The 72,089-nt window shown below is 40.3% G+C and overlaps 4 protein-coding genes across 7 annotated transcripts in view; 3 read left to right on the top strand and 1 right to left on the bottom strand.

Moving 5' to 3' along the window:
- Positions 1-1,399, top strand: part of LOC140830919 (CLIP-associated protein-like) — a 10,892-nt gene extending 9,493 nt beyond the window's left edge. For all 3 annotated transcript variants that reach the window (XM_073194509.1, XM_073194512.1, XM_073194503.1), the window contains exons 17-21: positions 1-50; positions 130-198; positions 319-387; positions 768-869; positions 981-1,399. The exon at positions 1-50 is cut by the window's left edge and continues 25 nt beyond it. In XM_073194509.1, coding sequence (XP_073050610.1) covers positions 1-50; positions 130-198; positions 319-387; positions 768-869; positions 981-1,139 — 449 coding nt within the window. In that variant the 3' untranslated portion in view covers positions 1,140-1,399. The remainder of the gene's footprint in view (positions 51-129; positions 199-318; positions 388-767; positions 870-980) is intronic.
- Positions 1,400-17,928: 16,529 nt separating this feature from the next.
- Positions 17,929-18,594, bottom strand: LOC140812451 (uncharacterized). The gene has a single exon (XM_073170720.1). The coding sequence runs from the start codon at positions 18,490-18,492 to the stop codon at positions 18,112-18,114; it is 381 nt and encodes a 126-aa protein (XP_073026821.1). The 5' UTR covers positions 18,493-18,594; the 3' UTR covers positions 17,929-18,111.
- Positions 18,595-26,254: 7,660 nt separating this feature from the next.
- Positions 26,255-40,403, top strand: LOC140807979 (uncharacterized). Its single transcript, XM_073164960.1, has 5 exons — positions 26,255-26,399; positions 27,572-29,115; positions 36,804-37,247; positions 37,722-39,695; positions 39,780-40,403. Exons 1-5 carry the CDS (start codon positions 26,255-26,257, stop codon positions 40,401-40,403), a joined length of 4,731 nt encoding a protein of 1,576 aa, XP_073021061.1.
- An 8,298-nt stretch (positions 40,404-48,701) lies between these two features.
- Positions 48,702-53,596, top strand: LOC140812440 (B3 domain-containing transcription factor ABI3-like). Of its 2 annotated transcripts, XR_012113669.1 has the most exons (7): positions 48,702-51,524; positions 51,628-51,720; positions 51,856-51,956; positions 52,085-52,131; positions 52,253-52,329; positions 52,399-53,357; positions 53,426-53,596. XR_012113669.1 is itself a non-coding variant. In XM_073170712.1 (6 exons), exons 1-6 carry the CDS (start codon positions 49,830-49,832, stop codon positions 52,534-52,536), a joined length of 2,151 nt encoding a protein of 716 aa, XP_073026813.1. In that variant the 5' UTR covers positions 48,702-49,829; the 3' UTR covers positions 52,537-53,393. The 2 variants fall into 2 exon arrangements, 1 of the variants encoding a protein (XP_073026813.1); XM_073170712.1 differs by lacking the exon at positions 53,426-53,596 and having other exon boundaries at positions 52,399-53,393.
- Positions 53,597-72,089: the final 18,493 nt, after the last annotated feature.

Genomic DNA, 72,089 nt, shown 5'->3' with positions numbered 1-72,089 from the left:
AGATTTTAATTGAAAAGCTGCTTCATGTGACAAAGGACAATGCTCCGAAGGTATGCATTTGTTTTTTCTAAATCCCAGCCTCTTATTTTTCGTCTCCTCTTGTCTTATGCTATCAGTTGTTCGTTTCAGGTATCCAGTGAATCGGAGCATTGCTTGACCATAGTTTTGTCACAATATGACCCATTTAGATGCTTAAGTGTGAGTACTTCTAGTTTTTTTGCTTACAGCTCAGATTTATTTAATATTTGGTTTTTACTCGTGTAAGCCAAAGATTCGAGTTTTGACCGTGTCTTGATATTTAATCCATTAATGTTCCAGGTTATTGTTCCTTTGCTGGTTACTGAAGATGAGAGAACTCTTATAACATGCATAAATTGTTTGACGAAGGTACTATTTGCATAAGAAATAAAAAAATGGCTACTTAACTACTTTCTAGTTTTCTCTTAAAAAGGTGCACAATTTTGGCTCTCATTTTTCACTATGTAACACAATTTTGGCAAAAGGTCACTTTATAATATCGTAGAACAATTAATTTCATATTTATTATGCATTAGTGCGGTGTTTTGTTTTTTCATTATTGTTCTATATTGTTTTGTACGGATGACCATTATGCCATACTTTAAAAATGTTCGGTTCGAACTTTATCTTTCAATCAAACTCCAATCTCATTTTCTTTCGTCAAAGATTTTTTTATCCCTTTAGCTTTCCAATCATTTAACCATTTCCCTAAAATACGGGATCATCACGCTTCTCCATTCCGTCAACAGCTTGTAGGTAAACTCTCCCAGGAGGAACTTATGGGTCAGTTGCAATCGTTTTTGCCGGCTCTTTTTGATGCTTTTGGGAGCCAAAGTGCAGATGTTCGAAAGGTCTTAGCAATATCCTTTTTTGGAAGATATACCTTTTTTTTCCTTCAAATTTTATTTTAGGGGATCTGTCTATTATGCTGACCATTGATGTGCATTTTCACGGAACTGCAGACTGTCGTTTTCTGTCTAGTTGACGTATATATAATGCTTGGAAAAGCGTTTTTGCCTTACTTGGAGGGGCTTAACAGCACACAACTACGACTGGTTACTATTTACGCAAACCGGATATCCCAGGCGAGGACTGGTGCTCCGATTGATGCTGCACAATAATGAGCTGCTTGTGATTTGGATGAGTTGTTTGGTGCAATGGCTTTTGATTTACCACTTCTCATATATATATATATATATTGTATATTTATATGAAATCTCATAGATAAGGTTCGAGCTTATTGTGCAATATTTTCACTGGAAAAAGTGTTGTATTTGTCATACGTACTATAATTTGATTTGAGGAACCGGACAAAGAGTGTTAGGCGTGTGGAAACTGGAAATGACCATTTGTGCTCATTAATGAAATCTAATTTTCCCCATTGATGTATGCCATTTGTTTTTTTCGACATTACATACCAAGTATTAGGGTTGAAGGACATTTTTTTAACCGATAGAGGACTTGTTCTCGAAAGTTTTATTTTGTCGTTCTTTGAGTCATTGCATAATTGTTGGATCCAAATTTGGAATAAATAGTATTCAGAAATAGTCCTATGTATCTATATATATATATATGTATATATATTATATTATTAAGTTGGAGAGAGACGAGGAACTGACTTTTGGTGTCATGATTTGTTTTAATAATTATATATATATATTAATAAAGTGTTAAAAGTACAATATAATCACATGTAGCTTAGTGTATAAAGTTTTGTTTTTTAAGCATTAGTTTCGTCTTTTTTTATTCAATTTTTATTTTATATATAAAAAATTACAGTATAATCTTTCATTATTTCTAATAAGAGGTAAACAATATATGTTACACGACGCATATCCAATAAAGATGAAAACCAACAATTTTGGATTTGATTTTCAATTCTTTAGCTTTGTTGGTGTTGCTATTTTCGCCAGATATCTCCACGCTCAAAAATATTAGCACTTACTAATGTTATTTCTCATACCATAACTAACAACGATTCTCTACCATTTTATTTTGGAACAAATTATTTAAATTAATAATTTCCGCTTATAAGATTAGCGGTGATTAAGAAAGTAGTGAAAGAACATTCATATCTTGATTTTCTTGTTGACTTAATTTTCAAGTTCACTTTTATATGGAGAACGAATTTTGTCGACAGCTGCATCTTTGCTTTTGAGAAGATATATATGTAACAAAATTCAATGCATGCAATCATTCGAAGAAGCTATGAAGTAATTGGTTTCACCATGTGTTGTATTATTTAAAAATGAACCAAGTGGTTCCTTCCTTATTTCTATTTTCTTCCTACCATGGGAATAACGACTTTGGTAATTTAAAGGTTCGGTTGAAAGTTGAGTCCCAATTAATTACTCGGTCCATTGACAAGACTAAGAAAAACAAAAACCGGGACAGCCACTCCAAACAAATGGCAGTCTGGAACTAGAATCCTTGTGTGACAATATTTTCCAAACGTCCGGCTTCTCATTCTGAAAGATCGATCTGTTCCTTGCATTCCAAATGTGGTATTTCCGAGTTTCATAGATACGGTAAGTTGACTGTATGACAGTTATCTTATGGTGTTGTAGGACTATAGTGACTTTAATTATCTCCTGAGGATGTCCAATGAATATAATACATTCATTAAAAAAAAAAAAACATCGGAACCTGCGCATGCACTCATCAACTTGTATCCTTTGATTCCTTCATATTTTGACTTCAATTTATGCATGAGGTACAACTACCAATTAATTAAATGAAATAGTTAAACCGAAAATAAAGATAGATCAATAGAATCCGGAAAACACAGTATAAGTATCTTAATCGTCTTAATTGTTGCATCAATATCTGGTTTCTCTTTTTCAAACATGATTTTGTTTCTTGCATTCCAAACATGGTAAATCGTCGCTGCAAGTGCTGAGCATCTCATATTTGCCAGCATGTTGTTGCCTCGGTAGGGGCATCACAAGGGACGTTTTCCAGAAGGTTTAAGGGTCCATAGATGAAGGTTTAAGGGCTGGACAGTAGGGTGAAGCATGCTGAACGAAATTTGAGATTTTAAAGTCCTAGTGTTTTTCAGTTTGGCTTCCTAGGGCATGCGGCTGCTAGCTGGATGTTAGGGCACGTCTAGGGATCCTAAGGAGACTGAACCAAGGTCCTAGATAGGCTGAACGATGGCTGGCTTGAGGCTAAGGGTCTGTGGCCATGAGAGGTGGAGTTGCGCATGCAAGCTAGGGATCGGGTTTTGGGTTTCGTAGTTCTAGGTCTTCTAGGCTCGGTCCAGTAGGGTCCTTAGGGTTAGTCATGGTCCTAGGAGGGTCAGTTTGGGTCTGTACATGGCTGTTAGGGGCTGGAGTCGAAGAGAGTAAGAGTTGGCAAGCTAGGGTTTCTTTCGAGTTTGAGCAGAAAATTCCAGCAGGGTTTTAGGCTCGTTCAGGGGTTATAATTGGCTTGATTTGGGTCGAATATGGTTTATTTTGGTGTTAGTAAGCTTTGGTTCAATTTTGATTAAGTTTCGAGTTAATGCGAGTCAAAACCGGGATGGACGTCTAAGCTTTAATAACGATTTGGGAAATTAGTCGAGGGGCACAAGTTTAGGTCTAAGGAATATTTAGTGAGTGTTTTAAGGTTATATGTTAAGTTTGGAATGATTTGGGACGTCGTTTCGATGTCTAAGAATAATGAGAAATTATACGTCTAGGGTAAAACAGTCATTTTACACTTGAAAAATGTTAGACGTCCTGACAATGCCCTGAATGATATAAATAATGTTAAAATGTTTATGAAATTATTTGATGAAACATTAATGCTAAAAGACATGTTGAATGCTTGGTTTAAAAGAAAAATGATTTATATGTACATGAATTTTATAAGTGATAAAAATATGAAAAGTTGAAGGAAGTGAAGTGATTGTGACTAATACGATGATACAATGATATGATTGAAGATATTGTAAAGGAAAATGTACTAGAGGGAGCCCGTTTACGGGAGAAGGCCCCAGAGGGAGCCCGATGCTCGTATTTTCATTGACATGATATGATGATATGTAAGGCTAAGACTCAGTTGACGGGTGAGAGTGTCGCTGATGTCCCCGCCGCCTACTACTATGGTTACAGGTAGATGGATCCATCGACCTTCAGCTGATATGAAAGTCACAATTAAGGATCCGAATTCAATAAAAAAAAACGTATACGTATATGATGAAAAGAAAATGTTTACGATGAAAGGAAAACAAACGTTTAAGTTTATGCATGTTCATGAAAAATTATTTTATGTAAAAATATTTTCACTGTTGCATGTGATTGTATATGTATTACTTGCTATCATGATCAATGTTGTTGAGTCAATAGACTCAGTAGGTGTGATCTGTAGAGCCCAAATTCAGAACACGTATAACTCATGTATTTATTTAAATGCTAAATCATTTATTTTAATTTAAAATGAGTTTTAGCCATGCATGATTTATTTAAATGAATTAGATTACATTATTTGTGTTTATGTGATGCACGTTACAATATTTTCTCGAGTTTCATGTTTCAGGCGATTACTCGATGCGGGATCGGAGAAAGGAGACCGGCGACGAGTTAGGCAATTTTAAAACGTGGGGTTTTATTTTAAATTGGAAAGGGGCATTTAAATGATTTATTAGTTCTAACCATTTTAATAGCCTAATTAAATTATTAGGTAATTATATGATTTCAAACTTTTAAAGTTTATCAAGTGTGCATTTTATTTTAAATTAGGGGACTTGGCTTGTAGTAAGAATTAACATTTTAATTAGTATTTTTAATTAATATTGTTAATGGTGTAATTAAGCCATTTAATTCCCTAATTAAACACAAAACTCACACACACACACACACACACACACTCTTTTACACACACCTATACACGACTTACACACACACACACACACACTTCATTATGTTTGTTCCACTTCATATTTTGAGAGAAAATTAGGGTTGTAAGTCTTAGAAGCAGCTGCCCCTTGCCCTTCTCTTTTCCAGCAAATTTTCGTTGGTTTTATTGCAAGAAAATCACGCCACGTTCGTCCCGGATTGTCTCTCGCTTCCTTCCCGCGTCGGAGTCGTCGTTAAAGATTCAAAGGGACGTATATTCTATTTTTCCTGCGTCGATCATGTCATAGTATGTGTTGTGTTGTTTTTATACGTAAAAATACATGTGTGATGTGTAAAGTTTGAGCTGAAATTGTTTATATCACATTTTTGAACGTTTCTGGATCTGAAAATCTTGTTTTTGCTGTTCTTTTAAAAACTGGGATTTTCCGATCGTGATTTTAAAAAAACTTTCAACATAAAAATCGTATAAATTTTTGATACCTTTGATTTGATATAAAATTCAAAATATTTGGATCAAAATTGAGGGAGTTATGGTGTTTTTCGTGGGACTGCTCATATTGCGTTTTCTGAAACATATGTTATTGATGCCTTCTTGAAGTTTTATGGTTGCAGGCTTCGTTGGGGATCGACGGGTGATCGCTGCTGCGTTTAGGTATATCAATAATGATGTTGGGTTAGTATTTGGTACGTCGGTTAGTGTCGATAGGCACTTGAATTCATTAGAAGCCGTAGGAAACGATTTGGGGTCAATTTCCATGTTTTTGAGTTGTATTGTGTCTTAGGGTGGATGTCATTGTTTTGGAGTGGTTGTACGGGTTTGGATTCAAGGTTATAGTATCCTAGGAGGGATCTCGAGGTGTCGATTCATGGTCGGGATGATCGAGTTAGGAGAAATAAGCCTTGAGTATATGAATTTTCGTCGGTTCACGCATACAGAGCCTGCACGGACCCGTACACGGACCCTGACACGAGGTGCGTGCCCTTGTTTCCTTTTTAGTGTCAGCAAACCGAGCCTACACGGACCCTTCAACGGACCGTGACACGAGGTTCGTGCCCTTCTTTCTTTTCGGTGTGTTTTTACAGTATCTACACGGACCCCTATACGGACCAGGCACGGGGTCCGTGCCTTCCCTTTTCTGCATGACACATTTTTCAGTACCTACACGGACCCGGAGCCGGACCTGGGCACGGGGTTCGTGTACTTCATTTTTGGTAAAATTTATGTTGAATGCTTTGAGGTTCGACACCTTAGTATAGTGCAATGTTTAGCAAGGTCGAGTCATGGGAATTTTAAAACGTTCTAAGGAAATGAATGAGCTTGTGTGTAAGCATGATTATTATGTCTAAGTTACACCAGTTAAGTATTTGAATTCATGTTAGTATGTTGCAGCAGTGGCCCAAGCGAGATCCAACGAATCCCTCAACGCCAAGTAAGTATGTTGACGTGCAAAAAGAAAATATTTTAAAGTTTTTGAGGTATGCTAAATGTCTTGTGACCAATTTATGAATGAGTTTGGAAGTCGGTAAACGTGGTCGAGGACCTCTCCAACCCGTTAAAGTATGAACGAGTTTAGATCAGGATTGGAAGCGTTAAAGCATGAACAGGGACCAATCCACCCGTTAAAGCATGAACGGAGATCTCATGTATGTGGCAATGGTTCATCTATGTCAGCCCAGTACTGTGGTTTAGTCTGATCAGACATTTTATGTATGAGTCACTTGCTTTGAAACATGCCTCTACACAAAATGATGAAGTTATGTATGTTCAAATATGTACAAGTATGCAAGCATGTTTAAAAAAAGTTTCACGTTACGGCACGTCTATGTATATATGTAAGTTCAAGCTTTTATACACCCCTTCAAGTTCAAGTATGTATGTTCTATTTTGAAGTTGTATGTGATTTTATTACGTATTACTTGCTACATCCAGTTTATACGTGTTGAGTCTTTAGACTCACTAGACTTGATCGATGCAGGGGATGATGCATTTGAGGAGACGAGAGGTGGAGACCAAGGAGCTGGCTTGGACTGAGCGGGAGGCTAAACCCGATGATCGCCATGATTTTAAGAATTTATGAAAGTTTCAAAATACTCTAATTTATGTTACTGATTATGAGATTTTAAACAAGTGCTTTTGGCAAACTTTATTCTGAGATCTTTGGTTGCAACTATGTTGAGATGAACAGTTTAACTTATCGAATTTTGAAGGTTCGTCATTTATTTAAGAAATTTTTTATTTTTTCCGCAATTTTTTAGTAGTTAAAGTACGGTACGTCGCATGATCGATGCAGGTGAGCATGGTATTGACGTTGTTGAGGGACTTGATGGTTGATCTTGCTGGATTGAATGTGCACAAAACCCGAGGACCAGCGCTAGTTTTCTACATTTATATTAATTTTATGATATAAGTTTACGTTAAAGATTTTTATGATGCTTTTGAGTGGTTTTTAGAGGATGCTAGAGTTAGTTAATTTTGAAATATTGCTAAGTTTTGATTTGGTAAACTATTGACGATTTATGTTTTGAATTCTTTCCTTTGAATTTTCGAATATAGTTGGTTGTTTTATTTTTAAAATTGTGCAAAGTTTTTTTAAATGTATATGTGTTTGGCTGAAATAGAAAAAAAATTCTAGTACTTTTTAAGAAAAAACGAGTAGTGGATGTTTCAGTTGGTATCATAGCAATGTTCCTGCAAATGGTTATGCGACCGCCAGTTCCGGAAACCTCAGTCGTCAAGCTTAAAGTCTGTAAGTTTAAATGTTTTAATGTTATCATCTGTATATTTACATGGTTTATACGTTTAAGCTACATATTTAAACAATTTTTGAAGTTAAATGTCATTTATTTTTAAGTTTGCATGATAAATGATTATTATGATTAAACCTGCATCGTTGCATGATTTTTTAAAGTAAAAGATTAGATAGAATTTTTACCAATATTACGACATGAAATAAGAAATTATATGATTTCCATGCATGCTGGCCTTGTGGTGGAACTAGACATGTTTAAGAATTTGATTAGTTGGCGTTAGTAAAGGTTGAAAATTATTGGACTATATTGATTTTTGTGTTTTAGTACTGATGTTCTACTTTTTGGGGTCATAAGTTAATCGCGAAGATTATGAACGTTTTTGGGACATATAGATTTTTTAAGAATATATTGATGATTCGTGGTTACTACTTGAGTTAATTTTTGGGAATTACACATAAAGAATAATGATTCGAAGACTGCGATGATCGATGATATTTAGAAGTATGAAAATGTATAATTTGGGATTTTAGGTTTTGATTGAAGGGTAATTAATATTGGTTTTGATAATTGACTTTTGGTTAACAAGTTTAAAATTATTGAAATTCATGTTACGAGAAACCTATAGAAGTGAATTAAGAATGTTAAGAACTTATGAGTTAATTATAGAATTTTTGAAATTTACGACCAATTGGATAATTCTCGAGAAAAGTAGATATTTTTTTTTCAATTGTTAAATTGAAAAATACAGTTTGGCTTTTTCCACAAATCATATGGTCTTCGGTCTCCGTTCTTCGATCGCGTCTCGAATGTCCTTTAAAAATACAGTTTTATGCATTCTAACGAAAGATCATTTTATAGGATAACGTTACTGTTCCACTTACAAGGCCCTTGCAAGGACCATTATTTGAAAAGCATCGCGAAGCAATGTGATTAAAGTTTATGAGTAATTGGCTCTAGGGCAAGTAGGAGATTGTTAGAGTAGATGCGCTACAAGCCAACTGTTGGCTAGGGATTTTATTGACTCAGTGATTAAAGTTTATGAGTAATTGGCTCTAGGGCAAGTAGGAGATTGTTAGAGTAGATGCGCTACAAGCCAACTGTTGGCTAGGGATTTTATTGACTCAGTTGTAATAAACAATATTTATTTTAATATAATTCATTATTTCATGGTTTGTTATTTCTTTATCTATATACCCATATCAAACATAGATAAAGACCTTGATTATACTTTAATACAAATGAATCGTAATTCGATGTTGAAACTCATTTGTAAACACTGTATGATCTAAATTCGTTCCTAGTCAATTCAGCCACCTAAAACATGGATAAAGGTTGCTTGAGCTCGAGACTAAGCATCTGTGATGTTGTGTACTGCGTTTCTTGGTAAGGGCATAGAGATGTCCAAACATGCAGATGGGTATTCATATGATGATTATACCGAACAATCCCTCCTCGGACTTTCCAAGTGGTTATCATTCATCGAGAGGATAAGTCCATGGTTATGATTGTACACCATAGTTCTTATGACCAGGGACAACACTGAGGCTCTATATTCTAGGGCTATGCTTTGACTTCGTTTACCGGCTCCAGGAGAGTCATCAGGTGGCGAGGTTGGGTACAGTTGCGACACATATAGGAGCCAGTGCATTGTAGTGGAGGATTCGCCGCTCGCCTGTGGGTGTGGATATCCTATGTGATCTAATGAAATTATAGTGCGTGGAATCTCTTGCCAGAGTATGAGATGTACATTAGAAAAGGAGTTCTCCAATTGTACATGCGATGCCACTATTTTTATGTATCACATAGTTATTGAATTATTATGCAACCCTCGATGAACCAATGGTTGCAGATTCGATCGGAATATATGAGATGAAGGGACCGTACTGTACGCTAATCATAATCGACTGGTTCTTGCAGACACTATCAGTGATACCTAGGGAATCATGGGACGATGCTGCTAGACTCTCTTACCATGATTCGATGGGTTTAATTAGAAATATGATTTCTGACATTTTCATGATCAATTGTTGATACATAGAATGTGGCAAATAAGGGTAAGCCCACATAAAATATTATGTCCTGCATCACAAGGAGTTGTGAACCTATGGCTAGCTGTATCTCTGAACCATTGATGATCACAATGATTATGGGCTTGTAGGAGTACAAGACAACATACTAAATAATTAAAGTTCTTAATGAACTTTGATTAATTAATTAAACTAGTTGAACTAGTTCTTCATTCGTGACTTTGAGAGGAATTGCAAGAAATTTTTTGGCTCTTCCAATATTAATACTCTCAAATTTTTGAACCATTTGTTGTGTTCTATCTCTACGCAAAATATTTTCTAATTTTCTAGTGCAAATTAGAAGAGGAACAAGTAATCCGGTCGTGGACCTGTTTCGAAGATTAAAGAAGTTGATCGAAGAACGTTGGTAGGGATTCACAACAAGAGCTACGTCTGCTGAAACCGGAGGAGTCAAGTGAAATTATTCACCAAAGGTATAATTCTTTAACATCCTATGAATATTTAATCTTAAATCATACGAGTGCCCAAAACAAATATATATATTTTGATTGTCAAAATAAAATAAAAGTTTAAAACTTCCGCCGCGTTTTGGGCACGAGAAAACCTGGATCCAACAAGAAAATAGAGTTTTTTAGATTGTTTAAGTCTTGTACAAGTGTACTTTGAGGTTTAGTGGAATTAATTGATATCTGGACGAGACCTATAGAAATAGGTATGTTAACCAAACTAAGTTAAAATTACTTGTGTTCTTCTTTTCGTTTCAGTTTTACATTTCTTAATTGGACTAATTATAAAATTGGAAAAAGAAGAAGAGAAAACCAGATAAACACATATATGTAGCTTCTTCTTTTTTTCAGACGCTTAATCATCCTTAAGTGGATTTGTCGGGATCAGATTTAAAAACAAGGAATTTGGAATATGTATTTGAAATTCTAGTTTTTAAAATAAGTGTTTGAAAGAGCTTTTACTTATTTTGAAGTGATTTTTAGAGATTATAAATAAGTGATTGAGAAGCAAAAGTAGAGAATATTTGTGTAGGATCGAGTGCTTACCGCTTTACCAAAGCTATAGCTAGTAGTAATGATGCAAGTCACATCTTTTAAACCGCACAACAGCTCAAGCACCACGGTTTGATCGCTCTACAAAGCAGGGACAATTATTGCACCGAAAAAAATCTCTCTCCCAATAATTGCACTCTTTACAATCAATGGGAATCGAACCCGTGACCTTGGCTCTGATACCAATTATAGGACCGAGTGCTTACCGCTTTACCAAAAGCTATAGCTAGTAGTAATAGTGCAACTCAAATCTTTTAAACTGCGCAACAGCTCAAGCACCACGGTTCGATCGATCTACCAAACAGGGATAATTATTGCACCAACAGTTTGGAAATAAAATTCCACAGCTAATACAAGCTAAAGTTTTTTTGTTTTGAGAAAAATTGCTTCCAAACTTGATATTTATTAAATTTACAACAATATCTCCTTAAGCTATATAACATTTATCTCTTTGAATTGTATAAATTTCGTTACGGATTTCATCAACAATTTATTTATATAATTATTATTATATTTTGAATATTTTTTACCAAAATAATTTGTCTTGTCATATTTGAGTGCTTGAAAATTTATATTAGATTAATTTAAAAAATAACAACATTTGTACAAATGCATAAAATACATAAAAAATTATAGAAATGAAAACTATAAAAAATTTAAAAAACAAAATCTTATGATTTGAATTTTATGAATTCAATCCATTACTCTTAAAAATTCATATATAAATAAGATTTATATTTTTAAAAAATTCCAAAATTATTTATATAAATTGAAAGCGATTGTGAAATATTGTAAGCTTTTAAGGGATGAAAATATCAAATCGTAATATTATATCATCAACAAAATAGCAAAAAAAAAATATATTTCAATCTTATTTCTAACTAAAACTTTGGGATGACAATTTCTTTCGAACCTGTTGGAGATTCTAATACCCGACCCGAATGAAGGAGGATATTGAGGGTTTTTTACCAAATTAAATAATCGGATATGAGGATGTTTGGGTTTGAGGATAGATGCAGGGTAGTAGCATACTCTCCGATTAAATTATAATTAATTAATTTATTTATTTAATTATATTTAAAAAATGTTAATTTTAATATGTTTTTGTTAAATTATGGTGGTTGGATGTGGTGAAAAAATTGTTAATATAGAGCTAATTATATATATTTTTGTAAGATAATGGTGTTGGAATAATCTATTTCTAATTTTTTTTTATTTCTGCTATGATATTTAGTTTGTTAATTTTAATCATTAATATTTTTTATTATTATTATCTTAAGAATTTGGTAAATATGCATAGTTTCGTCGAAATAATTCAAATTTGAAAAAAAAAATGAAATTGTACGTGATAATAAGATATTTGGATACATATTAATATTCGATCATTTTGCAGGTGTGGAGATGTTGATGAAAGTTGAGTATCCAACCAGGATGAGGACGATGATATAATTAATTGGGATGATATAATAATGCAGACGAAGATAATAATATATAATAAATGAGGACGGATAATATGAAATTACCCCCAAACACTTCCACTCTGCTTAAAATCCAAGAAGTTCTTTCTACTGTTAGTTAGTGTGTTAGATGTTAACATAGGCATAAAGTGTTAGTTCATTAAACACGCTTTCTTCTCATTATGTGTATATAAAAGAGACTCAATTGCTCTCCTGTATTGATAGATCGAATAATAGACAATTATTTTCCCTCCACTTTTCATTATTCAATATGGTATCAGAGCCAACGAATTTGAAGAAACGATCAACAAATCTCTGAGCTCAATTGAGATTGAGTTCGGATAATTGCTCTCCCCTGGCTTTACATTTGAATAGTCCAGAAGAATTCCAGTTTGAGATGGCTGCGAATCCTAATTTCAACGATCCGTTGTTCCTACATCCTTCCGACACTCCAGGTATGAATCTCGTTAATGATCAATTGATAGGCACTGAGAACTATGGTGTATGGAGTCGCGCAATGTTAATTGCACTGCACGCAAATAATAAAATCTGATTTATTGACGGGACATGTAGACGACCGGCTTCAGGATCTCCGACTGTGCAACAATGGGAGAGATGTAATGCTCTAGTTCTGTCGTGGATCTATAATACGGTATGTAAAGATATATTTCGAGGTATTGTATATGCTACTGATGCTTCTGTGGTATGGTCTGACTTGAAGGAACAATTTGATAAAATAAATGGATCAAGGATTTTTACTTTACATCGAGAAATTAGACGAATCACGCAAAGAGAGAGCACAATATCAGTCTATTTTTGTAAATTGAAACAATTATGGGATGAATACTCTTCTTTAGTAACACTGCCGTCTTGCGAGTGTGCAACAGCTAGGAAATATCTAGAACATGATCAACAACAGCGCCTACTTCAGTTTCTAATGGGATTAAATGAAAGTTATTCTCAAATTCGAAGTCAAATCCTCATGATGACTCCTCTGCCAACTGTGTCTCAAGCTTTTTCAATAATTTCTCAAGAGGAATCTCATCGTGCTATAAATTCTGTAGAAAGTCCAGCTGCGGTGTTCTTTTCTCATCAAAATCGAAGGGACTCACAGCAGAAAGAGGTTCTTAAATGTGACTTCTGTAACTGGAATGGTCATACACGAGCTACTTGTTATCGGCTTAATGGATATCCTCAGGGTCATAAGGTGTTCAAGCCCCAAGGTAGAGGTGTTCCCCAAGGTAGAGGGGTTCCTCAGACAATGATGAATAACAGAAGGCAACAATTTGAGGCGAGTGCGATTGAACATGACTCAGTTGGCATATCAAGGAAGTGTCTAAAGATAATCCTATTTTCAGTCAGGCTCAATATGCAGAGATTTTGAAGTTATTGGGCAAATGTAATGCTGAAACGCCTCAGGAACCGTTGGTGAATATGGCAGGTACAGAGAGGAGAAACTTGTTGTCATTATCTCATTTTCAAAAAGTTCCTTGGATAATAGATACTGGTGCTAATGAGCACATTGTAGGAGATTCACTGCCATTGCAAAACTCCGAATCCATAGCTGACTCTTCTGGGACAGTCGGTTTGCCAAATGGCAGTAAAATTCCCATTCGTAGAACAGGTTCTATAGCCCTTACAGACTCCATCTTGCTGAGCAAAGTGTTGCAAATTCCCGATTTTAAATTCAACCTCCTTTCTGTTTCTAAGCTCACCAAGGAACATCAATGTTACAATACATTTTATCCTCACTTTTGTGTGTTTCAGGACCTCAAGACTGGACAGATAATGGGGATTGGTAGAGAACGGAATGGACTTTACCACTTGGACAACACAAGAAATTCGCACTCTGTTTTCCTTCTTTGGCTCAGGTTTCTGTTTCTAGTCCTAAGTTCCAATGTAATACATTGATGCTTGATAAAACATTAGTTTGTTCCTCAGTAAGTGATTTGCTTTGACATCAACGCTTGGGTCATATATCTGTTGATAGGATGAAACTTTTACCTTTTATATCTTCATGTGATTCTATGCCACATTGTTCTATATGTCCACAATCAAAACAAACCCGACTTTGTTTCCCTCGTGCAAGCACTTCAAAAACCTTGCATTCTTTCGAATTACTTCACATGGACATTTGGGGACCTTTCAAAACAGAAACATATAATGGGGAAAGATATTTTCTAACCATAGTTGATGACTTTTCTAGAGGAACTTGGGCATTCTTGATGCATTCTAAACTTGATGTCCTAAGTATCCTTAAAAATTTCTTCATCATTGTACAAAACCAATTCGGCATGTCAGTCAAAGTTATTCGCACTGATAATGCATATGATTTTTTCAAGCAAGAGTGCACAACTCTGTTTCGGTCTCTTGGAATAGTACACCAAAGTTCTTGTCCATATACACCACAGCAAAATGGTGTTGTGGAACGAAAACATAGACACATCTTGAATATAGCTCGAGCCTTGAGATTCCAGTCGTATGTTCCATTAAAGTTTTGGGGTGATTGTGTTTTAACAGCGGTTTATCTGATTAATCGCACTCCTACTCCCTACTTAGGAAACAAAACACCTCATGAACTCCTGTTTCTTAAGGTTCCCTCCTTTAATCACCTCCGAGTGTTTGGTTGTTTATGTTATGCTACTAATTTGAATATCCAACACAAATTATCACCTCGAGCCTCATCGTGTGTTTTTTTGGGATATTCCAATACACAAAAAGGATATAAGTTACTTAACCTTCATAATAACAGGATATTTGTTTGTAGAGATGTGGTGTTTCATGAGAAATTCTTCCCTTTTTCTGAACCTGAACAATCATGCTCAACCTACTGCTATAATCCCATTGCTAACATGAATTTGTTCCTCCATGTCAACCTACTGTAACTGAGACAGTTCCCTCACCGCTTCGAAGATCCTCTAGACACTCAACACCACCTATTTGGACAAAGGACTACACTTGTCCGACCTTGCCACATTGTCATTCAGCTAAGTCCAATTATCCTATTTCAAATTTTCTTACCTATTCGAGATTTAATCCATCATATCAAAGCTTTTTGGCCTCAGTTTCTTCTGAAAAAGAACCGAAATACTATCATGAAGCAATGACTGATCCTAGATGGAAAGAGGCTATGGATTTGGAACTTGCAGCCCTTGAATCAAATGCTACATGGAATGTTGTTGATCTTCCTGCCAATAAGAAGTCGATAGGATGTAAATGGGTGTACAAAATTAAGCACAAACCTGATGGAACCGTGGATAGATTCAAGGCGAGACTCGTGGCCAAAGGATATACACAACAACATGGAATTGATTACCATGACACATTTTCACCCACAGCCAAGATGGTAACCATTCGATGTATGTTAAGTTTGGTAGCTATTAAAGGTTGGAATTTACATCAAATGGATGTTACGAATGCGTTTTTACAAGGAGATTTAGATGAAGAAGTTTACATGGACATGCCATTGGATCATGAGAGACAGGGGGAGTCAAAGGTTTGCTTGTTGAAGAAATCCTTATATGGGTTAAAACAGGCCTCGAGACAATGGAATCTCAAATTTTCCAACATTCTGAAAGAAGCAGGTTGTGTCCAGTCACAACATGACCACTCCTTGTTTATCAAACAGACTGCCGATTGCATAGTTTTGTTGCTTGTGTATGTTGATGACATCATAATAACTGGTGATGATGATGCTTCTATCAATGAGCTGAAAATCTTTCTTCATTCCAAAATACACCGCAAGGATTTAGGTCCATTACGGTATTTTTTAGGCATTGAAATTGCCAGATCCAATGAAGGAATCTACCTATGTCAACGCAAGTATACACTGGAACTGATTTCTGAGATGGGTTTAAGTGGTGCTAAACCATGTTCTACACCTATGGAACAAAATTTTAGGCTTACAAGCCATGAACTTGACTCGGTCGTTCAACGAAATACTTCCCTGGTTGCAGTTGATCCTTTACTTAAGGATTCCAGCAGCTATAAAAGACTTGTGGGAAAGTTAATATATCTCACAGTCACCAGACCAGATCTTTGCTATGTTGTGCAGAATCTTAGCCAATTCTTACACGCACCCAAGAAATCACACATGGACGCTGCTATTCGTGTTGTGCGCTACCTTAAATCCACTCCTGGTTTAGGTATCTTATTATCGGCTCATAGTGATCTTTCTCTGTCTGCATATTGTGATGCCGACTGGGCCGCCTGCCCCATGTCTCGAAGGTCACTTACTGGTTATTGTGTGAAGCTCGGAGATTCGTTGGTATCATGGAAGACTAAGAAACAAAGCATCGTTTCGCGATCATCCGCTGAAGCCGAGTACAGGGCCATGGCAACTACCTCCTGTGAGATTGTATGGATAACTGGATTACTTAGAGATATGGAAGTGCTCATTACAGAACCAGCTACCTTGCATTGTGATAACTTGGCAGCTATGCAAATTGTTGCCAACCCACTTTATCATGAGCGTACAAAGCATATCGAAATCGATTGCCATTTGATACGGGAAAAAATTCAATCCAAGTTGCTCACGACCTCTTATATCTCTACGAGCAATCAGCTTGCGGATATCTTCACCAAAGGCTTAGGAAAGGATCAACACACCTACTTGATGTCCAAGATTGGTGTAATAAATCTCCACCAATCTTGAGGGAGAGTGTTAGTTAGTGTGTTAGATGTTAACATAGGCATAAAGTGTTAGTTCATTAAACACGCTTTCTTCTCATTATGTGTATATAAAAGAGACTCAATTGCTCTCTTGTATTGATAGATCGAATAATAGACAATTATTTTCCCTCCACTTTTCATTATTCAATATCTACAAGCTATTCCAAACAATACTTAGACTCTTTATTTGGTTGGATTCAAAAAAGATTCTAAATCAATTAATTTGATCTACATTTTTTCGTCAACAAAACTTGGGGACAAAAACTTGTGTGAGACGGTCTCACGGGTCGTATTTGTGATACGGATCTCTTATTTGGGTCGCCCGTGAAAAAATATTACTTTTTATACTAAGAGTATTACTTTCTATTGTGAATATGAGTAGGGTTGACCTGTCTCACATATTATGATCCATGAGACAGTTCTCATATTAGATACACTCAAACTTGGAAGTAAAGATTAAAGAATAAAGTGCAAAAAGTCTTTCAGGAAGTTGAAACACGTACCATTTACTTTATTAAATTTAAAGGATTTTATTTTTTTTAATTTTCTTTTCACGAAATTTACATACAGACTTTAAATTTCACGGGAAGTCGGTCGAAATGTCTGAATAAATACATGGTAATTAAGACGGAAAATCCTATGCTACATTAATATTTTTAAAGACTGTAACAATATCAATATTAAACAAATTAAATAATTTTTTTTTGCAAAAACCTGAAATTTATCTATGGATAAAATGATTTTATTATCGCCGAATTAAGTTTCTAGTATTTTACTCATAAACTTAAGGTACGTACGTTATTCTCGATAAAATGAATTTATTATCGCCAAAGTTTCTAGTATTTTACTTATAAACTTTTAGTTATTTTAAGACAGTGACAAACATATCCCTTCTCATTTAATAAAGATTAATTAATTCCATAAACTAATTTTAGGAAATTTATCGTCCATCTATAATAATTTCCACTCATATTCCTACTTTTACAGATTCTCATAATTTATACTTTCAAATGATTAATTTTATCATAATATAAATACTTGGAAAAAATTTAATCTACTTTGGCGGATGGCAGCGAGATAGCATGGATTACTGGATTAGTAAAAAAGATTGATGACCAAAAGCAAATTAGACTTCACAGAACAAACTTAAAGTACATTAATTGACAGCAAAAAAACTCCAAAGAAAGCCATGCAAGATGTAACAACGTAACATAGATAACACACACCATATTATACTAATAAAACCCAACGTATTATGTAGCTCATTCGAAGCTAGCTAGCTACCATGACATCAAGGATTCGGCAACACACCGCCGGCACCACCCACACCGCTGCCAACTCCGCCGCCCAAACCTCCCAAACCCCCTACTCCGCCGCCCAAACCGCCAGCATTACCTAAACCCCATACTCCGCCAACGGGGTTACCGTTGGGTCCTGTTCCAAGGACGCCTCCGACGCCGTTAAGCCCACCATTTTGTCCACCAATGCCGGTGGCGCCACCGACACCACCGAATGGTATCCCATTACTTCCGACGCCACCGTAGCCACCCAAGCCGCCGAAAGAGATGAAGTTCTTTTGATCAGTCAGACCATTGTCACTGGTCAAAACCCTAGCTGCCCCTTGCTGAGCCACAACAAGAGCTACAAGAACCACGAAAATCCACTTCGACATCTTCTCTATTCTTCTCACCGAACTTGCTCTTCTTTCTTTTTTCCTCCTTCCCCCTCTCTTTTACTAAGCCAATGCTTGCTTGATACCTGAGAAAGAAGTGTGGATGATCCCTTTTAAAGACGCTGTCTGAGCTCTGGGTACAGAAAACAGTTGGGAAAAGTAAATGCATGATATCAACTTAATTATATATATATACATATCTACACACACATTTCCTGATGCGTTGTGTAGCATTAGCATGTGTGATGTGTAAGACCTAAACCTGGTGAGGTTGCTAAGCAAGTATATTTACTGCATGCCCATGAGTTGGCTGGAAATAGTAGGGCCCCTCCTTGTATGTGTAGAACACCGTTTTCTCACACTTAAGACGCAACAGAAATTTAAAATATTTTCTTTTGACCTTCGAAACTTGTCCTTGGGTGTCGTATGTTTAAAATAAACATTCATAAGGCATTTGATGTTATACATTCGCGTTTAAAATGATGGCTCCAAACTATTCCGGTTTTTCAAGCTTAGATAGCCCTTCTTGTAACTGTCTACGAACGGATGTCGTCTTTTGATCGTCTAATTGGATCCATGATCAGAAACTATTTTTATCGCTTGAATTGAACTAGAAATCGCAAGCGATTTGTGTATTGAGATTATGGCTTCCGAATTTCAAAAGTCTGGAGTCGGTGCAGTGACAGAATCGCGGTGGCAGAATGAAGCTAAGGGCCGAAATTTTCAACCCAGTTTATAGGTATGACCGAGAGCTTTTAATGCAAAAAGGGAAGAGTTTCGTGATGAATTTTGTGTGACAAAATTTCGGTATGAATTATGAATCCTTATGATATATTTATAGAGTGCGACTCATCCCATCAGAAGTCTCTCTCCCACAATGATTCATAATTCTTCTCCCACTAGGACTCTAAATATCATTATAATAAAATTTTCATAATATTAATATGTAATATATTTATCAACTTTTGATAATACATGGTATATTGATACCATATATATATATATACACATGCACTTTTAATACATGTATAGATATATTAATTAAATTAAATAATAATTATTTAATTTATTTAATTAACTCGTTAGTTAATTTAATTCTATATACCTTTATACCATATTAGGCAGCTGTCAGTTTAATGAACTCCTTCACCAAAACAGGTAGTTCCACTGTCTTTCATAATTAACAATTAAGCTAACTTTCATTTCTTACATTCAATGAAATCAGCTTATAAACTTCTTTATGAGCATCCTACTTGATCTTCATCAAATTATAAGTTGCCAAATTCAACTCCTTGAACCTTGACTTTCTCAAGATACTTGTGTGACCCTCAATGGTTCAAGTATACAACTAGTCATGGGTTCACATCTGCATGTGATTCATAATAAAATTTATTCTTATTTAGGCTTACCCTAGTTAGCCCTTTTTTCATCAATTCCTTGATCAAGAATGTCAGAACTCATTTCTGATTGCACCCATCAGATCATGGAAAGAGAGTCTAGTAGCATTGCCTCATGATTCCCTAGGCACCACTGATAGTGGCTGCAAGAACCTTAAGTAATGGTTAGTGTACAATATGGTCCCATCAACTCTTATATCCCGATCGAATATGCAACCATGGTATATCGAGGGTTGCATATGAATTCGATAATAATGTGATTTATCTTTGAGCACTAATAATAGTACAATATGTGAAACTAGGGAAAAACCTTTCCTTAAAGCATATTTCTTATTCTAGCCAGAGACTCCTTGTACTATTAATTCATCAGATCACATAGGATATCTTCACCCATAGGCAAATGTTGAATCCTCGACTACAATTCATTTGCTCCTACGTATTTCGAAACTACACCCAACCTCGCCACGCGATAACCCTCAATGGAGTCGGTAAACGAATCAAAGTACATGCTAGTACGTATAACCCTACATTGTCTCGGGTCAAAAGACTAATGGTGCACATCCATAACCACATGCTATTTTACTCGATAAGTGAGAACCACTTGGATAGTCCGAGGGTGAGTTATTCAATGCATCATCATATGATCACCTATCTGCATAAATAGACATCTTCATGCCATTGTCAATGAAACATGACGTTTACATCATAGATGCTAGTCTCAAACTCAAGCTACCTTTATCTTTATTTTAGGCTACTGATTCGACTAGGAACTCGTTTAGAATATACAATATACTTTCTAAAGAGTTTCATGATTTTATGTTGAAAAACAGACCTCATGGTACCTATTGTATATTCAAGAATTTTATCTATGCAGCTTGCAAGAACCTTAAGTAATGATTAGTGTACAGTATGGTCACATCAACTCATATATCTAGATCGAATATGCAACTATGGTATATCGAGAGTTGCATATGAATTCGATAATGATGTGATTTATATTTGAGTATTAATAGTAAAACAATATGTAAAATTATGGAATCACCTTTCTTTAAAGCACATTTCTTGCTCTGACTAGAGACTCCTACATTATTAACTCATCGGATCACATATGATATCTTCACCTATAGGCAAATGGTAAATCCTCGAATAGAATGCATTTTCTCTTACGTATTTTGAAACCACACCCAACCTCGTCACCCGATGACCCTCAATAAAGTTGGTAAACGGATCAAAGTGCATGCTAGTACGTATAGCCCTACACTGTCTAGGGTCAAAAGACTGGTGTACATCCATAACCGCAGACTATTTCACTCGATAAGTGAGAACCACTTGGATAGTCCGAGGAAGAGTTGTTCATTGCATCATCATATGATCACACATCTGCATATATAAATGGACATCTCCATGCTATTGTCATTGAAACATAGCGTTTACATCACATATGCTAGTCTCAAATTCAAGCGACCTTTATCCTTATTTTAGGCAGCTGATTCGACTAGGAACTCGTTTAGAATATACATTATACTTTATAATGAGTTTCATGATCTTACGTTGAAAGAGACCTCATGATACCTATTGTATAGTCAAAAACTTTATCTATATCTATGCAACTTGCGTTGGTAGATATATATCTATGCAGCTTACATCTACGTTGGTCAAGATATTGAATTCTAAATACTGAACATCAATTTTGAATATTTACGTTAAATTACAGCTCCAACCATAATATATATAGAGAATCAAGTTCTGGAATTATCATAATTTGAAACCTTTTCAATCGAGTTGAGCTACAAATAGCAAGACTGAGCGCAGAAATGGAAAACCAGTATTTGCAGTGGCTATGCATGCCAGCTAATCACCCTTCACCCAACTCATTAAATTTATTGCATTTCAGAGTGAATTATTTGCATAGATATAATATATATCTACCAGTAGTGTAGTGTAGTGTTGTCTACTTGGCAGTGAAATAAATCAAGAGTTATGTTATATATGTATAATCAGTCATAGAGTCACAGATATGGTCATCTGGACTTTAGCCCAATTATTTTTTAAATTTATTATGTATTAACTTTGGATTAATTTAATAAAAATTCGATGATTCAATTTAAAAAATTAGGATTTTAGAGTTAAATGATAACCTGGATAGATTAATAATTCTAGCTCCACTATAATGAGATGAGTAGGTTTCTTGTGAAACGGTCTCACGAATCTTTAGGTCAACTCCATCGATATTCACAATAAAAAAGTAATATTCTTAGCATAAAAATTAATATTTTTTCATGAATGACTCAAATAAGATATCCATCTAACAAAATACGACCCGTGAAACCGTCTCACACAAGTTCATACGTACGCAGCGTGGCTCTTTATATGCTCGACAACCACACCGCATTTTAATCAGCCCATCTCCATTATTTCTGATGAACAAGCGTAAATGCCGTGTCAGAATTTAGGTGGATTAGTTGGTGAATCGCATTAAATATTTTTTTCCCGCACAATAAAAGCTTTTCATTCGAAAAATTAAATTTTAGAAATATTTTTAGTTAAATTAATTTGATCTTATTATAATGATTTTTATAAAAATATATATTTAGCTAGATTTTCATCAGAATTCTTCGGTCACGTCCGACATTATTATTCTAATATTAAAAAAACAATATAATTTATTGCATTAAGACCATAATTTGATGAATTACAGAACTAATATGCAATTACATAGCCCGACTTTTTTTAAAAAAATTATTTTGTCTAAAATAGACGAGAGTAATTCATCAAATAATCAAGCTAGCTACCACGATGATGTGAAAATTAAATCATGAATTAATTACACCAAGATTACGTGTACTTTAATGAGAGAAGTGATTCGCGTGAGTGTATTTAAATCGATTTGACGATTTCAAATGAAATAGCAAAAATAGAAGGTATTTAATATGACATATAGACCCATTTATATGAAAGTTTCAACAACCACAAAAATTGCTGTGATACAGTTTTATTGGTCAATTTTGTTAGACAAATATTTTATTTGGATTATCTATGAAAAAGTTCGAGCAAGTAATTCATTTCGAGCTTGAGTTCGATCGTGTATATATCGAATCACTTGATCTCAACAAGTTCGAACGTATGAGTTCTGACATTTAACTCTTGTGCTCGAACTCAAGTTCAAATTACGATATGTATTGTAAAAAATATCTCTTATTTTTCATATTTCTAGATAAAAATTATATGTGTTGTTAGTAGACGAGTAGCTCGTGACTAGAGCTACTCGAGTGCAAATAATTGAAACTCGAATTCAACTCGAAAAATACTCGATTTTTGATTGAGTTGTTTACTAATTACTCATGAGTAACTTGATTCACAAGAACCGCATATGACTTTTCTCATGTATTTACGACCCACTATAGACGAGTTTGTGCTTGGGCCAAACTTGAGTTCATATGGTTTGGGCCAAAATTAAAGTTTGGCCCAAGCACAAACTTATCGCTCAAACTACTGCAAATAATCTGAAAAATTTAATCGCTTTGTTTCAAGCATTGTCCAACGTTTTATTCCACTCTCAAATTTTGTTATAATTTTACGTTTTTTAGATACCTTGTGATTTTTTAAATTTACTTATGAAGACCTGAAAATTGTTATCAGCATGCAAGGAAATTAAGGGACGTCAACAATAATTAGCAGCTATTATATGTCATTTACAAGCCATAAAATCAAAAATAAATGGACAAAAAAAGGCTTAATTCAGCTGAAATGTTAAGAGTTGTAACATCTAATAAAATAGAATTATGACATTTAAAGAGAGTAATAATGAGGACCTTTTAGTTCACCTCTTTGGAAACTATAAATAGTGGATTGAGTTTAAGAAAATCACACAATATGAAGCATAAAAAGCTCCAAATTTTCTAGTCATCTCAACAACAAGATAGGGAGAATTTTGCTTTCATTTTTTAGTTTGTTTTCCAAGTCCAAGTTCTTTCCAAAACTCGTTCAAAATCAAGTAAAGTTTCAGTCATTTTCGAGCTTATAATCTTCACATTTTTCATTCTTTTGAAATATATGTATGTGTACAAAAATACGATCGACATCATATAATCGTTCAATTTGATATATGACTATTTTGCTTCAATATGATCATCACTTTTGAAAGCACATTTGAAATTGTTTCAAGACACTGATATGATTTGCATTTAAAATGACTTTTTTTTTGCTAGGATTCGACTTTCTCCGTCTTTTGGCTTTTTCCAAAGCACTTGTTGGACGTTTGCCAGATTTCGAACTACCATTTTTTAACTTTATGTCCTTTCACCGTGATTTCACTGCATTCATTCTCCAAATTTTTTTTCTTTAATTACTTTGAGACGTATTGATAGCTTAGACATTCCTCTGTTTCCAGAACTCATATCAACTTCCTCAATCACCTTAAGAATAGGACACGGCCCGAGGTGGGTTGGACTGGGTTGGCCATTTAAAGGCCCGCTTTGCCCCGCCTAATGGTCGGTTGTGGCGGGTCAGCCCGTTTTGACATGTCTAACTAGAAGACTTTGATTTATACAATACCTTGTACAAACCCACCCAGCTTAGAATTTATCCACTGTCTAACTGAACTCCTAGTTTTATAACGTCTGTGTGTCAAAGACTACATACACAAGTTTTACGTCTTTGTACAAGACTGTATTTGAGTGGTGGTGAATGTGTGCGTGTGTGTGTGTGTGAACTGATATATGAAAACAACCCGAAAGAAGTTCTCACACACTAAGCGAAATAAGATTCTACACTAAGCTGATATAACTCTGGAGTGTTCCTTCGAATGGGTTGATTGTTTCTTTGTAAGCTAATATGCAATAAGCGTGCACTTTCTTTTCTCTCTTGTTTTTACCTCTCGTTCATGAGTATGCACCGATCTTCATTTTCTATTTATAGGCGCGAAACTTGATCATAAAGTGAGACTCAATTATTGTATATGTTGCATTTGAATCTGTTCCTCGAAATTTGTCTTGTACTTTCCTACAGCCATTCTGGAACATTTAGGCTTTAAACATTGATGCAACGTCTATAATTGTCCTTTGTGTGGATAATTGCTTTTGTACTTTTGTGCACAGCTGGATTTCATAGAATAAGCTTGTCGTGTTCTGCAACTGATTGATTCTAACCGATGATCTGAACTGGTCATCTGAAATGCTCTAAAGTTGGGTTGGTGAAATCAGTTGACTCCTCAGTTTAAATGATTTACTGTTTCACATGAACTGATCAGCTTGACTTTTCATCAGTTGAACTCTTCATCAGCTGACCAGACTTCTGTAGGTCTTCTGTTGAACCACCTTTCAGCTGGACAATCAGTTGAACTGTTTTACGATTCATCAGTTGAATTGGTTCAGTTCAATTAATCAGTTGGTACTTTCAGTTTGCATTCTTCGATAGCTTCAGTTTTGATTCGATAACTGATCAGTTCGAATCCTTATCAGTTTCAGTTTCTGCGCACTTGGGTAAAATCATTAGAAACAAAATAACAACTTTTGTTAACATCAAAATCAAGATTGCGAACATGAAATGTTCCAACAAAGATATAATAATGGTCTTTATCTACGTTGATTGCATGAGTATACAAATAAGTAAAAAGAAACTATGAAATATAAATTATATTAAAATAAAGACTGTTTATTACAACTGAGTCTATAAATTTCTTAGCAAACCGTTGTCTTACATGACATCTACTCTAACAGAATGAGATGATAAATGATGCACGATATAGTAATGATAAATTAATATAATATAATAATAACTCTAATCTTTTTACAGAACTTTAGTCAAATATTGAAAGAAATAAAAATATATTATAAACTAATGCTTTATCATTTACACCAAACATCATCACTTAAAAAAAAATCATTTACACCAAACATAATATCATATTATTAGATTGATATTTGGTGTATAAATTTTGATGAGGTACACTAAAATTTATATCGAAAAAAAAAACATAAAAACTTTTCTTTTTTCGAATATATATTATGATATTAAATGTCAGTTCTAAATAATATATAGAAGTTACAAAAATTTCAGTTTCGAGATTGGATGAAGTACTCATAATTGCTCGATTTTAAATTGAGAATTCAATTTCGCAAGATAAATAATGCTGGGAAATTGGGGCGGAAAGCATAGTCATGAAACGCGGAAAATACACACAAGCCCAACCACAAAGACTGTCACAATCAGCAATATTTTTTGGGTTCTTTCAAGTTTTCAACCATTGATTCTTGCATTTAAGCCTTGTTAAAATAGAGATTAAGTGACAGATTTTCCTACTATAAACACGTAGCCTTAATTTCATATTTTTTAAAGTAAAATTCAAAATTAATAAAATAGAAAAAATGGGGAGGGTAGAGGAGCTGTTTCTGCAGGGAAGGCGAAGGTTTGCGATGGCGGCTACATATGATGAGGCTGCGGAGAAGGGCGGCGATACGGCCGAGAAAGGTGGTCAACAAGCCAAAAATCAGACTCTCCACCATCGACAGTGTAAGTGGGTGATAAATTTCACTTTACAAAACGGGGGTTTTTTTTTTTATAGCGGTATTTATCGTGACTAATATAAAAACATTTCAAAGTTTAACTTGCAAGAAAACGTACGAGTGTTGGTATTTTGCTACGCAACGTATGACTCAAACCGTGCTACTTTTTGGAAGTAAACCAAAAAGCAACAATCCGTAAAGAATTTATTCATTAGAGGTACTCTCTTCTGGGTACCTGTTGTCGATGCATAACCTGATTTATCTCCCTTCACGCCGAAGCTTGGGGCGGCTCTGTGTGGGACCCTCATAGATGGGGTTCACTTTTTTTTTATTCATTTGAGGTGGTAAATGATGACCCAAGGGAACCCGGGCCCCGGATACAGACCCTGACCCGAGAGGTCCTCAAACTTGGGCAAGATTAGAGCAAGGAGAAAATATCAAAATGCAATTACTTTCATTAAACCGGGGTGAAAAACGGGATTCCGGATCTTCAGACGCCCGGCAAGTTGTGCACTCAGTTATCTGAGGAATTCCCAATGAACTACTTGGCGAGCCACCGCCCAGTGAATAATTAGCCAATACCCGGGGTAAAAACTTCCCGGTCCGAAAAGTACCTCCGAAGCACCCGGGTGGAAGATATCCGGGGAAGAGACACGTTCTGACTACCACGTCTTCCGGACATCACGGAGCCCATCCTCCCACACTCCATGACCAAGTCCACTCCCAGTACATGGCCCACCACTTTGCAACGTGGCCCATGATCTCAAGTCATGGACCACCATCCGAACTTTACGGGCAAGTTATCCACCAGCTTCATCTATAAGTACCCTCCGTTGGTGTTTCACAGGGGTATCGACTCTTCTCTGAATACTCACAAGCACTCACAAATAGTCTTACTTTCGAAGTTTTCCTTTGCGTACATCACTGACTTGAGCGTCGGAGTGGATACGCCGGAACAACTTCCGGCGCTCCCCTAACATTCTGTGGTTTCAGGGTTACTACTCAAATCATCCCGGGCGTTGTCATTCAGGTGACAGGGAGCTCAACCACCCTGGGCCATCAGTAGCTCGTATTAACGTTCGCATATATATCTAAACACTCGACTTGGCAAATCGCCCACCCGGCTACCACCCGATTTGCCCGGTTGACATCATTGGCGCCGTCTGTGGGAAACTGTAGCTGAAGACGTAGATATGGTTACCACTCGTAAAACTACGGGGAACCACTCTGGTCCTCAAAATCCGGAAGGAGGTCAAGAAAATTCGTTGCCCAGTCACCTCCCAGAGGAGTTGGCTCAGTTGATAGCTGCTGCGGTCCAAAAAGCCCTCGCCGAAAGGGGCCTACCTGAACCCAGTCATTCAAAGGAAAATGAGGCAATGGGAGAGTCTCCTCTTGAAAAAGAAAGAGACCGAGAAGAGAATTCCCAGGCGTTTTCCAAAGCTCCTACCTTTTCTATGGTCCAGGAGCTAGAAGATTTAAAGAAGAAAGTGAAAGAGTTGGAAGCTAAAGCAGGGTCATCTCAGGTTTCAGCCCCGGATGCTTCCCAGGGATGCCCTTTCTCCCTGGAGATTGTGAGTGAGCCCCTCCCAGCTCATTTCAAAGCTACCAAAATACGGGAGTATGATGGAAACTCAGACCCTGACGAGCATCTCACCCGGTTTGAGAATATGGCCATGTTACATTGCTACTCTGACAAAATCAAGTGCAAGGTGTTCCTCACCACCCTAGTGGACTCTGCCCAGAGGTGGTTTGAAAAGTTGAAACCCCGGAGCATACAATCTTTTGCAGGTTTCAGAGACACTTTCTTGCACCATTTTAGCAGCAGCAAGAGGTATAAGAAGACTGCCTTTAGCTTATTCGAGGTAAAGCAATCAGGTGATGAATCTCTTCGGGCGTACATTCGCCGGTTCAATAAAGCATCCCTGGAGGTGCCGGCTTGTGCTCCTGAAACCAAAACTACAGCGTTCACTCAGGGACTCAAGGAGGGAAATTTTTTCAGGTCTTTGGTGAAAAAGCAGCCCGGGAATTTTGAGGATCTGCTGTCCCGAGCAGAAAAGTACATAAACATGGAGGAAGCGCAACGGCAGAAGAGGGAGTCCACCCGTAGAGAAAGAAATGATCGAGTCGGGAAAGCTGAGGACAACGCCCGGGGAAATAATCTCGGGCGTTTCTCTAGATACGCCCCCATGAAGCCGCGCAGGGATGAAGGAGTCCATCTTTGCAGCGGTGATCAGGGACCCAAATTATATCGGTCACCTCCAACCCTGCCACACGCTCCCAAGATGTGCTCCTATCATGGAGAATGTGCTCACAGCACAAGTGAGTGCCGACGACTGAAACGGGCCCCTTCCCAGTCGGGCCCCGGGGAGCAGACACAGTTAACAAAGAAGCCCCGGGGGCTCCCGTGGGTAAATAAAGATGCAGGGTACAAACCGGGGGATAAAGGCCAGGTCAGACAAGAAAAAAAAGATAATATCGGTCAAACGTCTCGTGGTCGGGAAAACAGGGACGGAGGAGGGTCGCCCACCCTTGGGGTGATTAAAATGATCTCGGGGGGATCAACGGATGGAGATTCCAACCGGGCCAAGAAAGCACATTCCCGACAAGAGAGTTTTGGAGTGGAGGATGTAGGGAGGGATGAGGGGCCGGTGATCAGTTTTGGTCCCCGGGATCTGCAGGGAGTCAGCCTCCCACACAATGATGCCCTGGTCATCCAAGCGAAGGTGGCAAATTATGTGTACCCGTTCCAGAATCACCTACTAATCAAGAACTAAGCATGCAACTTAACTTAATTAATAACAATCAGAGATAATAGCGGAAAATGTCAACAAATGATAGTTATACAACCCCATCGAAAATCCATAACAACTCAGAATGAAAAGAAAGTATACGGTACAACCATATCGAATCAAAGAGTACTGAATAAATAACTCCACCGGCTACTCAACGTCCTCCTCCTCCTCCTGAGCCATCCAACCTGAGGCCTGCCCCGTGGAAATGGGGTGTCCAAGATAAACAAAACCGAGGACGTGAGCGATAAGAACGCCCAGTACAAAAGCATGAGTATACAAACCTATATGAAATGCACATGCTATGATATGATACCAGGGTAGTCAAGAAACAGGAATCACAAAAGATCTCAAAATGCTCAGTCTAGAGGCGCCAAGTGGATAGTGCCGCGCGGTCCTACCTCTGGGTCACTGCATCCACTGCAAGAACAGACGTGGACCTAAAATGTCCCGGATCACCGAAGCCCTCCCGACCCGTCGGCCACTGTGTACTCTCGGTGTCCATGCGTCCACAAGACAAGACAGGGCTGAGCGGTCCCACAAGATATATAGCTTATCTCGAAAGAGATACAGCTCAACAGTAAAGGCTATCTCGAAGGAGATACGGCTCAACATGAAATGCAACATGCAGTAATAAACGTGACATAATAGCATGCATCATATGACATATATCAATGCACCACATAATCATGCAACACATATAAGAATGTATACTCGACCAGGATATCTCGGATAGTACTTTCGTACCTCTATCACAGCAATCCTAATCCACTGGAATAACCAGACAACAGGTCTAGTCCAAGCCTATGCATCAAGTGAAAACCATCACTAAAACTTATCTACCAGACTTAACTAGATAATCCTGAGATAATACTGATACAATTCCAAACCTTCGTCCGTCGCTAGCCCACTGATACCGCTAGCTCCCAACTAGAGCACAGCTCCGCTACAAGACCAGCAGCTCCCCGCTAGTGCCCGAACCTCGGAAAAAGACTAGAATCTCACAGAAACGACTGAAATGCTATGGAACTCACTGAATTGGCGAGTCACAAATGAAGCCTCGCGCCTCTATTTATAGCCAATGTTCGGACGATCCGAACCATTTCGGAAGCTCCGATCCGGCACACTTCGGACGGTCCGAACTCTGATCGGACGATCCGATCCTTGCATGACTTCCACGAGTACAGCCACCTGTCTCGGACGATCCGAACCCCAATCGGATGATCCGAACCTTACCACGTGTCCAGAACCCTTCCACGTGTCCAGCCACCTGTCTCGGACGGTCCGACACTGGCTCGGACGATCCGAACTCATCGGACGATCCGAACTCATCGGACGATCCGAACTTGTTCGGTCCTTCCGATCCCACCGAAAATATAATTAATCCGATAATTAACTCAAATTAGGAATCGGGTTACTACATTCTCCCCCCCCTTAAAAGATTTCGTCCTCGAAATCAAGTTTATAGGATGAACAAAACTGAAATAACAACATTGTTATTACATCTCAATTGTTGCCAAACACAACTGATAATTGGATTACAACGGAAAACATGCTTACATCCATAGTACAACTACAGTACAACTCAAAAGAGCTCTGGATGCTCCGAACGCATACGACTCTCTAGCTCCCAAGTGGCTTCTTCAGTGCCTCTACGCTGCCACTGAACTAAGACAAGAGGAATGATCTTATTCCGCAACACCTTATCTTTGCGATCGAGAATCTGAACTGGTCGCTCCACGTAAGACAAATCCGATTCAAGTTGAACTTCAGATGGATGTAAAATATGTGATTCATCTACCACATATCGTCGCAAAAGGGATACGTGAAACACGTCATGAATCCCAGACAGATACGGAGGTAATGCTAACCTGTAAGCCAAATCTCCCACACATTCCAGAATCTCAAAAGGACCAATAAATCTCGGAGATAGCTTACCCTTGAGACCAAATCTCAAAATCCTGCGAAAAGGCGAAACTCGGAGAAACACTTTCTCACCTGGCTGAAAATAAAGAGGTCGCCGCTTGGTGTTCGCATAACTAGCCTGTCGATCCTGAGCGATCTTAATCCGTTTCTTGATTACTGCAACTTTATCAATAGCCTGCTGGACTAACTCCGGTCCCTCAACATGTCGTTCCCCAACTTCGTCCCAGAATAATGGAGTACGACAACGTCGCCCATACAACGCCTCAAATGGTGCCATACCAATACTACGATGATAGCTGTTGTTGTACGCGAACTCAATCAAAGGCAAATGATCCTGCCAAGCGGGTCCGAAATCCATAACACAAGCTCGCAACATATCCTCAAGTGTACGGATAGTCCTCTCTGTTTGACCGTCGGTCTCTGGATGATAAGCCGTACTCAAACTTAGTGAAGTGCCCAATGCTGACTGGAAACTACCCCAAAATCGTGAGGTAAAACGAGGATCCCTGTCACTAACAATACTGACTGGCACTCCATGCAAACGTACAATCTCTTGAATGTACAAGCGAGCCATCCGATCGAAAGTGAAGTCACGGTTATAAGGCAGAAAATGAGCAGACTTGGTGAGTCGATCCACCACTACCCAAATAGCATCACTATTCCTCGAAGACAATGGCAAGTGAGTAATGAAATCCATCGTGATATGCTCCCACTTCCATTCAGGAATAGGTAGATTCAACAATAATCCTCCAGGTCGACGGTGCTCTGCCTTAACCTGCTGACAAACAAGACACTTGGAAACAAACTGATAAACACTGCGCTTCATCCCTTTCCTCCAAAATCGTGTCCTCAAGTCTTTATACATCTTATTGCTTCCTGGATGGACACTCAACTTGCTTCGATGAGCCTGAGACAAGATCTTTTCCCTCAAATTATCATCTTCTGGTACTACAACCCGATTAGACAAACATAGAAGACCATTAGACTGATAATGGAAACCTCTATCTCCACCCGCTAACCGAGCTAATCTCTGAGTCTTCAGATCAGACATCTGAGCATCTCGAATCCGAGCGAACAAAACTGGCTCAGATAAAATGGTAGCAACACGAATGCTCTCCATACCTTTCCGATGTTTGAAGTTAAATCCCAACGAACAACAATCCTGAATAGTACTAATCATAGCACTGGTCTGAAGTGCAGAGGCTCTCACCTTACGACTAAGAGCATCGGCTGTGAGATTCGCAGAGCCTGGATGGTACTTGATCTCGCAATCATAATCTTTCAGTAGATCCATCCAACGACGTTGTCTCATGTTCAATTCAGCCTGAGTGAACAGATACTTCAGACTCTTGTGATCAGTAAAGATTTCAAACTTAACCCCATACAAGTAATGACGCCAGATCTTCAGTGCGAACACTATAGCTGCCAACTCTAGATCATGAATAGGGTACTTCTCCTCGTGAGATTTCAGCTGCCTGGAAGCGTAAGCGATCACATGACCATTCTGTGTCAACACACACCCTAAGCCTTGGAAAGAGGCATCGGTGTAAACACTGAAACCATCAGATCCTGACGGTAACGCCAAAACAGGTGCAGAAGTCAGAAGTCGACGAAGCTCTCTGAAACTATCTTCGCACTCAGATGACCACTCAAATGGAACATCCTTCCGAGTAAGTTGCGTCAAAGGTCTAGCTACCTGGGAGAAATTCACGATGAAGCGACGATAATACCCGGCCAGACCTAGAAAACTACGGATCTCGGCCACCGTCGTAGGACGTGACCAATTCAGCACTGCTTCAATCTTGTTGGGATCCACAGAAATTCCTTCCTTGGAAATCACATGACCAAGGAATACTACACGATCAATCCAGAACTCGCACTTACTCAGCTTAGCATACAATTGCTTCTCGCGAAGAATCTGCAACACAATCCTCAAGTGCTGGACATGCTCCTCCACACTGTGAGAATAAATCAAGATATCGTCGATGAAAACCACAACGAACTGATCTAGAAAATCACGAAAGACTCGGTTCATCAGATCCATGAACACCGCTGGCGCATTCGTCAATCCGAATGGCATAACTAGAAACTCGTAATGCCCGTAACGAGTGCGAAATGCAGTCTTGGAAATATCATCATCTCTGACTCTCATCTGATGATAACCCGATCGCAAGTCAATCTTGGAGTAAACAGAGGTACCCTGAAGCTGATCGAACAAGTCATCGATACGAGGTAATGGATACTTGTTTTTGATCGTCACACGATTCAGCTGGCGATAATCAATACACAATCGCATCGATCCATCCTTCTTCTTGACAAACAAAACTGGAGCTCCCCAAGGTGAAACACTCGGACGAATATAACCTTTATCAAGAAGATCCTGTAATTGCTGCTTCAATTCTCTCATCTCTGACGGAGCAAGACGATAGGGGGCACGAGAAATCGGTGCAGTCCCTGGCATTAACTCAATGCCAAATTCCACCTCTCTAACCGGAGGAAAACCAGGAATCTCATCTGGAAAAACATCAGGAAATTCACAAACCACTGGAATATCCTCTATACCAACACTACCTGTGGATGTATCAATCGCATAGATGAGGTAGCCTTCCCCGCCCGCCTCTAAAGCACGACAGGCTTTCAGAGCAGATACCACTGGCATCGGAGGTCGCGCTCCCTCACCATAGAAAAACCAACTAGAGCTCTCAGTCGTACGGAACTGAACAAGCTTCTGGTAACAATCCACAGTAGCTCGGTAGGTAGTCAAAATGTCTATACCCAAAATACAATCAAAGTCTTCCATCTCCAGAATCATAAGATTCGCAGTCAATTCATTACCCTCAAAATCTAAGGGACAACCCATCACTAGACGCTTGGCTAAAACCGAATGACCCATCGGGGTAGAAACAGAAAGAATAACGTCTAGAGAAATATACGGTAACTTATGACGCTTAACAAATCGTGCAGAAATGAATGAATGAGATGCTTCGGTATCTATAAGAACAAAAGCAGGAATACCGCATAAACAAAAAGTACCTGCTATGACTCTCTCGGTCTCATCTGCCGCTTGATCCTGGTTCAGCGCAAACACCTGACCTTGGGCACGAGGTCGAAGATTCGAACTACCCACTGCCTGACCCTGCCTCCTCTGCTGAACAGTCGTCTGAAATCCAGTACTGGATCCTGCTCCACCTCGCAACTGAGGACAATTCTTCTTAATATGCCCCATCTCTCCGCACTGATAACATGCTCCTGCGGCTGCTCGGCATTGCTCCGATGGATGGTTCTTCCCACAATGCGCACAAGATTCCTTCTTCTTACCAAAACGGAAAACACCGCTAGATCGAGATCCAGATCCAGAAGAAGACGAACCAGATTTCTTGAACGACTGAGATCGAGGCCTCAAAGTACTCGGAGGTCTAGAAGAAAGAATAGCCCTACCACGCTGGAGACTGATCTCTGCCTGGCGACACCGGTTCACTAACCCATCATAAGAAGTAGGATTATCACAGACAGTGACTCGGTCAAAGATCTCCTGGTTAAGACCCTGGAGGAAATGGTCATACTTGGCCTCAGAACTGCCACTGATATGAGGAGCGAAGGGTAACAACTCGAAGAATTTCTGCTGATACTCATCAACAGACATACTCCCCTGCTTAAGGTTCAGGAGCTCAATCGTCTTCGCCTGGCGAAGGGCTGGAGGAAAATACAGCTGCATGAAAGCTGCACGGAAATCGGCCCAAGTCACCCTACCCTGGGACTGGACTATCGGCGCAGAAGTCGATCGCCACCACTTGCGCGCACGGCCCTCGAGAAGAAAGCTAAGGGTCTCTATCTTCTGCTCCTCGGTGCACTGAAATGCACGGAAACAACTCTCCATGCGCTCTAACCAGTCCTCAGCATCATCGGGAGTCTCTCCACCGACTAGAGGCTTAGGCCCCATCTGAATAAAACGATGCAAATCAAAACGCCTAGGACCATCCCGACGATGACGATGCTCACGATGACGCCTATGATCATCCTGGTCGCCCCAACGACCTACACTCCCCTGACTACTCTCATCACCAAAGTGGTCAGCCATCGCTACAAGATAGAATGGGGAAAAATGGTAAAATGGTCAACGAAAATCCCAAAACAGAATCTATATCCCAAAATCGTAAGCATGCTCTGATACCATAAATGTAGTGACCCGTTCCAGAATCACCTACTAATCAAGAACTAAGCATGCAACTTAACTTAATTAATAACAATCAGAGATAATAGCGGAAAAGGTCAACAAATGATAGTTATACAACCCCATCGAAAATCCATAACAACTCAGAATGAAAAGAAAGTATACGGTACAACCATATCGAATCAAAGAGTACTGAATAAATAACTCCACCGGCTACTCAACGTCCTCCTCCTCCTCCTGAGCCATCCAACCTGAGGCCTGCCCCGTGGAAATGGGGTGTCCAAGATAAACAAAACCGAGGACGTGAGCGATAAGAACGCCCAGTACAAAAGCATGAGTATACAAACCTATATGAAATGCACATGCTATGATATGATACCAGGGTAGTCAAGAAACAGGAATCACAAAAGATCTCAAAATGCTCAGTCTAGAGGCGCCAAGTGGATAGTGCCGCGCGGTCCTACCTCTGGGTCACTGCATCCACTGCAAGAACAGACGTGGACCTAAAATGTCCCGGATCACCGAAGCCCTCCCGACCCGTCGGCCACTGTGTACTCTCGGTGTCCATGCGTCCACAAGACAAGACAGGGCTGAGCGGTCCCACAAGATATATAGCTTATCTCGAAAGAGATACAGCTCAACAGTAAAGGCTATCTCGAAGGAGATACGGCTCAACATGAAATGCAACATGCAGTAATAAACGTGACATAATAGCATGCATCATATGACATATATCAATGCACCACATAATCATGCAACACATATAAGAATGTATACTCGACCAGGATATCTCGGATAGTACTTTCGTACCTCTATCACAGCAATCCTAATCCACTGGAATAACCAGACAACAGGTCTAGTCCAAGCCTATGCATCAAGTGAAAACCATCACTAAAACTTATCTACCAGACTTAACTAGATAATCCTGAGATAATACTGATACAATTCCAAACCTTCGTCCGTCGCTAGCCCACTGATACCGCTAGCTCCCAACTAGAGCACAGCTCCGCTACAAGACCAGCAGCTCCCCGCTAGTGCCCGAACCTCGGAAAAAGACTAGAATCTCACAGAAACGACTGAAATGCTATGGAACTCTCTGAATTGGCGAGTCACAAATGAAGCCTCGCGCCTCTATTTATAGCCAATGTTCGGACGATCCGAACCATTTCGGAAGCTCCGATCCGGCACACTTCGGACGGTCCGAACTCTGATCGGACGATCCGATCCTTGCATGACTTCCACGAGTACAGCCACCTGTCTCGGACGATCCGAACCCCAATTGGATGATCCGAACCTTACCACGTGTCCAGAACCCTTCCACGTGTCCAGCCACCTGTCTCGGACGGTCCGACACTGGCTCGGACGATCCGAACTCATCGGACGATCCGAACTTGTTCGGTCCTTCCGATCCCACCGAAAATATAATTAATCCGATAATTAACTCAAATTAGGAATCGGGTTACTACATTATGACATCCGCCGGATTTTCATCGATTCAGGAAGCTCGGTGAACATTATTTTCCAGGAGGTCTTGGATCAGATGGACTTGGAGGGCTACCAGTTGCAGCCAGTGGAAACGGCATTATTCGGATTTGCTGGCCACACAGTTTACCCCCGGGGGGAAATCACCTTGCCCCTCACAATAGGAGCTGAGGAGCTCAGGAAGACGGTGATGACGGTTTTCACGGTGGTAAGTGCTCCTACCTCTTACAATATCATTTTAGGCAGGCCGGCTATGAACGCTCTCCGAGCTGTAGCCTCGGCTTACCATCAGAAGTTAAAGTTCCCGGTGGGGAACAGAGTTGGAGAAGTAAGGGGAGATCAGCCCTCTTCCCGCAAGTGCTATGCGGAAACCGTCAAAGTTGAAAATAAAAGAGCCCGACGAAGTGGAGAGAGTAGGAGACCAGGGAAGGAGGAGGTGCACTCTATCCAACAGGTATACATGGTGGAAGGGGAGGAGCAGGAGGAAGTAAGCATCTTACCCGGGCAGCCCTTGAAAACAACAAAGATAGCCCGGGATCTTGAGCCAGTGACCCGGGCTCAATTACTACAGTGCCTAGCAAAGAATGCGGATATCTTCGCATGGTCCTCATCAGAATTGATAGGGATCTCCCCCCACGTAGCAGAGCACAAGTTAAATATCATCCCGGGTTCTCGGGCAGTAAAGCAGAGGAAGAGACACTTCGGTCCCGAGAAGGATAAAGTAATTGCCGATCAAGTGGGGGAACTATTGAGGGCCGGGCAGATTAGAGAAATCTAGTTTCCCACCTGGCTATCCAATGTAGTCTTGGTACCCAAATCAGCTGGCAAATGGAGGATGTGTGTTGACTTCAGGGATCTAAACAAAGCCTGCCCAAAAGACTGCTATCCCCTACCCCGGATTGATCAACTGGTGGATTCGACATCGGGGTATGAATTGCTGTGCTTCATGGATGCCTACCAGGGGTACCATCAGATCCCCTTGGCCCGGGAAGATCAGGAGAAGGTTAGCTTCATTACCTCGGGAGGAACCTTTTGCTATGTGGTCATGCCCTTTGGGTTAAAAAATGCCGGGGCTACATATCAAAGATTGATGGACAAGATATTCACCAAGCAAGCCGGGCGGAATATCGAGGTTTACGTAGACGATATCTTGGTGAAATCTCGGGCACACAATGAGCTCATCCCAGACCTCGAAGAGACTTTTTCTACTCTCCGAGAGTATGGGGTGAGGTTAAACCCAGCCAAATGCACATTTGGAGTTAAGAGTGGCAAGTTCCTTGGGTTCATGGTCACCGAGAGAGGAATTGAGGTCAATCCGGAGAAAGTCAGGTCTATTACTGAAATGGCATCCCCAAAATCAGTCAAGGATGTACAGAGGCTCACAGGGAGAATCGCCGCCTTATCACGCTTTATTTCTCGATCTGCACACCGGAGTTACCCTTTCTTCCAAGCCCTAAGGAGAGCCAAAGAGTTTGGCTGGGATGAAAAATGTGAGAAGGCTTTCAAAGAATTGAAGAATCACCTAGCCGGGCTCCCTGTCCTTGAGAAGCCTGGACCCGGAGAGAAACTTTGGGTGTACCTTTCGGCTACCGAATATGCTGTCAGCTCTGTACTGATCCGAGAAGAAGGTACTGATCAAAGGCCGGTCTATTATGTGAGTCACGCACTCAAAGGGCCCGAGGTTAGATATACCGAAGTAGAGAAGGTGGCTCTGGCCCTGATAATTACAGCACGAAAACTTCGCCCGTACTTCTTGTCTCATCCTATCACGGTGCTGACCAATACCCCTCTCGGGAGAATCATGACTCAGCCAGAGATCTCGGGAAGGCTGGTAAAGTGGACTGTAGAATTGGGAGAGTATGACATCGAGTACCAACCCCGGAAGGCGATTAAAGCCCAGGCCTTGTCAGATTTTATCACTGAGATGATTGTCCCCGATATCGAGGGAATTTGGAGGATATTTGTAGACGGGGCTTCCGGCAAAGATGGCAGCGGGGTGGGAGTACTATTGATATCACCCACCGAGGAAAAAATACAGTTGGCAGTTAAGTTGGACTTCCGGGCCTCCAACAATGAAACAGAGTATGAGGCCGTTATCATCGGGATAAAAGCAGCCCGGAATGCTGGAGCTACTCGGGTCATTATTTATACAGATTCGCAGTTGGTAGCCCAACAAGTAAAGGGAGCGTATGAGGTCCGGGAGGAGAAGTTTGTAAAATACTTGACTATCATCAGGGAGTTATCAGCATATTTCATAGATTGGAGCGTAGAGCAGATTCCCCGAGAGAAAAATACTGAAGCCGATGCCCTGGCAAAAATGGCGGCTTCACTTACTGACTATCGGGAACCGGGTATATCTTACCACACTAGCCTGGTATCCTCAGTGGATACCGAGCCTCCTAAAACCCGGGAAGATGATTGGGCCACCCCCATCCTTGACTACATCTCCCGGTCCCATCTACCCGAGGATGCCAAGGAGGCCAGTCAAATCAAAAAGAGAGCAGCTCGTTTTGTTGTGATCAATGACATCCTATACCGGCGGTCTTTCCAAGGTCCCCTTCTCAAGTGTATCTCCGGGGACGAGTCCATTTATGTTCTAAGGGAGATTCATGAGGGCTGCTGCGGAGATCATCTTGGAGCAACCTCCCTGGCTAGGAAGGCTTTGCTCGCTGGATTCTGGTGGCCTACTATGCATCAAGATTCTGCCCGGGTGGTCCGCTCATGTGAGGGATGCCAAAGGCATAGCAACATTAATCACCACCCAACTGCCCTGATGAAGCCTATCCGGGCCTCTTGCCCTTTTGATCAGTGGGGCCTGGATATCGTGGGATCCTTCCCTGTGGCCCGAGCTCAAAAAAAATTTTTGCTCGTAGGGATTGATTACTTCTCTAAATGGGTGGAAGCAGAGCCCCTGGCTAAAATCACGGAGGGAGAGGTTCTTAAATTCCTATGAAAAAATATTGTCTGCAGGTTCGGGATTCCCCGAAAGCTTATATCTGACAACGGCAGGCAATTCCAGGGGAATAAAGTCAGGGCTTGGTGCGAGGAGATGAAGATTACTCAGGCTTTTACCTCAGTTGCTTACCCACAAGCCAATGGGCAGACTGAGGTAACCAACCGCACTATTGTCCAGGCACTCAGAGCTCGATTATACGGAGTTGGAAAAGACTGGGTAGAAGAGTTGCCCAGTGTTCTTTGGGCATACCGTACCACACCTCGAACGGCTACTGGGGAAACACCATTCAGCCTGGTGTATGGTTCTGAAGCAGTGCTCCCGGCCGAGATCGGGCAAACCTCAACCCGGGTGCACGCATATCCGGAGGATAATGATAAGGCCCGGGCCAATGAACTCGATCTCATTGAAGAAAGGAGAGAAAGAGCGGCAATCAAAATGGAGGCTTATCGGCGTCGGGTGATGAAAACTTATAACCAAAGGGTCCGACATCGGGAATTCCAGATAGGAGATATGGTCCTGAAAAAAGCAAATCCGGCTGGAGATGTTGGCAAGCTTGAGGCCCGATGGGAAGGTCCTTACAAGGTGGTGCGCAAAGTTAGCTCAAGCACTTATTATCTTGAAGATGGGCAAGGCCGTCCTCTCAAAAGGCCCTGGAATGCTTTCCATCTTAAGAAATATTTTCCTTAGAAGTTTTTGTAAATCCTTTGTAAATACTTGGCAATAAAAAGCAAGCTTCAGGAAAGTTTATTATTAAGGGCCCGGGTGGTACCATGCCCCGGCCTCCCTTCAATTTATTATAAAGGGCCCGGGTGGTACCATGCCCCGGCTTCCCCTCAAACAATTTATAAAGGGCCCGGGTGGTACCACGCCCCGGCTTTCCCTTCAGTTTATTATTAAGGGCCCGGGTGGTACCATGCCCCGGCTTCCCTTCAATTTATTATTAAGGGCCCGGGTGGTACCATGCCCCGGCCTCCCTTCAATTTATTATAAAGGGCCCGGGTGGTACCATGCCCGGCTTCCCCTCAAACAATTTATAAAGGGCCCGGGTGGTACCACGCCCCGGCTTTCCCTTCAGTTTATTATTAAGGGCCCGGGTGGTACCATGCCCCGGCTTCCCTTCAATTTATTATTAAGGGCCCGGGTGGCACCACGCCCCGGCTTTCCCTTCAGTTTATTATTAAAGGGCCCGGGTGGCACCACGCCCCGGCTTTCCCTTCAGTTTATTATTAAGGGCCCGGGTGGCACCACGCCCCGGCTTTCCCTTCAGTTTATTATTAAGGGCCCGGGTGGTACCATGCCCCGGCTTCCCTCCAATTTATTATTGAGGGCCAGGGTGGCACCACGCTCCGGCTTTCCCTTCAGTTTATTATTAAAGGCCCGGGTGATACCATGCCCTAGTTTCCCTGCAATTCTTATTATTAACAGAGATAAAACAAAGACACACGGATGAATGAGAAAATCCATTAAAAGAGAAATTATTACAACTACCGTAAGAAGAAAAATAAACAAAAATCTAAGGGGCAGTCTCAGGCTCTGAGTCCTCCTCCACCTCGGACTCTTCCTCATCCGGGATCTCTGCACCGTCCTCCGGCAGGGAGCTAGCAGCCCGGACTAAGTCTAGGAGGCTCTTCTTCTCCGGAGGCAGTAGACCTGCTTCTTTCACTTGCCCCTTACATTTATTAAAGCCCGCCTTGAAATAAAGAAAGGCTTTATTAGTCACCAGCTGCTGGAATTCCGCAGTAGCAAGAAAAGCAACCCGCCACTCCTCTTCTAAGGTGGCCCGAGCTGCAAGATTCGCCTCCAGTTCACTCACCCTCTCGGTGGCCAGCACGAAATTATCCAGAGCGTCCCGGGCATCCAAATCTAGCTTTTCAGCTCGGGCCTCCGTCTTCTCCAGTAAAGCCTTCAGCGAAAAGATCTCTGCTCGGGCTTCTCCGATCTGGCCCTGCAAGACATTGATTGTATCTTCCTGGCCCCGTAGTTCCCCCGCATGGAGGTTTTTAAGTTCAGCAATGCGGGCCAGGGAACCTTCATGAAGAGCGGTGGCAGAGGTGACCCGGGCCTCTGTGCTCTCTTGCAGGGCACTCATCTTCTCAAAAGCCACCCTGGCCAGCTGCCCGCTCTGTGAATAAGCAAAAATCACATAAGGAAAAGTATTACCAGTAAAGCAAAGAAGCAGAAGTAAGGGGAGAGAGCATACAGCCAGCGCGAGGTTAAAGCTCTCCAGCATGAGATCCCCGGCCTTCGAAGCCTGTAGGATAGTCTCCTCGGCAGGAGTCACCACCCGCTTCAGTATTTGGAAGCCCATCTTCGAGCTCCCGGCCGAAAATATAGTCCCGGGCATTGCAGGAGGAGGAGTGGTGGCAGGAAGGACCTGAGAGGACCCATCGGGGGACATCGGGGGGACGGGCCCAGACCCCTGAACCATCTGGGTAATCACCCGGGACTCAACACGAACCAGCTCCCGGGCAGCTTTCCTTTTCCTGACAGTCAGAAGGGGCTGGTCCGGAGACTTGTCCCCCTCCTCAATTATAATAACCCCGTGTTCCGAGGGCCCGGTAACCTCGGCAGGAGCTGGGGTCTCCTTTGTAGCAGGCACTTGGAGTACCGGCCTCTCCTCGACCGGGCCTTCAGTGGCCACCCGGGATGAAGACCCCTGATGCTCTCGGGCCCTTTTCTCAGCAGCAGCAGCTTTCCGGGCAGCCTTTTTAGCGGCCTTTTCCTCAGCTATTTTTTGGATGAAGGCCTCTTTCATCTCGGTTTCTGCAAAAGAAATTATACCAGGGAACAACCCATTAAAAACAGGTAAAGCGTAAGGTAAGTAAGGAAATATAAATGGCAAGCAGAGGAAACCTACCGGAGCGGGAGGGGTCAAACTCCTCGATGATGCGATCGGTAGGGTCCTCTATCCTGGGACTCAGCCCGAAGGCCATCAGGAGCTTTTCACTAAGGAGGGCGGAGGAGCTATACACTTTTCCTCCCACCACCTCCTCGCTCAGGGTGTAAGAGTCTAGGGTGCGGTAATTTTCTGGGAGACCGGGCTGAGCGGGGAGGGCAGAAATAAACCCAGCCGGGCACTCGGGAAGACAGGGAAGACGGATATAAAAGAACCGGCGTTTCCAATCCTTGACGGAGGAAGGGATATCTCCGAAAAGTTTGTGGTGAGACCGGGTCTTGAAGGAAAAGGCGTAATCGCCAATATAACAGATAAAGAAAAAATTGAAAAGGGAAGGCTCAAGGGCTATGTCAGGGTACATAGAAATAAGAGTAAAAAAGCAAGTCATCATCCTGATAGCATTAGGATGGAATTGGTTAAGGGGAATACCCAGCAGGGAGGATATCCCGACAAAGAAGGGGTGGAGGGGAAACCGGAGACCATTAGCCACCTGGTCTCGGAAGAAGGTTAGACACCCTTCTGGTGGTTGGTCAGCCCGGTTGCTAGGGCCCGGGATGATGATGTCAAAATTAGGAGGGATGGAGCCAAGAAGACGGATCTCCTCGGCTGATTTGGCTCGAAGGGAGCTGGCCATGGTGGAAAACCACGGCAAGGGGCCAGTAGCAGCAGCCTGGGCTGGAGAAGAAGCAACCCGGGCTGAGGGTTTTGAAGAAGTTGCCTTCTTCTCTTTCTTCTGGAAGCTTGAAGACCCAGCCCCATGGGAAAATTTTAGTTTTTTAGGAGGAGGAGAGGAAATTGGATTTTGGGGGCGGAAAGTAGAAATGGGAGAAGCAGAAACTGATGGGCTATCAAGCAGGGCCTCTTCCTCAAATTCCGAGGAGCCGTGGTAGATCCTACCCGATGTAGAAGAAGTATGAGAAGAAGACATGACAAAGAAAGGGACTTACAAGGATTGTTGTTGAAGAAAAATAGTGGTCGGGACGTCGAGGATGCAGCGGAGTTTGTGCAGAGTTTCGAGACGCGAGAGCTTGAGTTTGCTAAAGAGTAAGGAGTGATGGAGAAGGAGACATATATATAGGAACGGGGAAACGACCTGGGCCGTAGATCTAGCCGTAATCCAAAGGCCCGCATGGGTTCAGAAGAATACACCTGGATCGTGGATCTCCGCCATTGATCTGAATGGATACGGACGAACGGGATGCACCTTGTCAGCTGTGCAGGGCAGGTGAAAGGACGTGTAATCATGAGGGTGTCAGACTGATCGGCTCCTCGGAATATGGAACATCTCCGACCGTTGGGATGAGAGAGAGGGGCACGTGTCATCAGGGCGGTCTGAGTAACATTCCGAGAAGAGAGCCAACATGTTATTATCTCAAGCCCGGGAGGTTTAAGGCCTCGGCATCTTACCATATTAAAGCTCGGGAGGTTTAAGGCCCCGGCATGTTATTATATTAAGCCCGGGAGGTTTAAGGCCCCGACATGTTATTATGTTAAGCCCGGGAGGTTTAAGGCCCCGGCATGTTATTATCTCAAGCCCGGGAGGTTTAAGGCCCCGACATGTTATTATGTTAAGCCCGGGAGGTTTAAGGCCCCGGCATGTTATTATGTTAAGCCCGGGAGGTTTAAGGCCCCGGCATGTTATTATCTTAAGCCCGAGAGGTTTAAGGCCCCGGCGTGTTATTATCTTAAGCCCAGGAGGTTTAAGGCCCTGGCATATAACTTTAAGTTCAGGAGGTTTAGACCTCAGTATTTTATCTTAAAAGCCAGTGAAGTTTGAAGAAAATACAAACATACGCGAAATAGAATATTATTAATGGAACCGGCGCCGTATTACAGCTGACATCCTAGAGTCTACACGAGATTGCCACGCAGACATCCAGTGGTGCAATTCAGGGAGTGGGAGATTGGCAAGGGACTCGGTCGCAGCAAGCTTGTTCAGTTGATTCCTTTCCTTCCGCAGCATTGCCTGCAGCAGGACCTGATCAGTGGCTAGCTCTGCCACGCGCGCCACGTGAAATTCCCGCTTGTATCTCCTCGCCAGTGCTCTCTGCGGCCGGGTGAAGGCCAGGCCCTCCTGGTGGGAGCGTACAAGATCATGAATCTTACGCCGAGTGGACATGACTTTCAAATGGATGAACTCCTCGATAGTCCTCTTCAACGAGTTCAGGCGAGCGCGCGTTGAGGGGGGCAAAGGGCCGTAAGGGCGGCTGCAGACAGTGGATTCGCTTGAACTCGGCATCTTGAAATGTTGTTCACCTCACCTGCATCTGCTTATTTATAGGCAAAGGGTACTGAATACGGGGAAGCCGAAGAGTTCCCGTCTTTACCAAACGACTGCGCATTTATGTAGCGAAAAAGTTAAGCGCCGCCGTTGGTCTAAGAATACGTATATGGTCAGTAAACGCCTCGTAAGTTGTTACGATCAGGGGGAGGGATGTGAACAAATATCAATGTCGCAGTGTCATCATTGCCTCGGAAAATGAAACGTCTCTCCATGAGATTTTAAGGTTAAAAATCAGAAGGGTGTGGTGGTGACACCATACCAGGGGTCGGGAGTCTTAGGTTACCGGCATTTTGTGAAGCCCGGGAGACACGTGGCCCCGGCGTTTGTGTTAATGTCTCGGGAGGTATTAGGTGTGGTAATTCCAGTGAGTCATCTCATTAGATAATGGTATACAGTTTGTGATATATCAGTTGAGAGATTCATAAATGGTCATATTCGAACAGTGACAGAGAAAGAAACCGAGATAAAGCTGTATTTAACCATATACATTGGCACGCATTACATCGTCATATTTCTCTTCTATTACAATTATTCGTATCTTCAACCAAGCAGACAGCGGGGGAGGGGAGCCTTGCATGAAGATAGGAGAACCAAGAATGTTCTTCAGGAGCTTCAATTCCTTCCGAAGCATTAGTTGATATACACGGCCATCAGTGAAGATGTCCACCCACTCAGCTATGTGTAGTTGTTGGCGCACTTTCCTTAGTTTGGATACCAGGGCCGGGGTGACGGCTCCCCCAGAATCGTAGAAAAGTTTCAGTTCTTGAAGCTTTTCCCAATATCTGAGAACTTCGTTAAGCACTTCGTCCTCTATGAGGGATTTTTGGACTTCCAGGTTGGGCTCCCTAAGGGCTTCAAGCATCCCTGGAGTTCTGGAGTTGCTGGCACCGGCCATATCTATGGAAGTAATCGGCAAGGGATAGTGGAAGGGTGGGAGGACACCATATGTATATATATAGGAAGGAGGAGTGTATCACGATCATCAATTCCCGAATATATCAACGGTTGAGATGAGTATTGGAAGTTGCACCGAGCAGGCGAAAAGACAGGCGTAAATATCGAGATATCATAACAGTCTTCGAAACGCGAAACATTGCGGATAAGTTTGAATCTTAGGGCTTACGACAGCATTAGCGATGATATCCACATTTGTAGGATTCTAGAAGACTCCGCTATCACCAAGAGAACTGCTTTGTACCAATCGGGACAGCGAGACAGACTCTAGCCCGACTTTTTTAGGAGGGAGTGGTGATGCCCCAAGGGAACCCGGGCCCCGGATACAGACCCTGACCCGAGAGGTCCTCAAACTTGGGCAAGATTAGAGCAGGGAGAAAATATCAAAATGCAATTACTTTCATTAAACTGGGGTGAAAAACGGGATTCCGGATCTTCAGACGCCCGGCAAGTTGTGCACTCAGTTATCTGAGGAATTCCCAATGAACTACTTGGCGAGCCACCGCCCAGTGAATAATTAGCCAATACCCGGGGTAAAAACTTCCCGGTCCGAAAAGTACCTCCGAAGCACCCGGGTGGAAGATATCCGGGGAAGAGACACGTTCTGACTACCACGTCTTCCGGACATCACGGAGCCCATCCTCCCACACTCCATGACCAAGTCCACTCCCAGTACATGGCCCACCACTTTGCAACGTGGCCCATGATCTCAAGTCATGGACCACCATCCGAACTTTACGGGCAAGTTATCCACCAGCTTCATCTATAAGTACCCTCCGTTGGTGTTTCACAGGGGTATCGACTCTTCTCTGAATACTCACAAGCACTCACAAATAGTCTTACTTTCGAAGTTTTCCTTTGCGTACATCACTGACTTGAGCGTCGGAGTGGATACGCCGGAACAACTTCCGGCGCTCCCCTAACATTCTGTGGTTTCAGGGTTACTACTCAAATCATCCCGGGCGTTGTCATTCAGGTGACAGGGAGCTCAACCACCCTGGGCCATCAGTAGCTCGTATTAACGTTCGCATATATATCTAAACACTCGACTTGGCAAATCGCCCACCCGGCTACCACCCGATTTGCCCGGTTGACATCAGTAAATAAAATTAAATAAACATTTCAAATCAATTATATATATGTTCATTCATATTTTTATAATTGTTAGTAATATTTTAAAATATTAATCCATTACAACTTTGAAAAAAATTACGTCAAAACATTGAATATAAAAAATATAGAAAACGTCAAAGCAACCCCACCAAAAAAGCCATTTTTAAAAAGAAAACGTTTTGGAGTCTAATAAGTTAAGTTAATGTGGTGAGTTGAACTGGTGACAACATTAATGATCAGGTGACTGAGAAGACGAAGGACGTCGCCGGGAAAGTGTCGGAAACCGTCCAAGAAGCGGCGGGAAAAGTGAAACAAACCGAGCAGGACGCGTGGGGCACCGTCAAAACACCACCCAGAAGATCAAATACACGGTGGTGGCCAAGGCGGAGGCAACTGCCGAAGAATCAAGAACACAAATATTCCATGTTTCCTACCTATTTTGATAACTCGATAATTTGATCATACATTAGTATTAGAATTGAATTTTTGTAATTTTTAATGAATGTTCTACCTAGAATATCAAATAGTCAATTTGTTTTATGTTACATCTTTGAATCGAATAGCAACAAATTAATTTATTTAACAATTAAAATCACCAATTATATTGATTTATACAACACTTTCTCATATAACATTAATTTTCGACAAAAACTTGTGTGAAACGATCTCACGGATCGTATTTTGTGAGACGGAACTTTATTTGGGTAACCCATAAATAAGTATTACGTTTTATGCTAAGAGTATTACTTTTAATTATAAATATGGGAAGAGTTGACCCGTCTCATAGATTGAGATCCGTGAAACAATCTTACACAAGAGATACTCTTAATTTTCATATATGGTGGAATCCTGAAGAATGTGGACCCACATATAATTATAGAGTCAACCTTTAGATATACTTTTAACGCATAAAGCAAAGTATAATTATTTATTTAACATTAATATATTATATATATTTAATAAGGGGTGATATAAAATATATATCATATCGAAAATTATGATATTAAAAATTATTTATATTAATTTTATATCTAAAATTTCAGTATATCGAGACTCAGTATATCAAAATTTTTATTATGTATAATTAGCATACTAATTATATCGAAATATTATGGTATATTGATATTTTCTATGTGATTAATGATTCAAATAAGAAGAAAAAAAAAGTCAATTACGAAATCACGAAATCATCTTTCTGAATAATAATAGTAAGTAATTATCTATTTCATATGATGCTTGAAGGAAAAAAATAGTTCTTATGTATATATTATTTTCTGGTGTTAAATACATACTGTGTGAAAGGGTTTGAAAAATATCACAAAATTTATTCTAAGATGGTGTTATAGAATAATTTTGTGAGACATATTCGATCTTAACCAAATTTGAAAAAATATATTATTTTTTATGTTAATATTATTTTTTATGTTAAAATATTATTTTTAATTAAAAATGTAATCAAATCGATATATATCGTGAATATAAGTCGTTTTATATAAGACCTATCGTTAAATATTTGGTCAACTGCAGGTGAGAATTCAAATGCGTAATTTTCTTTTGAAATTCGAAGCTCGTTTGTTCTGAAGCCCCCAGCACCTCACCCTGTTCACGTGAACGCATGTCGATCCCCGCGACAAATTCCATGACCGCCAATAACATTTTTACGCAGAGACCATATACAAAGCTAGCTTAGAGTAAAATTTTATGCTGATTCCCCACCAAAAAACTTTATGGTGATCGAGTTTTGGATTTTACCGCAGAATGTAGCAGCCGCAGCCAACGAGCTTCGAACGCCGTTGGGTCCACGAATGGGGGACAAGACGAAGGAGCCACTGCCCTCACAATCGGTCCCATCTCTGTCTCTCTCTCTTTATACATGCTTTACATGTGTTCATATATTGAGACTCTTTATTTTGAAGCGATATATATGCTGGCTGGTGTACGCATATGTACAAATATAGGTACCGCGTACGAGACTTCTTCCTTCTGTAGCTGACGGTACATTGCTTGTTTTGTACTTATATACGTGTGTGTATATATATATATATATGTATGTTATGTCATGCATTTGGATACCTTCAGAATGGACAATTTAGCTGTGGTTTTTCAAAAGACTGAGGCACCGCTGGAGTGCACCATTCAGGTGTGTACGTATGGATACTGGCGTACAATCCGGGGTTTGAGCGGTAAAAAAGCAGCGGCACGAGCTTTTATTTCTTTGTTGTTTTCTGAATTTTCTTCCCTTCTAAAAATTTTCAAACTCCATTTTCATCTTTCTTAATTAAGAGCGCAACTCCACCAACAAACGATTTGAACCCATCTGCAAACGACAAAAGAAGAAGAAATTAATTGGAGGAGATTGAAACTCTCGAGAACTGACCAGAACATCATGTGGGTTCTTCGTTTCAGAGGGTTTAAATTTGGTGCTGCTGTTCTACATCAATCTTCACTTCATATTTGTCTCCTTTTTTGGCTTCTGTATATTTCCTCGTCTCCGTCGGAATATTTTCTTTTTTCCCGTAAATTCTCCCAACTTAAAAAATGATATTGCTATGGAATCCCTAGTTTATGTCAGTTTCTCTCTTCAGTAGTGAAAAAATCCTGTATTTTTGGTAAAGTGTAGATTGATAAAATGGGTCGTTTTCCTTTCGTTTTCTATTAGCTATTTTCAGGATCGTATCTGATGGTGTGTGCGGTTTGGAGGAGTCCCAGATGCTTTATGTTGCAGGATTTAATTTGAAGCGGGCCCTTTGTATCTTGTTTCCTCGATCAGTTACAGAAACACTCTTCCTCCTTTATCCGTAAAAAGTATATTTTCCTGTCCACCTTTTTTCTCAAATATCTCAAAATTTATCCGAAGCTAGCTAGTATGATTAAAAATGAGTGTGTTCCTACTGGTGAACGAGATGATTTGCATGCAGATGCTGGAAATGTTGAGGTGAAAATAGAAATGATGGAGGTGGGTGATCTGGATATTGCAAACCCTAGCTGTGGTTTTGAAGCCATGGAAGATGATCACCAGCAAGTAGTAGTGATGGAGACTGTTGGTGAAAGAGATTTATGGCTTGAAAGAGATCAAGAAAATTTTCTTGATGTGAATGAAGATTCCGTTTTCTATGGCGATTTCCCACCTCTACCTGATTTCCCTTGCATGTCGTCCTCATCGTCGTCGTCCTCTGTGTCGCCGGCGGCGAATCCCACCGCCGCCACTTCCTCCTCCTCCCGTGCATCCTCCTCTCCGACCGCTGAGGAAGATACGGGACAAAGGAATTTTCAGCAAATTAAAGGGGGTGATCAGGTGAAAGCCGAGCGTGCGGCTTTGCCTTCGACAGCCTCCATGGAGATCACGCCGCCGTCAGAATATGTTGGTGTAGGCAATGTTGACTGCATTGATGTGATGGAAACCTTTGGTTACATGGATTTATTAGACAGTAATGATATTTGGGACCCATCTTCAGTTTTCCAAAGTGAGAACCCTCAAGAATTCACGGAAGATCAACAGGCGGCAGCCATGGTGCCGCTGCCGCAGGACCAAAAAATGCTGAGTGAGGAAGAAAATGATGATGGATTAAATTTTATACATGGGAACAGCGAGCTTGCTATGCTGTTTTTCGAGTGGTTGAAGCAAAACAAGGATTACATTTCTGCTGAAGATATGAGGAACATAAAGCTGAAGCGTTCCACCATTGAAAGCGCTTCTAAGCGTTTGGGCAGCACAAAAGAAGGGAAAAAGCAGCTTCTGAAACTGATACTCGAGTGGGTCGAGCAGTTCCAGCTTCAGAAAAATCGGACAAGGGAAAGTGGCCATCAATCTACATTACCCTCCCAAGAAACTGCCCCGAACCTGGTATTTAATCCAAACTCGTACTCTTATTCAAATATGAACTACAATCCTCAGTACCCTCATCCTACAACCTGCTTTCCGATCAACCCCTGGATGCCGCCTCAAGTCGCCGGGGCTGCCACCATGGTGACGCAATCGCCTGCTATGGAAGGGTATAGTGGCGGTGACCCTTATACAAACTATAATCATGCCGCTCCTTTAAATTATCAAGTAGCAAATGGCATTCCATATCTAGCTGCAGCAGAATACTCGTCCGTGGAACATGCTCAATCTTGGGCTCCAATGGCGCCATTCACCATGCCCCCACCGTCTCAGTTTAGTCCTTTCCCTGATAATGGTAACCTTTTTCCTCAGCCATATAATTTATATGGGAACCCGTATCTGCTCTTCGATAAAAACGGGGAGAGATTGGTGAAATTGGGATCATTGGCGACTAAAGAAGCCAGGAAAAAGAGGATGGCTCGCCAGAGATCCCTTTATTCGTACCACAATCGGCGCAACAGTAACCCAAATCAGAATCATGAGCAAATAAATGATCAGCATGTTGTGGCTGATGACTGCGAAAATGGCAGTCAAGAAAGACCCGCCGAAGATTGTATGTACTGGTCGTCGGTTGCTTCTTCGGCTAGTTCTTCGATGGTGGCCACGGTTCCACCGGTTGATGAAACCCAGCAACCAAACTACCCGCGACACGGTGCCTCTGATCGACGGCAGCAACAGGTTCTTATTTCTGCCTCTTTAGATCATCATTTGGGTTCAAAATTGATGTTGCAAGTTAAGAATCTCGTTTAATTTGATTCACTGTTGGTTTTATGATATGAAGGGATGGAAGACGGAAAAGAACTTGAAGTTTTTACTGCAGAAAGTGTTGAAGCAAAGTGATGTCGGTAATCTTGGAAGGATTGTATTGCCAAAAGTAATGAATTTTTTTATATATATATATATTTGGTTATATTAAACAAAAGTATACAGTTAATTTGGTTCATAGTTTTTTAGAATTTAGACTTATAAAACTTTGATGAAAGTTAAATGTGGTAAAATTAATTATCAGAAAGAAGCCGAAAGCCATCTTCCAGAACTAGATTCAAGAGACGGAATTCCCATTGCCATGGAAGATATTGGAACTTCTCGCGTTTGGAATATGCGATATAGGTCTGTATACATACATCTTACTATAATAATGATATGCGATTCCCGTTTTAAAATTTGTGAACTATTCATGTGATTTTGTTCCGATCACCTTTTATCCAGTTACCGATGATTTAATTTATGGTTACCAGGTTTTGGCCAAATAACAAAAGCAGAATGTACCTTCTGGAGAACACGGGTAATTTAAGCATTTTCGAATGTCATCTACACTTGGATAAAATCTGAGTCTGTGTTACTCGATGATCAAAGAAAACCGGAACAATTTATTCGAGATATTTGTATGTTTCATGTTTTTTTAGGTGAATTTGTGAGGATGAATGGACTTCAAGAGGGAGATTTTATAGTGATTTACTCCGACATGAAATGTGGCAAATATGTGAGACTTTCTTCCTTGTGATATCACATTTATCGTTGTTAAATGATTCTGATCTGGTGCAATGTATAGATGATCCGAGGAGTAAAAGTGCGACAACCCGGGACGAAATTGGAGGGCAAGAAGCTGGCGACAAGGAAGAATGCTCGCGGCTTATCGATTTCCAGAACCAGCCCTAATCCACTAGCACCTATCAAGCAATCCGTTTGATGTAAAGAAACGAGCCCGAGTAACCCGAAAAGCCTCGGTGCGATGTACATTTGTTGAAGAACACTCCGTTGTGCTTGGTTTTTTTGGTGTCTCGTAGCTTGGTTTAATCTTTGGACGTCAAATGCCAAATTAATTAAAACCGTGTGCTCGAATGTAGTTAAAGAAGGTGTTCCTAACGTTGGATGCTACCTTTTTGGTGTTTTTTAATTTGTTGTATTATTCCATACTAGCTATTATCAATTCATAATGTGGTCATTATTAATTATTTCTAATATTTTTAGGTTGCGTTTGGTTCGGGTGATAAGCCGGGATTGATTATTTTATCCTACCTAGTCAGCTGTTTGGTTCGTGTGATTATTTAACCAACTCAATCCCTCCTATGAATGATTAGGTTATATTAGGTAGGTTAAAATAATACTTCCTCACCCCCTAGGATTATTTATCCCACTCTTAATACCTCATATTTTTCCAATTTTACCCTTCTCCTAAATTCAAACTCACCACCACTTCTCGCCACCGACCGTCGCCTCCACGACCGCCGTCGGTCGACCACCGACGGACCGCCGACCGCGGCCGAGCACCGGCAGACCGGCGACGAACTGCCGATTGCCGGCCGAACACCGGCCGACAGCCGGTTAGCGACGGTTTGCAAAAAATCCGTCGCAAATAGCGACGGTTTTGTTATAAACCGTCGCAAAATGTCAAATTTTTAGTAATTAAAATAATTCAAAACAAGATCGGCGACAGTTTCTCAAAAAACCGTCGCTATTAGTTACGGTTTTTCAGAATCCGTCGGTAATTTCCGGCAGTCGTCTCCGACCGTCTCACCCACCGATCTTTTCCGGCAGACCATTTCCGACCGCCCGTCGGCCACTGTCGCCGTCGCGAGGGGGAAGGGACAATTTCGTCTGTTCATCAAAAAATTCAAAATTATCCTACACTTAAAAATCTTACCTAACATAATATTATTTTACACCATATATTACAATCCTACCACAATCATTTTCTTTATCATTTACGTACTAATCATTAGTTTATCCTATCCTTCCAACCAAACGTAGCCTTATGGTGTTAATAATTTGATTGGAAGCCCGGTTCGAAATGAACCCTAAGGATTCGGAAGTTACAATAAATTTTGTTACCGAAAACATTCTCTAGATTCAAATCTTATGCGGGTCGAATCAAATTTATTTACAAAAGACGGGTTTATGTTCGTAAAATCTGTGAAAAGTGTCGACTAATCTGTATGAGATTTGATCGAATCTCGTAGTTATCTGAACCTCTTATTTATCGAGGAAATATCTCCACATTCCCTAGCTGCATTAGGGCCCGGGCTTCCGAACCACCTGAGTGGGTTTGGAATCTTGGGCTTGGACACTTTACTCTATATTTAGGCTCGGTAGTCGGGCTCTTGCCCGATAATGAGCCTGACTTTGTAGGGCTAGGGCCTGTTCTGAGATGAGTTTGGATCCATCAAGATGTAACAATTTTAGGGGGGCATCAACAGTATGAAATTTAGACTAAGAAAACTTGGTAGGATTTCGAGCCCTTCTATGTGTTCTCTTTGTTATAAGGTGTGTTTCCTTGATCTCTCGTGGCATATCGGATGGTACAGAAGTGGATCTGAGTGAAACATAAATGGACGGCCGTGATTCTCTGACGAATAGTCTCCCAAGGTAATCTTATGTCTTCCCAAGAAAATCTGGACCCTTGGTTTGATGTTAATCAAATGGCTGCCATGAGCCTGTCTGCAGTATAAATGGAAGAACTCTTCCCCTCATTTTCACATTTATTCTTTCCGAGCTGTTACTCTGTCCAAATTTTGAGAGCTTTCCCGACCAGCGCATCTCACTCCCGATCACCTAACCTCCGACCACCCCGCCCCCTCCCTCGGTAAGTTCATTCGCTTTTAGTAGGTCTAAGTTTTAGGATGTCTTCCCCGATGATTCTAATGCGCAAGAATTAGTGAATTAACTAGACGAGACCCTGTTCGAAGCAGATGAGCGCAAACCCTCTAGAATCGAGCAGGGCCCTCCGTGCCCTTAGAAACCCATAGAGATGATAGTCTCGAGCCTTTTCCCCGTGATACCCGACAGAAAAATCGAAAAGATTGAGGCAATTGAAAGTCGATGAAGTCCGATTGGGAGAAGAAGGTTGACCCTGATATGAGGTCTTGGATTCCCAGTTAGATCTTGACCTCGTGCCAGCGGTTAGAGAGGGGGTCCGAAATTTCCCTTAAGTATAAAGTATGTATCCTTGTTCGGACAGACCGATCCCATCTACCTCCGAGGAATACTACACTTTTTTTTGTAGACCAAGTAGAAATAAGTATTAGTTTCCCTGTGCCTAAAATTATCCAAACCACCTGTAAATACTTCCAGATATGTCCAAGCCAGCTGAACTCGAACTCTGTAAGCTCCTTTATAGCTTTGAAAGTTTTATTTTCAATTTTTCAAGTTCCCAAAGGTATTGGGAACCTTCTTAAGTTTATTTAGATAAAGAAGGCTGCGCGGGTCTTTTTTGCTTGTCCATACACCCTAAGTACAAATTTTTTAAAGGGAAGCCAGACTCTCATAAGGGATGGCACAATAGGTATTTTTTTGTTAAGTGCTCCAAACTATGGCTCTGTGACATGGACTGGATCATGAACTTCACCCTCCTCAGGGAATTAGCCGATCCGACCCTTGACTTCACAAATTTTTTAGCGACCGTGAGCATGAAATGTTTTAACATTGAGAGTCTGGTGGAGGATGACTTACTCTGTAAATACAAGTTTTCCTGGAAAAAAAGTGGGGCTAAAGGATGACATAGGTAGGTTCCTTTGACTCCTTTATTTTTGTTATCTTCTCTTTTTCGAGCACTTACCCTCATTTATTTTGTATGCAGACGATCGTATGATGGAGACCTGAAATGAAGGCTGAAATGACCAAGTTGAAGAGGAAGAGGGCCGATCCCTCTAATGAGGGTACTGCAATCGAGCCCACCCCTCAACCGTCCAAGAAGTTGTCTAAGAAGAAAGAGGAGTCGGACTTGAGCCCCCAACCTTTGAGCCAGAAGGGTCCCAACCGTCTGTCCTTTCTAAGGATTAGGGCAAAACGAGTGAGGCTTCTTCTCTGCCCGAGCTAGTGATACTGGAGGGGTCTGGGCATCCCCGCAGTCCAAACGTATCTTTTTTGGCCAAACCTGATGCGCTCGGGGCTCTGGGTCTTGTCTAGAACTTAGTATCATCCACGGACTTGGGGGTCCTTCACTCGGCCTCGGACTCCCTGGTGGAAGAATCAATGGCCCTCGGGCTTATTCAAGTAACTTGGCTTTGTATCTGACATCTTAACTAGTTCATTTTAATGTATCTCCGTATTGACTCATATTTTTCTCTGACAGGCCTTTTTTTGGGCCGTGGAGTACACGCTCTGAGCTAAAAGGACCGAACTTCTGACCTGATCAATGCCAAAAGTATGGATTACATCTTGGCCTGGCATGGTGAGCAAACCCAGCGGATGTGGGACCTCAAGTCCAAACATGATGATGAGATCCATGCCCAGCGGCGTGAGCTAGAGAGTGTTCAGGACAACCTCGCGAGGGATGATCAGCGGATTAAGCTTTTGGTGGATGAGGCCCAGATGCACAACGAAGAGGTCGAGTGATATGTGTTGGGTGCAATAATTTTCTTTGCTTGGTAGAGCGGTCGAATCATGGTGCTTGAGCTGTTGTGCGGTTTAAAAGATTTGAGTTGCACCATTACTACCAGCTATAGCTTTGGTAAAGCGGCAAGCGCTCGGTTCTACAATTGGTATCAGAGCCAAGGTCACGGGTTCGATTCCCATTGATTGCAAGGAATGCAATTATTGGGAGGGAAATTGTTGGGTGCAATAATTGTCCTTGCTTAATAGAGCGGTCGAACTATGGTACTTGAGCTGCTGTGCGGTTTAAAAGATTTGAGTTGCACCATTACTACTAGCTATAGCTTTTGGTAAAGCAGCAAACGCTCGGTCCTACAATATGAATCTGGACGGGCGAGACGTGCTAATGGAGAAATGGGATCGGTTATGGGTACCCGGAATGCGCAACAGAAGTTTTAAAAATTAACATTTACAAGAGCAAAACTCGAGCACCCCTCACTAGTGTGTAGCAAATACCAAAAACACATACATACATAGGGTGTGTTTTATCTATCGATCACAAGGATTGATGATGACTCCAACTAAGTTGTTAAACAACTTAGCTCTTCAATGGGTAGACAATCTACAAGCTTCCTTTTAGCACTCCTTTCTCAAAATTAAGCCCACCACCAACAAGCTAGAACCACCTCACACTTGCACTAGAAAATATAACGCATTTTCGTTGAGAAATTTGCTATCAATTCATCAAAATGAAGAAGCAAAATTTTGAATAAAAAATGGAGAAAAATTCGGCCAAGGGAGAGGGAGGGAAGAGGGAAGTCTTTCCTTGGTTCTTACAAAAGATGTTGTGTATTCCAAAGACATGCTAGCCTTTAATTTAAAAGTTGACTCCCAACCTTCCCAATAGACCAAGAACAAATTATTGGTCTTTCTCAAATACTTGAGGCTACACTTAGTGCAAAAGCCACGTCAGGACGTGTAGATATCATATCATACATGATACTACCAATTGGATATGCATAAGGAATGCTTGCCATCGCCGCTATCTCTGCATCAGTCTTGGGAGACATAGACTTGGATAGGGACACGCCATGACACATTGGTAGATGTCCTCTCTTGGACTCATCCATCGAGAACCGCTTAACGATGGTATCAATGTATTGGACTGGGTGAGACCAAGCAATCTTCTTGATCTATCTTTATAGATTTGTATCCCCAATACAAAAGATGATTCACTCAAGTCTTGCATCGAGAACTTAATCGCGAATCATATTTTGGTTGATTGCAACATTCCTACATCATTCCCAATGAGTAGAATGTCCTCAACATAAAGTACCAAGAATTTCATAGCCCTCCCATTGACCTTCTTATGCACACAGGGTTCCTCAGGATTCTTATTAAAGCCAAACTCTTTGAGTGTACCATCGAATCTTAGGTTCCAACTCCTAGATGCCTGCTTTAGACCATAAATATATCTCTGAAGTTTTCATAACATATGCTCACTTCCGATAGATGTAAACCCTTCAGATTGAGACATGTAAATCTCTTCCTTAATATCTCTATTAAGAAAGACGGTCTTTACATCCATTTTTCATATCTCATAGTTATACCATGAAGCTATGGCTAGCAATATCTTTATAGACTTGAACATTGCAACTTGAGAAAAGGTTTCCTCATAATCAAACCCTTCTCTCTGAGTATAGCCTTTTGCTATAAATCGCGCCTTGAAGGTCAATACATTCTCATCTGCCCCAAGTTTCATCTTGTAAATCCATTTACACCCTATGAGAACTATTCCTCAGGTGGATCCACAAGATTCCACACTTGGTTCGAATGCATGTAATTTATCTTAGATTCCATAGCTTAAAGCCACTTGGATGAATCGGCATCAGATAATGCTTTCTTGAAGGTTATTGGATCGCATCCATGGTTAGGCTCATCATGACCCTCTTCAAGAAGCAAACCATACATCATAGGTGGTCTCGAGACTCTCTCGGATCTTCTAGGAGCTTGTATCTCTTTTATTGTCTCTTCGGGTGTGGGTTCTACAATCGTGGATGTCTCTCGAACCTCTTCGATTTCTATCGTCTCCCTTTTCTATCCAATAGAAATTTATTTTCCAAAAAGGTTGCATTCCTAGAAAAAAACACATTTGTTTCTTGGGGATGATATAAATAATATCCAACTGAATTCCTTAGATATCCCACAAAGTAACATAAAATGGATACTATCCAATTTATCTCTCACTACCTGCTTCATATAAGCAGGGCATCCCCTTATTCTAAGATAAGAATATTTGGGAGGCTTACCCATCCATATCTCATATGGTGTCTTATCAACTGCTTTTGAATGTACATTGTTCAACAATAGTGCCGTTGTCTCAAGCGCATATCCCCAAAAGGATGGCGGCAACTCCGTGAACCCCATCATAGACCGAACCATGTCCATCAAAGTCCGGTTACAACGTTCTGAAACACCATTCAACTGCGGTGTAGCAGGCGGAGTCCACTGCGAGAGAATCTCATTCTCCCTAAGATACTCTTGGAACTCGACACTCAAGTACTCACCACCTCGATCCGATCGAAATGACTTGATGCTTTGTCCCAATTGTTTCTCTACTTTATTTCTGATTTCTTTGAATCTTTTAAAGGCTTCAGATTTGTATTTCATCAAATACACATATACATACCTCAAAAAATCATCGGTAAAGGTGATTAAGTAGGCAAGTTCATGCTTAGTGGTGATGCTAAGTGCAACACACACATCGGTATGAATCAAATCCAATAATCATTTGGCTCGCTTCACGTGGGCCCTTTAAAGAGAATTTTGGTCATCTTTTCTTTCAGACAGGATTCACAAGTTGTAAGAGAGTTAATATCAGACATATCAAACATGCCTACTCCCAATAGCTTATTCATCATTCTTAGAGAAATATGTCATAATCGAGCATGCCATAATTGTGCTGAATTTAGAGTATCTTGTTTGTTGTTGTAATTTCTTGGACATTGTTTAGTAGAATATCTTTCAATTTTAAGTTATAGAGATCGTTTTTAAGCTCACCCATACCAATCAAACATTCATCATTGTAAATGTTGCTAAATAAACAAGAATATCCATCTTTATCAATCATATATACGGAAACAATTTTTTTCACCAAATCAGGTACAAATAAAACATATCTGAAAATTAACTTAAAATCATTGTTCAATAACAAGTAAACATTTCCTACGGCCTTGGCAGCAACTCTTGCTCCATTGCCCATCCTCAAGAAGGTCTCACATTCCCTAAGTTTTCTACTTCTTCCCATTACATGTAAATCATTACAGAGATATGAGCCACACCCAGTATATAATACCCAAGAAGTAGAGTTAATTGAAATGTTCACTTTAATGTAGAACATACGATTTCCAGAACCTTTCTAGGAAATATATTCTTTGTAATTACGCCTCCAATGTCTAGGTTTCTTGCAATAATGATAGATATCAACAGTCTTGTCAGTCTTAACTTGTATGGCTGCCATAGCAGGACTCAGAGTTTGCCTCTTCAAGGGCACGTTCTTTTAGGGACGTTGGAAAGAATGCTCTTTCCCTTTCCATGTGGACCAATCTTCATACCAGATGAAGAACCCACATAAAGAACAGATTTCTCTTTCTTGATGGTGGACTCAAACGTAACAAGCATATTCACCAACTCCTCAAGGGTCGGCTCCAGCTTGTTCATGTTGAAATCACCACAAAAGGATCAGATGTGCTAGACAGTGACAAGAGCAACACGTCAGTGGTCAACTCCAATGACAACGCCAGATCCATGCCAATGAGCTTGTCCACAAGCCCAATCATCTTTAGGCCATGCTCATGAACTGAAGCCCCATCTTACATACGTAAAGTGATTAGCTCGTTGACGGTCGTATGCCTAAGAGGTCGTGTTTGCTCACCAAAGAGATCTTTGAGATGCATATGAATGTCAGCATCATTCTTTGCATCCTCAAAACGCCTCTGCAGGCTCATCATTCATAGAAGCCTACATATGACACTTGGCTCGCAAGTCATGGTCACACAAATCCTTGTAAGTCTGCAATTCCTCAGGACTGTAGCTAGTCGGAGCCTCAACAGAGGGCGACTCAGTGAGTGTATATGCTATCCTTTCTGAATTCAAGACGATTTTTAAGTTTCTTAGCCAATTGAGGTAATTAGGTCCGGTCAAAATATGATAGTGGAGTCTAGCAGATAACGGGTTACGTATCGATTACATTGTCAAATTTAAAGAAAATATAAATGTTAATGACTATTTTAAAATATTTAGTAAGATATAAAATATGGATTTTTAATTCATAAATTTTTCACTCCTATTGTTTTCACATTTTTCACTACCCTATAGTGAAAACAGGAAACTCATTTCCTCGGTAGGTACATAAGGTCCAATTAGCAAATTATAATCTCGAATAATATCAGTTAATCATAATTCCTTAAAGGTAGTTTCCAATTGCATCTTCATGCAACCCTCTACGTAAACTTTTGTCTCACGTTTTACTAGGACCCAATAATATGACGTCGTTCATCTTTACATGTCAAGCCTTACCCATCGATATTGAACCTTAATGGACGGTCGTCATGCGTTCCCTCAATAATATGAGCCAAAATTATAGGAGTTCCACGTATTCACATCACTATGTCAATGGATGTCACAGCTTTCCGGTGTCTAGGGCTCCACAATAATATGAGTCGAGCACTGAGCACGGGTAGCGTTCATCATGCGTCCATTGTCGAAGGAAGATATGAAAATTATAAACACTTTTATAATTCTCCTTTTCCGGCTTGATATTAATTTTGAATCTTATTCAAAATTAAGGTCAAGATCTCATCATTAATTTTATTAAAAGCTCGTTATGTTTGATCGTATGTTTACCGGATTCATACAACTTGGTTATTATCATAACTAGTATTTAACCCGTGCGATGCACGAGATGATATTATTAAACATTAGTAAAAAATGAATATATATTTAAATTGAAGAAAATAATATAATTATAAAAAATAAAAATAAAAACTATTTTTTTGCAAATTTTAAAAGACTTTCTTAAATACAACGCATTTCGATTAAATTTTTTGGCTAATAATCACTATCATATATCAAAATTTTAGATTGTGTTAGCCTAAAACAATTACATGATACTTATCGTGCTTAATGTATTGATGTCGACCACCAATCTTAATACGTATTTAATTATTTAATTTCGAGAAGCTATATATTATTATTTTTTAACATGTGAAAAAAATATTTTTAAATCACATTCAATAAAATTAAATTTTGGAAAGATTCAACTCATATATGGTGCTGAAAAGATGAGTTATTTCAGAATTCAATTTAGAGCAGATAAATAGAATAAAATTGGTTTATAATATAATATACAATATTGCATTATTTATAATTTAAAATTCAAATAAGACATCTCAATGGACGAAAATTATATATTGGATGATTTTGACAGAATTATACCATACATAAACTCTTTCAAATTATGAAAATCTCGAATTGCAAGCATTGTGTGTCAAACATTTCTGATTATTGATGGTAATATATATGTTTATTGAGAGCAGTTTAATATCTATTTGAAACTCTTTTGAATTTATCTCTTTTAATTTTCTTGTGCTCTCTTATTTGAATTTTAAATAAGACAATTCAAGATATACAATATACATATGGTTTTGGAAGAAAATTACAATGCATTAATTCTTTCAAGGTAAGGTAGTTTCGAAAAAATATGTATTTGGGATAAAAAAATTTATGATTATTAAATGTTATTTTAATGTCTATAGGAAAACTTTGTTATAGTGATAACTTTTAACACTCAATCAATTTTATTTTTAGAGAAATTAAATAAACTATTAAATATTTTATTTCTTTTTTAATAAGTAATTTGGGTAGGAAATATTGAAAATAGCAAAATATATTTTTGAATAATTTACTTCATGAGTGATACCGAACATTATAATCATTTGTATTTTAAATTTATTTATACAATTTTTAATTAAATTGATTGATATAAGCATTGCAAAAATTTTAATGTAGTTAAGTTTTCAATAGAGTTTAGTTTCAATTTGAATAAAAAAATAAAAAACATATAATACATAAATTATATTTGAATTAATATAAAATTAATTATTTTAAAAATTTAATTAAATGAATTGAAATAATCAATACAAACAATAATTGAAGTGATCATTTATTGCAGTACACATATTTCAATATTCATAATATATCTTTCCTTTTTTAGAAATGATATTTTGGCGGGAACTTTCCTATTTTGGCAAAAACTCTGCTTTTATATATATATAGATAATAACGCACATACTCATTATTTATAATATATCATGCATATATTATAACATTAAACCAACAAGGATGTAATGCCCGAGGATTTGATTATCGTAATTTGCTATGAGATTAGTGAATTAAATAGATATAACTGTAAACGGGCCACTACGAGACCAGATTGGATAAAGAATATGAATTTCACCAATTTCGGGCAGAACTAGTGGCGCCCGAGCGGTAGAAAGTGACCGCCCGAGCGCCAATGTTCCATGGCATCACGTTCGGGCAGAAGGTGTGGTGCCCGGGCGGTAATTTATGACCGCCCGAGCGCCAGAGTCTAGCATTTCGGACAGAACCTTCCGCGCCCGGGCGGTAGAATCTTACCGCCCGAGCGCCGAGCTCGCGCCCGGGCGGTAAGTTTCGACCGCCCGAGCGCCAGCGAGCTTTAACAAACGCGAGCCACGTTTCGAATACATGCAAGTGGCGAGATATATATAAACAAAATTCCTCAGAAATGATAAGATTAAAAAAAAAAAAGCTCCGAGAGGCTTTTGAAGTTCTTGCGCCGGTATTTCGCAATCCGTCCGTCTGATTTGAAATCCGACTTCGGTACCGTGTTCCTATCGTTGTAGGCTACGCGTGGACGTAAGTTTTACTATGTTTTGGCATGGCTTGAAATTATGATATTGTAGGAATCAGGTATGATTCATATATGTTGTTTCTGACATATTAGACATCGTATAATTACAACCGGATTTAAGAACGGACACCATATAGAATTGTTATGAATTTTAGAGTTGAATTGACTGGGTTTTGATACCAGATTTATATCATTATCAGTTATGAATTGGGGAAATTGATGTAATTGTTTATTATAGAGATTGTGCAGTTGAAATGATACTGAGATCAAGTAGTAACTTGGATAGGTGTTGATTGGATAAGAGATTGATAGATTTTGTATCAACATTTCCATTTCAGATTCGTATTGTCAACCGTGACAGCAACTGTGCGACGAAAGGTATAAGTCATGTTTTGTTTGGGGAGATGTAACTCAAATAAGATATTATTTGAGTTTCCCAACCAAAATCACATACTAGTATTATTAGATATATTGTAACATGTTTATGAATTGTGTATAGCATTATATTCAATCTTTTAACATGTTTATGCTTTGATTTCAGAATTGTATTCAAGCATGTATGATCAGTGTGATATTCAGATATGAATATGATTATACTTTGTTTACATATTGATATTCATTGCATTTAAGATAGGAGAGTCTTTGACAGGCATTGTCAAATAGCTAGACGTTTCGGTGTATCTCAGCATAGGAGTAGGTATTACTCTTATTGCCGCCGTTGATACAGCTCAGACCGAAGTCTAGGAATGAGACGTTCATTACCCCGATTGGAGGGTAGGTAGTGACGTCTTATTCACACCGGGATCCCTAGAGTTCTAGTCGAGTCGAGTCCAGACATGGTTTGATTCGCATTGCATTGCATGTGCATATGATGTCATTCATGATAGCATGTTTCATGTTTAATTGATTATATGCATGTATACATGTTTATACTGGGATTTGTTCTCACCGGTTTTCCGGCTGTTGTTATGTCTGTATGTGTGCATAACAACAGGTGGGGCAGGATCTGGGTCACGCAGAGGATGAGAGATGGACATAGCGTGGTGATCTCGGGCATAGCAGAAAAGACTAGTAGTTGTACTTTTGGCATGTACTGTATTTAACAACTAGTTGTCGAATATGGTTTGGAACCAGACATATAGAACAAGACATATTGTATCTTATGTTTGTATAATATGTTGTTGAATAACATAGAGACTTCTTATGTTAGCTTTCATTTGATTTAATGTAAAAGCAAAAATTTGACCCACTTTTATAATAATGATCCATTTAATCCCAAGAATAAGAATTAGAGCCCGGGTCCCCACAACAGGTGGTATCAGAGCCATAGGTTCTATAGATTGAGATAGAATAGAATGAGCGGGGTAGATCGAGTCTTCTTCCTTGCTTTATGATGTGCTAGCATGATTTAGTGCTTTCATTATTGCATGTTGTATGATTATCTGACTTGTATTACAGCATGTGTTAGTAAAGACTGAATCAGAACCGATTCTAGATCAGAGGTAACTGACTAGAGGAGGGCTGAGACAGTTGTATATCTTGTATTCTAATCAGTTGGATTATTAGATACATGCCTCCTAGAAGAGCAGCCGTTCCTTTACGACCACCAGCGCCAGAGCAGGGTAGCACATCCGGAGATACGATGGATGTCACTGCTACGCCCATGGAGACGTTGCTGAAGCGATTCCAATCCTTTCGACCTCCCACATTAAAAGGTACCGAGAATGCCATCGAGTGTGAAAGTTGGCTTGAGGACATTGAGATGTTATTCGAGTCTCTGGAATATAGTGACGAGAAACGAGTGAAACTCATTGGCCATCAACTGCAAGATGTGGCTAAGTATTGGTGGGTGAATATAAGGAGAGTACTAGAACAGCGTGACACCGAGGTTACATGGAAAGCATTCAAGACGGAGTTCTATCAGCGATTCTTCCCTGTATCCTATCGCAAAGATAAAGGCGCTGAATTTGCAAACCTGAGGCAAGAGCAATTGAACATTGAAGAGTACGTTGCTAAATTTTCTTCTTTGCTTCGCTTTGCACCTCACGTTTCAGGCAATGATGAGGCCATGGCAGATCAGTTTATAAACGGCTTAAATCCTGATGTCTTTACATTGGTCAATACTGGGAGACCCAATAGTTTCGCTGAAGCATTGAACCGTGCCAAAGGAGCAGAAGCAGGATTGCTTAGGCAACGGAGTGTTCCGTATGTTGCTCCGAGTCCGAGACCGCCATTACCTCCATCCCAAACTCCTTCTCCCCGATTCGAAAGTGGTGGTAGCAGCAGCGGACGCAAAGATCAGTTGAAAGCAAAGGGTAAACAGTTTAAGAGGGCAGGGAGCAGTTCTTCGAGCTCCAGCGGGTCAAGACAGAGAGGTTTTGGCCAGAGTCTAGAGGTGGCAAGTGGATATTGCAGTACTTGTGGAGGTAAGCATGTCACAGAACAATGTCAAGGTGTAGTTGGCAGGTGTAACGTATGCAAACAACAGGGGCATTATGCCAAGGTCTGTCCTCAGAGGAGTGGTGCATCGAGATTCCAGGCTGCAGGATCGTCTGCCTCCGTGACTCAGCCTGAGAGGCAAGCTTCATCTGTTCACTCATTTCAGCCGCCACCAGCACAGACCCAGCCTCGAGCCAGAGGTGGCCAGCCAGGGAGTCAGCCTCAGAGACAACAGGCTCAGGTGTTTGCCTTGACTGAAGAGCAAGCACAGGATGCCCCAGATGATGTCATTGCAGGTAACTGTTCTCTTTGCGGTTATCCTGCTTATATACTGATAGATACGGGTGCATCGCATACATTCATATCAGAACGATTTGCATTATTGCATTCTCTGCCTGTTGAATCGTTAATAGATGTCGTGTCTATTACTTCTCCGTTAGGAAGTGGTTTGATATCGGTAACTACGGTTAGACATTGCATTCTACAGTTTGAGGGGCATGAAATTGACCTAGATTGTATAGTGTTGGGTCTGGCTGATTTTGATTGTATAGTCGGTATCGACATGCTAACGAAGTATAAAGCTACCGTGGATTGTTTCCACAAGATTGTCAGATTCAGACCCGAGATGACAGACGAGTGGAAATTCTACGGGAAGGGTTCCAGATCTCGGATTCCCTTGATCTCGGCTCTTACTATGAACAGATTGTTACAAAAAGGAGCAGATGGTTTCTTTATTTATGCTGTAGATATGCAGAAGTCGAGCCCGACGTTGGCAGATATACCAGTAGTGCGGGAATTTCCAGATATCTTTCCAGATGAAATCCCAGGATTACCTCCGGTTCGTGAGGTAGATTTCAGTATTGAACTTACACCAGGTACCGTCCCTATTTCGAGAGCTCCGTATAGGATGGCACCCATCGAACTAAAAGAACTAAAAGCACAGTTAGAAGATCTTCTGGCCAAGGGATATATCAGACCTAGTGTATCTCCTTGGGGCGCTCCGGTGCTGTTCGTGCGAAAGAAAGATGGATCGATGCGGTTGTGTATCGATTACCGGCAGTTGAATAAGGCAACGATCAAGAACAAATATCCTTTGCCTAGGATCGATGACCTATTCGATCAGTTGCAGGGATCCTCTGTGTATTCTAAGATTGACTTGCGATCCGGATATCATCAGCTTCGAGTTCGAGATGTAGATATACCGAAGACAGCATTTCGAACCAGGTATGGGCATTACGAATTTATTGTTATGCCTTTTGGTTTAACAAATGCTCCTGCGGTATTTATGGGCTTGATGAACCAAGTGTTTCAGAAATATTTAGATGAATTTGTGATTGTCTTCATTGATGACATTTTGGTGTATTCAAAGAACAGAAATGAGCATGCAGAGCATCTCAGAATTGTTTTGCAGACATTGAGAAATGAGCAACTGTATGCGAAATTGTCAAAGTGTGAGTTTTGGCTGAACCGAGTTGTATTCTTGGGGCATATCATTTCTGGAGATGGTATTTCTGTTGATCCGAGTAAAGTGGAAGCTGTGATCAGTTGGTCGAGACCGACTTCTGTACCAGAAATACGCAGTTTCATGGGCTTAGCCGGATACTACAGAAGATTTATCAAAGATTTCTCCAGTATTACAAAGCCAATAACTCAATTGACGCAAAAGAATGTACCATATTTTTGGTCAGAGGAGTGTGAGTCTAGCTTTGTTGAATTGAAAAAAAGACTGACTAGTGCTCCAGTACTGACGATACCTTCAGGTACGGGTGATTTCGTTGTATATTGTGATGCTTCTCATAGAGGTTTGGGATGTGTTCTTATGCAGCGAGGCCATGTGATCGCATACGCCTCGAGACAATTGAAGCCACATGAGGTACGATACCCCATTCATGATCTCGAATTGGCGGCTATCGTATTTGCATTAAAGATTTGGCGTCATTATCTCTACGGCGAGAAATTTGAGATCTTTTCCGATCACAAGAGCCTAAAGTACCTATTCTCTCAATCAGAACTGAACATGAGGCAGCGTAGATGGCTAGATCTTATGAAAGATTTTGATTGTGAAATCAAATATTATCCAGGGAAGTCAAATGCAGCAGCAGATGCCTTAAGTCGTAAGGTATGTTCTTTGTCCTTATCGACGATAGGTGTTAACAAATTAGTTGAAAATTGCTGTACATCTGGATTAGAATTTGATACAGATAGTAAGCCACTACGACTTTTTACGATCCAAGTTGAGCCCAATTTGATTATGAGGATCAAGGAAGCACAACGAACCGATCAGAATGTGCAGAGATCGATTCAAATGGTCAGATCAGGGCATCTGTCAGAATATCAGGTGCGTGAGCATATCTTGTACGTGAATAACCGTCTAGTTGTGACAGATGTTGCAGATTTGAGACATCAGATTCTGACAGAGGCACATTGTAGTCGGTTCAGCATTCATCCTGGTGGCAGGAAGATGTACAATGACTTGAAGACACAGTTCTGGTGGAAACAAATGAAGTCAGACATTGCCGAATTTGTGTCTAAGTGTTTGAACTGCCAACAGGTGAAAGCTGAGAGGAAGAAGCCTGGTGGATTGCTTCAGAGTTTATCTATTCCAGAATGGAAATGGGACCACATTTCCATGGATTTCGTGACGAAGTTACCTAGGTCATCCAAAGGCTGTGATGCGATTTGGGTCATTATTGACAGATTGACCAAATCTGCTTGTTTCATTCCGTACAGAATGACGTATAGACAAGATCAGATGGCGGAGATTTATATTCGAGAGGTAGTCAGATTGCATGGAGTGCCGAAGTCTATCGTATCAGATCGTGATCCACGATTCACTTCACACTTTTGGCACAGTTTACAGCAGGCCTTAGGTACGACATTACACCTGAGTACTGCTTATCATCCTCAGACAGACGGACAGTCAGAACGGACTATCCAGACATTAGAGGATATGTTGAGAGCCGTTGTGCTAGATTTTGGCACTAGTTGGCAAGATTCTCTATCTCTTTGCGAATTCTCTTACAATAATAGCTATCAGACGAGTATCGAGATGGCACCGTTTGAAGCTTTGTATGGCAAGAAGTGCAGATCTCCGCTATACTGGGATGACGTTTCAGAAGTACCAGAACTTGGGCCAGATATGATTCGTGACATGACAGAGAAGGTGAAACTCATTCAGAAGAGGATGAAGACAGCACAAGATCAACAAGCAAAGTACGCCAATATTAGACGTAGACCGTTAGTATTTGAGGCGGGAGATAGAGTATTTTTGAAGATTTCTCCATTCAGAGGCGTTGTTCGATTTGGCAAACGCGGGAAACTATCTCCTCGATATATTGGTCCTTACGAGATTCTTGAGAAAATTGGCGATCGAGCTTATCGACTTGCACTTCCTCCTTCTCTATCTGGAATACATGATGTCTTTCATGTATCGATGTTGCGTAAGTATATGCCAGACATTTCTCATGTCATTCAACCTGACGAAGCTGAACTTGATCAGACATTGAGCTATGTGGAACAACCGATACAGATTCTTGATCGGAAAGAAAAGATGCTCAGAACGAAGAATATTCCACTTGTGAAAGTTCAGTGGAGTCGTCATGGCATCGAAGAAGCGACATGGGAGACAGAAGCAAATATGCGACAAAAATACCCCGAGATATTCTAATGATGTAAGTATTAATCTAGCTCTGATGTCATTACTTTGATGCTTACAATGATGGAATGATGTATGAGTTCGAGGACGAACTCTTATCTAAGAGGGGGAGAAATGTAATGCCCGAGGATTTGATTATCGTAATTTGCTATGAGATTAGTGAATTAAATAGATATAACTGTAAACGGGCCACTACGAGACCAGATTGGATAAAGAATATGAATTTCACCAAAACACTTTTGGAAACTCTAGTCGTCATCGTCGTTGCCAGAGCACCGTCGCCGGATTCTGGCCAACACAATTTTTTTAATTAAAATGTTGGGGTGTTACGGGCGCCTGGGCTGCCCTTGCTGCTCGAAATGGGTAGCAATCATGCGCCGAAACAGCCCCAAAACCCGGCCCTCGATTCGTTTTGTCGATTTCTCATGCTGTTAGAAATAAGTTCTCAATATAATATCGTGTATTTGCTACACAACAAGTGACATAAGCTCTGATACCACTTGAAATGGGATCGGTTATTGGTGCCCGGAATGCGTAACAAAAGTTTTAAAAATTAACATTTACAAGAGCAAAATTCAAGCATCCCTCACTAGTGTGTAGCAAATACAAAAAATACATACATATATAGGGTGTTTTAGTATTTTACCTATCGATAACAAGGATTGAAGATGACTCCAACTAAGTTATTAAACAACTTAGCTCTTCAATGGGTAGACAATCTACAAGCTTCCCTTGAGCACTCTTTGCTCAAAATTAAGCCCACCACCAACAAGCTAGAACCACATCACACTTGCACTAGAAAATGTAAGACATTTTCATTGAGAAATTTGCTATCAATTCATCAAAATAAAGAAGCAAAATTTTGAAGAAAACATGGAGAAAAATTCGGCCACGGGAGAGGGAGAGAAGAGGGCAGTCTTTCCTTGGTTCTTACAAAATGTGTTGTGTATTCCAAAGGCATGCTAGTCTTTAATTTAAAAGTTGACTCTCAACCTTTCATCTCCCTAGCATGTTATTTTGGCTTGTAACATTTACAAACCCATTGACTATTATTTTAATATCTCAAACACATTTGAGATCGATTAAATCTTACTTAAATTTATTAAAGCCCGTTAGTTGAATAATTATTTTTATTTGAGCTGTACAAGACCCAATGTTATTTAATTAATTCAACACTTGAATTAATTTAATTATTTGGACTCTACTAGGTCCACTAGTGTTTAATTAATTCAACACTTAATTAATTTAATTAAGTACATAACAAGCCCGCATGGGCTTAGCTCAGTTGGTCAGCAGCAGTAAATCTTGGAGCAATGACCAGGGATCGAGTCTCGCAAGCGGCAGTGTGGGAGTTAAATTCCCTAAATTAGGGGGAGCTCCTTGTGCGCGGCGTAGCATAAGGTCTAGCTGTTGCTGGTTGGCTGAGTCGCCATGATTTACCTCCTCTCACATTCCTGTCGGGCCGGGGGGTGAGGGCGCCTAAGGTGAGCGATTTCACCTTTTGGAGCAATTAACTCCATAACAATGTTTATGAAAATCATAATTTTCAAATACATTATTTATTTGACCAACTTTTAATTTAGGAACACTTCCACAAATTAAAAGTTGCATATGCCTTATAGAAGGCATACTTCTAATTTTCCTTATGCTTACTTATAAACTCCTTTATAAGTCGTTCAAAACATTGAACTAATTTTATTCTAATCGGGATCTAGAAAGCTAGTACTTATGTGGCTCTCAATGGTTCATTGACACAACTACTAGTGGGTTCACAACTGAATGTGATTCAGGACTAAACATGTCCTTATATGAGCATACCCCAGTTGCTTCTTTCTCACTTATCAACTCCTTGATAATAAGAACGTCAGAATTCAAGTCTGATAGGACCCAACCAATTATGTTAAACGCCTAGCAGCATCACTAACATGATTCCCTAGGTATCAAATTATATTGCCTCCAGGAATCATTCCATTATGGTTAGCGTACAGTACGGTCCCTTCATCTCATATATCACGACCGATTCGACAACTATTGGTAAATCGAGAGTTGTCAAAGAATCGATACTATATGTCATGTCCTAGTTCCATCGATGGTGTAATATAAAGACCCCTTTCTTAATTACCACCAACACTCATGATCAGAGATTTCGAACTACATACATATGAGATCACATAAGATATCCATACCCGAAGGTAAGCGGTGAATCCCCGACTACAATGCATCGACTCTTATATGTTTCGACAAATCACCCAATGTTTCCACCTGATGACCCCATATGAGTCGGTAAACAAGTCAAAGTGCAATGCTAACATATAGAGTCACAATGTTGTCACGGATCATAAGGATTAATGGTGTCCAACCATAAACTAGGACGTTTTCACTCGATAAGTAATAACCACTTGGAAAGTCCTTTATGCAGGGTTGTTCAGTGCACTCTACAAGGAGCAGCATACTCGGACATCACAATGTCCCCTACCAATGAAACATGGTACTCGCATTTCAGATACTAGTCTCAAACTCGAGCGGCCTTTGTCCTTCTTAGCGGCGGCTGAATCGACTAAGAACTGTTTAGAATATACATTATTCCAAATATGAGTTCATGACACTCATCATACGAGCATCTCATATTATTTCTAGTGTTTGTATATTCAAGGACTTTATATATGCAACAAGCATGAGTATATAGATAAAGAAGTGCCAAAATAATAATTTCAAATATTATAATAATAAAAATTGTTTATACATAGAATTTCAATGTGAACCCTCGGCCAGCACTTGGCTCGACGGGCACCTGCCCGAACAAACACTACAAGAAATGCAATAATCAATAACACACACACGACAACTGGTTTTCACTAAAACTGTTGTTAAAAAACTTTTTTTAAGC

This window comes from Primulina eburnea, chromosome 1 (genome assembly GCF_022965805.1).
Source record: "Primulina eburnea isolate SZY01 chromosome 1, ASM2296580v1, whole genome shotgun sequence".
NCBI classification, from domain to species: domain Eukaryota; kingdom Viridiplantae; phylum Streptophyta; class Magnoliopsida; order Lamiales; family Gesneriaceae; genus Primulina; species Primulina eburnea.
This window is presented reverse-complemented; position numbering and strand designations above follow the sequence as displayed.

Bases quoted from the DNA above. Each gene is read 5' to 3' on its own strand.
- LOC140807979 (XM_073164960.1), top strand. From the start codon at position 26,255: ATGGGGAGGGTAGAGGAGCTGTTTCTGCAGGGAAGGCGAAGGTTTGCG. The intron at 29,116-36,803 runs GTGGCAAATTAT...ATTATTTTCCAG, and splicing joins CCCTGGTCATCCAAGCGAAG to GAGGTCTTGGATCAGATGGA. The intron at 39,696-39,779 runs GTTCTTAAATTC...AGGCAATTCCAG, and splicing joins CTAAAATCACGGAGGGAGAG to GGGAATAAAGTCAGGGCTTG.
- LOC140812451 (XM_073170720.1), bottom strand. From the start codon at position 18,492: ATGTCGAAGTGGATTTTCGTGGTTCTTGTAGCTCTTGTTGTGGCTCAG.
- LOC140812440 (XM_073170712.1), top strand. From the start codon at position 49,830: ATGATTAAAAATGAGTGTGTTCCTACTGGTGAACGAGATGATTTGCAT. The intron at 51,957-52,084 runs GTCTGTATACAT...TATGGTTACCAG, and splicing joins GTTTGGAATATGCGATATAG to GTTTTGGCCAAATAACAAAA. The intron at 52,132-52,252 runs GTAATTTAAGCA...ATGTTTTTTTAG, and splicing joins GTACCTTCTGGAGAACACGG to GTGAATTTGTGAGGATGAAT.